The 56,931-nt window shown below is 55.8% G+C and overlaps 6 protein-coding genes across 12 annotated transcripts; 2 read left to right on the top strand and 4 right to left on the bottom strand.

Moving 5' to 3' along the window:
* Window positions 1-14,686: 14,686 nt before the first annotated feature.
* On the bottom strand, window positions 14,687-16,615 carry LOC129520611 (basic salivary proline-rich protein 1-like). The gene is made up of 4 exons (XM_055341713.1): window positions 16,063-16,615; window positions 15,712-15,872; window positions 15,499-15,645; window positions 14,687-14,833 (listed from the first exon to the last, which is right to left on the bottom strand). The coding sequence occupies exons 1-4, from the start codon at window positions 16,613-16,615 to the stop codon at window positions 14,687-14,689; spliced, it is 1,008 nt and encodes a 335-aa protein (XP_055197688.1).
* Window positions 16,616-21,716: 5,101 nt separating this feature from the next.
* RNASE13 (ribonuclease A family member 13 (inactive)) lies at window positions 21,717-26,144 on the top strand. 3 transcript variants are annotated; one of them, XM_055341521.1, is made up of 2 exons: window positions 21,717-21,802; window positions 25,150-26,144. In XM_055341521.1, the coding sequence occupies exon 2, from the start codon at window positions 25,682-25,684 to the stop codon at window positions 26,141-26,143; it is 462 nt and encodes a 153-aa protein (XP_055197496.1). In that variant the 5' UTR covers window positions 21,717-21,802; window positions 25,150-25,681; the 3' UTR covers window position 26,144. The 3 variants fall into 3 exon arrangements, with proteins under 3 accessions (XP_055197496.1, XP_055197495.1, XP_055197497.1); XM_055341520.1 differs by lacking the exon at window positions 21,717-21,802 and adding an exon at window positions 22,123-22,981; XM_055341522.1 differs by lacking the exon at window positions 21,717-21,802 and having other exon boundaries at window positions 22,991-25,401; window positions 25,674-26,144.
* Window positions 26,145-27,897: 1,753 nt separating this feature from the next.
* TPPP2 (tubulin polymerization promoting protein family member 2) lies at window positions 27,898-35,170 on the bottom strand. Of its 2 annotated transcripts, XM_055341519.1 has the most exons (5): window positions 35,070-35,170; window positions 30,341-30,847; window positions 29,197-29,438; window positions 28,816-28,969; window positions 27,898-28,089 (listed from the first exon to the last, which is right to left on the bottom strand). In XM_055341519.1, exons 3-5 carry the CDS (start codon window positions 29,367-29,369, stop codon window positions 27,901-27,903), a joined length of 516 nt encoding a protein of 171 aa, XP_055197494.1. In that variant the 5' UTR covers window positions 29,370-29,438; window positions 30,341-30,847; window positions 35,070-35,170; the 3' UTR covers window positions 27,898-27,900. The 2 variants fall into 2 exon arrangements, with proteins under 2 accessions (XP_055197494.1, XP_055197493.1); XM_055341518.1 differs by lacking the exons at window positions 30,341-30,847; window positions 35,070-35,170 and adding an exon at window positions 29,646-29,659 and having other exon boundaries at window positions 28,009-28,969.
* On the top strand, window positions 33,565-44,738 carry NDRG2 (NDRG family member 2). Of its 3 annotated transcripts, none has more exons than XM_055341514.1 (17): window positions 33,565-33,686; window positions 35,186-35,247; window positions 35,937-36,017; window positions 36,373-36,414; window positions 36,813-36,918; window positions 37,147-37,267; window positions 37,445-37,507; window positions 38,674-38,734; window positions 38,944-39,030; window positions 39,223-39,279; window positions 39,441-39,544; window positions 39,964-40,008; window positions 40,304-40,355; window positions 40,623-40,670; window positions 41,113-41,148; window positions 41,305-41,356; window positions 41,523-44,738. In XM_055341514.1, exons 3-17 carry the CDS (start codon window positions 35,943-35,945, stop codon window positions 41,687-41,689), a joined length of 1,116 nt encoding a protein of 371 aa, XP_055197489.1. In that variant the 5' UTR covers window positions 33,565-33,686; window positions 35,186-35,247; window positions 35,937-35,942; the 3' UTR covers window positions 41,690-44,738. The 3 variants fall into 3 exon arrangements, with proteins under 3 accessions (XP_055197489.1, XP_055197491.1, XP_055197490.1); XM_055341515.1 differs by lacking the exon at window positions 33,565-33,686 and adding an exon at window positions 34,215-34,256; XM_055341516.1 differs by lacking the exon at window positions 36,373-36,414 and having other exon boundaries at window positions 33,566-33,686.
* A 1,650-nt stretch (window positions 44,739-46,388) lies between these two features.
* SLC39A2 (solute carrier family 39 member 2) lies at window positions 46,389-48,658 on the bottom strand. Of its 2 annotated transcripts, none has more exons than XM_055341512.1 (4): window positions 48,374-48,655; window positions 48,067-48,197; window positions 47,800-47,850; window positions 46,389-47,301 (listed from the first exon to the last, which is right to left on the bottom strand). In XM_055341512.1, exons 1-4 carry the CDS (start codon window positions 48,486-48,488, stop codon window positions 46,669-46,671), a joined length of 930 nt encoding a protein of 309 aa, XP_055197487.1. In that variant the 5' UTR covers window positions 48,489-48,655; the 3' UTR covers window positions 46,389-46,668. The 2 variants fall into 2 exon arrangements, with proteins under 2 accessions (XP_055197487.1, XP_055197488.1); XM_055341513.1 differs by having other exon boundaries at window positions 47,222-47,301; window positions 47,800-47,845; window positions 48,374-48,658.
* A 138-nt stretch (window positions 48,659-48,796) lies between these two features.
* Window positions 48,797-56,025, bottom strand: METTL17 (methyltransferase like 17). The gene is made up of 14 exons (XM_055341511.1): window positions 55,888-56,025; window positions 55,628-55,781; window positions 55,398-55,532; window positions 54,226-54,307; window positions 53,901-53,982; window positions 53,429-53,502; window positions 52,896-52,990; window positions 52,528-52,598; window positions 52,225-52,332; window positions 51,887-51,955; window positions 51,186-51,236; window positions 50,854-50,946; window positions 50,435-50,622; window positions 48,797-50,360 (listed from the first exon to the last, which is right to left on the bottom strand). Exons 1-14 carry the CDS (start codon window positions 55,975-55,977, stop codon window positions 50,237-50,239), a joined length of 1,416 nt encoding a protein of 471 aa, XP_055197486.1. The 5' UTR covers window positions 55,978-56,025; the 3' UTR covers window positions 48,797-50,236.
* Between the last annotated feature and the right edge of the window lie 906 nt (window positions 56,026-56,931).

Here is a 56,931-nt window from a genome sequence, read left to right as displayed (position 1 = left end):
GCCTCAGATCTGACTGGCACTCGGGGCACAACTGCTCTTTCTCCCCTTCCTCTGGCCCAGTGCGGTGGGAGCACCAGGTGGTCCTCAAGTGGGTGGGGACAGACCTTGCCATGCCTCCAAGCCCCAGCAGCTTGAGCTGCTGCACACTCCCTCCTGCCTGAGAGTCAAGAAGCCGGTTCCAAACCTCCGTACTTCCCCCCGGATGCTAACACGCACTCAGTGGGGAAGAGCAGGGTCCTTTATTGCAGCAAAACCAGACACCTTGGTCCAGGGCAGGGAACCCAGGCAGATCCTGCTTTTTTCACTGAGATGATCTCCTCCACCTGGATCCTTCTGAACTGTCCAAACACCGCCCTCCAGGGCCCTGACTCGGTTGGCATTTGCGATTTTATATTCCTTTTCTTGAAGAGGGTCTCCAAAATTGGAGACCTGCCGTAGTGCCCCCCCCCCCCGCCCCTGAATCTGGATCCATCCTTGCTGAGATCCTTAGTGCTTGACCCTGGAAGAGCCACATGGTATCATACTCAGAAAGCAACATAAGCAGCAGACAAGGGCTAAAGAGGACTCCGCCTTCCCCATTATTCAGAGCATCCATAAAACCCCTAAGGAATTAAGAGTATGTGAAGTTGGGTGTGTGGGAGGGAAGTGGTATTTGCAAAGAGGGTAAGCATTAGTCAAGGACTCAAGGGTGGAAATTCAGCAGCGATGTCTGGAGTCTGCAGAGCTTGGGGAGGGGCAGGAGTGGCGGGGATGCGGGGACACCTGACTTTAGGCAGTATTATCCAAGTGCACAGGGCCCCACTGACACCAGCCGGGGCCAAGCTATCTTTCTGTTGTGGAGGGATGCAGGCCATGACACAAGGAGTCACCAGTTGCTTCTCTTCGCACAGCAGTCTGGGTGCCTCCTGAGATGAGCTCGCATGTAGTTACGAACACAGGCCCTTGGCTCGGTGGTAGTTTTTTTTTAAGATTTTATTTATTTACTCATGAGAGACACAGAGACAGAGAGAGGCAGAGACACAGGCAGAGGGAGCAGCAGGCTCCATGCAGGGAGCCCGACGTGGGACTCGATCCCGGGTCTCCAGGATCATGTCCTGGGCTGAAGGCAGCGCTAAACTGCTGAGCCACCCAGGCTGCCCCTCTGGTGGCGGTTTCCACACCTTCCTTGCAGGCTGCGTGGGGGCCTGACAGGTGGCGGCCACGCTGGAGAAGGATCAGTGTTTTGTGCAGTGTTTGGTGCAGTGTTTTGTGCTTGCCCACGTTGCCCATCGCGGGGTTGCATCCCTGCGGCCTGGGCTGCACGGGCTGAGCTTCAGACCACCGGGCGGAGGGCCAGTGAGGGTCCCCCCTGGCTGCTGCCCTCTCACCTCGGGAGCAGTGGCACAGAGGGAGAGTAGGACACCACGGGGTGGGGGCCCTGCTGGCCCCTCCAAGAATCTCAGACCCTAAGGCAGTTATTGCCAGGCTTCTACGGCCTCAGGTATTTAAGAACCTGCATTTTATGGTTCAGTCCCAGCAGATAATGCACCTTTTTATGCCCCCCATAAATACTTATATTGTTTACCCCTCGTAAGAGTTTTATGAAGCAAGTATAAATACGTTTTTCAATATCTGAGCAAACTGAGACACGGAAACTCCGGGACTCGCCCTGCAGCACCCAGCTGGAGGGCCAGAGCCAGTGACAGTCAGCGCCCGCACCCTCCTGCGCCCCGATTCCTCCCACATGCCCAGTCGGGTCCCAGGCAGCTGGTCTTGGAGGCGGCGGGCTGCGGCCGCGTGGGAGCCATGCGTGAGGGAGGCCCGCTCCTCTCTGCTCTGTGGCCTCGTTTCTCACTGAAGCTGGAAAAAACGTCACTTCCAGAAAGGGGACTGTTCCCCTGCCCCCCCCCCCCACCGCCAGCAGGTGCACCAGCCTTTTGCCCTGTTGGAGGCCATCCTGGAGGCCACAGGGTGGGCCCGGAGAGGCCTTGGGGACCCCAGGACTCCCCATGCAACTGGTGGGGGGGCAGGAGCTCAAGGAAGAACACCTGCCCCTCCGGAGCCACCTGGGTCAGGCGCTTTCCGACTCTCAGGCCGCCCTTGGTGTGGGGCCAGGCGGGGCCAGGGACTAAGCGGCTTCCCGAGGCAGAGCTCAGTGATTTGTCTGCTGCCTGCCGCCTGGGCAGGGCAGGAGCGGACCTTCCAGAATGCTCTCCTGAGCCTTGGGATAACACGGACGAGGAAGTCTCCTATTACACCAAGGAGGGAAATTCTTCTCCACCTTTCCACCTTTTTTTTTTAAAGGTTTTATTTACATATTCATGAGACACACACACACACACACACACACACACACACAGAGAGAGAGACAGAGACTCTCCCTGCAGAGGGAGAAGCAGGTGCCTCATGGGGAGCCGGACGTGGGACTCGATTCCTGGATCCCAGGATCACGCCCTGAGCCGAAGGCAGGCGCTCAACCGCTGAACCCCCCGGGCGTCCCTCTGCTCCTTCCCAATAGACATCACCGATGTCAGGCTGAATCTGCAGCTGAAAACAATATCGGGATAGAATTTCTAAAAAATTGGATGACACCAGGGCACCCGGCTCGCTCAGTTGGGGAGCCAGGCGACTCTTGATCTCAGTGTCGTGAGTTCAAGCCCCACGTTGAGTGTAGAGATTACTTAAGAAATAATAATAATTAAAAAGTAAAAGGGCCTGGGTGGCTCAGTCAGTTAAGTGTCTGCCTTGGGCTCAGGTCATGATCCCGGGTCCTGGGATCAAATCCCTATCAAAGCTCCCTGCTTAGTGGGGAGCCTGCTTCTCCCTCGTCCTCTGTCCCTTCCCCTGCTCATGCTCTCTTTCTCAAATAAATCAATAAACCTTAAAAAAGTAAAAAAAATCAATGGTGCTTTTTAAGAAAACTTCAAAAATAAAAATTGGATGACATCCATTACACTTATTTTTACTTTTATTTATTAAATGACACTAGTATTCCCTGAAATTAGGTGTTTCACAGTTTCATTTTCTTTCTTTTTTTAAAGATTTTATTTATTTATTCATGAGAGACACACAGAGAGAGGCAGAGACACAGGCAGAGGGAGAAGCAGGCTCCACACAGGGAGACAGACATGGGACTCCATCCCGTGTCTGCAGGATCACACCCTGAGCCAAAGGCAGATGCATTAACCGCTGAGCCACCCAGGCGTCCCTCATAGTTTCATTTTCTTTTTCTTTTTCTTTTTTTTAATTTTTTAAATTTATTTATGATAGTCACAGAGAGAGAGAGAGAGAGAGAGAGAGGAGAGAGGCAGAGACACAGGCAGAGGGAGAAGCAGGCTCCATGCACCGGGAGCCCGACGTGGGATTCGATCCTGGGTCTCCAGGATCGTGCCCTGGGCCAAAGGCAGGCGCTAAACCGCTGCGCCACCCAGGGATCCCCTCATAGTTTCATTTTCAAAGAATTATTTGAAGAGTGCCTGGAGGCTCACTTGGAATAGCACATGACTCTTGATCTTGGGGTCACAAGATCAAGCTCCACGTTGGTTGGAGAGATTACTTAAAATAAAAAAATAAACAAAAACTTCAAAGATTAAAAAAAAACCCAAATAATTATTTAAGTTGAGTATATATATATGTATACATAGGTATATATGTATATATAGTCATATATATATATATGATTATTTACTTTAGAGATGGAGACAGAGGGAGAAGGGGAGAGGTCCCAAGCTGACTCCATGCCCAGCGCAGAGCCCCGTGGGGCTCAATCTCCCCCCACTGAGATCACGACCCGAGCTGAAACAAATCAGAGTGGTATACCCAACCCACCGCACCACCCAGGCGCCCCTACATGTATATTTAGTAAGTTTTAATACCAGCAGTAAGGGGATATTGCAACAATTGTCAAGGGATGAAGCAAAGGACTGCAGTTGGGGCACTTGCTTGGGCCCCAGCACCTCAGGCCCGTGTTGCCAGTTTGGATCCCACCCAGCATCTCAACCTCTGCGATTTGTATGACTTCACTGCCATTGAGATAAAATGCTCCTCAAAGTGGCAAAAATCTCAGAGGCTCCTAGGGTCTGCATTGCCAGAGAGGAAACCGCTCACCTTTTCCACAGCAGGGATCTCTTCACACGCTCCTCCCCACAAAGCTAACAAAACATTGATTTTCCAGCCAACAGTTGATGTGGGCCCCAGGGAGCAAATATATATACATATTTGTCCAGGAAGTCATTTCTCTTTTGCAGGCTCTCAGCTGAGCCTCTCCCATGGGGACGGGAGGATCACCAAGTGATTATTCATTAACGGTTGCAGAGCCAAGCCTCCTGGCTTTGGAATGAGAGGGTGGGGAAGGCAGCGGGAGCCCAGGGCTGGCATAAACACTATGTCCTGAGCAGGTTGATGGACCCCAGACTTTGCAAGCTCGGAATCCAATTAAGTTGCAAACATGCTTTCCCTCAGCTGGATAAGTGACCCTGCAGCTGGCCAGCCCCAGTCAGGCAGGCCTGAGAAAGGGGTTCCTTTGTGTTTGATCCTGGGCATTCATCATAACCCTTCCCAACTGCCACAATCCCAGGACTCTTTCATCCATCAAGCATCAGAGGCTCAGTGCCTTGGGTCCGAGAGGTTTTCAAAGGGCCTACACTGTTGGAGACTGAGAAGAAAACTATATTGGCTCCAACATAGGAACAGTAAACTTCAACATCAGCTGTAAAATATGTCCTTACCTGTTCCCACCGTAACAAAGTTGGCTTCATTTATTTTGCAATTTGGCACTCATAAAAAGTTTATTACATTGCAAAACAGTCTTAGGTTAGATTTTCTCATTTTACAGGAATTGTCAAGTACTACAATTGCAGAAGGAGCAGTACCAATGACAAATGGTTTGGAGTCATTTTCAAAAGTGAGGCTTTAAATACCATTGCAGATACATTTCTGCAAGAATGATATCGGATGAGGAATATATATATTAAATATATTCAATGTGGTGAAGTGTTAAGGTGTCTAGTATGGTACGGGGGTGCTGAGCACAGTGCTACGTTCGGGGCCACTCAGCATAGGGCTAGCCAACAGCAGCAGAAGGAAAGGATACCACTGGCCACCATTTCATGAAGCTCTGCTTGGTGCAGTGATACGAACTTTGTCAAGAATTATAGCTATTGCGTAGGGAAGAATTTATGGGGCGCCCGGGCAGTTCAGTTAAAGCATCTGACTCTTGATTTCAGCTCAGGTCGTGATCTCAGGGTCCTGGGAGGATTCCTGAGTCTCTGAGCTCAATGGGGAGTCAGCTTGAGGTTCTCTCTCCCTCTCCCTCTGTCCCTCCCCCTACTCACGAGTGTGTGCATGCACAATGCTCTCTCAATCTCTAATAAATAAATAAAATTTTAAAAAAGTGTTTGTTGTGTGTCAGGGCATGGTGTTATTTATTTATAAAGCCTGGCTCTTTTTTTTTTTTAAGGATTTTATTTATTTGACAGAGAGACAAGGAGAAAGCAAGTGAGCATGAGCAGGGGGAGGGGGAGAGGGGGAGTGGCCCCCCACTGAGCAAGGAGCCTGATGGGAAGCTCGGTCCCAGGACCCGGGGATCATGACCCAAGCCCAAGGCAGATGCTTAACCGACCGAGCCACGCAGGCGCCCTGGCATCGTGCTATATATGTGATTTACTGATAAAGCAGTTATGTGGTCCCTGTTACTACCCTCATTTTACAGAAAAGGAAACTAAGGCTTGGAGAGGTTAAAGCCCCAGATTTAGTAAGTGGGATTGAAAATGAGGTGGGGCTGGCTCCAAAATTACATCATGTTTCTGCCACACTGTTTTCCTGTTTATGGAAGTTACCTTACAAGCTGAGAGCCACCTGGTGACCACCTTCTATTCCAACAGGCTAGTCTTCCTTTGGTCTCCTGGACATGTTTCGCTCTTTTCAATTCTACTGTTGCTTCCCCTCTGTTCCCTGCAAGCCGTCCCTCAGATCTTACTCCTCTTCTGGAGCTTGATCACAGGCGTGAGCCGTCCTGCTCAGCTGGACCCCAGGCTGGGCCCTCCGGAGCCTGGCCTCCTTTGGCGTTCCCTCCTGGGACCGCGCACTTGGGAACCTTGTGCTGCCTCGTTGTGGGATTCCTACGTGTGTGTCCAGCCTTCCTGGCTATGTGGGAAACCCGTGCGACAGGAATGGGGGCTCTCGTGCTTCGCGGGCTCAGGGGGCCGCTGAGTGTGCTGCCTCTCGGAATGCTCCTCGTTTGCAGCAGCAGGGGGAACAGCCGTGGAGCCCCTAAGACGCCCCCAAACTAACACTGTGAGACGAGAAGAACCATCCAAGTGTTCGCAGCCAGGCTAGAACAGAAGCAGAGGCTCCATAGGCCCTGAGGTGGCTCAGAAGAGGAAAGGGCAAGGGGCCCCTGGGCAGCCCAGTGGTTGGGCCTCTGCCTTGGGCCCAGGACATGACCCCGGGGTCCCGGGATTGAGGCCCGCGTGAGGCTCCCTGCATGGAGCCTGCTTCTCCCTCTGCCTGGGTGTCTGCCTCTCTCTGTGTGTCTCTCGTGAATAAATAGATAAAATCTTAAAAAAAAAAAAAAAAAAAAAAAAAGGAAGAGGAGAGGGAGAGAACAGGGAGGGGCTCTACAGGCCGGTTCGTCCGGCCTAGGGAGGGTGGCTGAGGGCCGAGGGGGTAGAGGGTGGCCCTGGAGCGTGGCCTGTGGCTCCCGGGCCTGGCCCTCCAGCTGCGGAGGATGGGGCTCTGGAGGCCGGGCTGGCGGGGGCCGGGCTGGCGGGGGCCGGGCCTGCAAGAGTGAGCGGGAGCGGGGAGGGCAACTTGGGCTGCACAGTTCTCATCCTGCGGGAGATTGTTCCAGAAGCTGTTGGAGGGCAATGGTAGGATCCGTTCTTAGAGCTGGTGTGCAGAGGTGCGGCTGTGACCACGACCTGGAAGCCACGGGCTCTGCGGGTGCGACAGGAAGCGCTGTGGCCCTAGGCGCCAAGGTGGGGACAGGCTGGCATTCACAGGCCTGAACTAGAACCCCCAGGGGCCTGAGGACCCTAACCTCAGCCGCTGGGGGCCCGGCTTGGGCTCGGGGCTTGGGTGGTTGTCAGCTAACTTGGGCCACCTGGAGCCAGGACAGGTGGCCGGGAGGAGCACTTATGGCTCCAGTGGTCCCCACTGCCCCGGCTTTGGCCGGCCTGGCCGTGGAACCTCGCGGCAGGGCTAAGTGGAAAATGAACCGGAGACCGGGAATATTTAGAGAGAAAGAAGAGGGAAAGGAAGAGAAGGGTGCACAGTGAGTGCCTGGAAGCCGGGAGGGGGCTGAGGCCGGAGGGGGCGGGGGCAAAGGCTGGGGAGACTGCAGGCTGGGGGACGGTCCCCCTGCCTGGCCCCTCCGCGCTCCTCTTCCGGCGGCTGGCAGGCAGCTGTGGCTGCGGCAAGGGAGCTGTCACACGGGGACTGTCTCCTCCGAGAGGGCCCCAGCTCCGGAGGCACATGGCCATGACCTTGGTCCAGGCTCTGACCTCTGAGCCTCGGGCTCCTGGGAACTGCAGGGCCACACTCCTCCCCAAGCCCCGTGAGCTCCCTGCCGTGGAGCCCTGGAGCCCGTGCAGTCCCCTTCCTCCTGCCTGGTTGGCAGTTTGGGGCCTTCTCTGGGGCCCAGGCCCACGCTGCTCTTGCCTCAGCAGACGGACTGACCCCCTGCCCCCTAACGACGGTATCTGTCCCCAAGAACCACAGTGGGTAATCTTCAGCCCAACGAGAGCTGAGGCAGGGGGCTCCCCTCCTATGCGTCCTGTGGTCTTTGACTTGCTAGGGCCTGCGCAGCACCCACACCCTCCACGGATGACAAAACCGACAGTGGTAAAAATGACCCTAGCTAGTATTTGCTGAGGGGCTTTGTGTCCCACTCACTGTTCCAATGCCCTACGTCTGGTTTCTCTCAGTCTTTCTTCTTCGCATGTGAAGGACCTTCGCACTGCCCTTGCCCCCTAACTATCTTATTATCTTCCTCACCCAGTTCTTGAAGAGAAATACTGGGCAGAGACTCAGACCCACAGAGAGTAAGCTAAGGAAAATCCCGTTAAGGCCCGTGGACTTCTACGCTTGACCGAATGCAGATGTGTGCGGGGTGTACAAAAACACAAAATAGACGTCTATTTTCCTGAAATTATTTTGGAGGAAGAGGAAGTAATTTAAAGCATTACTTTTACATAAAATAAAACTATATGAAAAAAAAAAGGGACGCCTGGGTGACTCAGCGGTTTAGTGCCTGCCTTTGGCCCAGGGCATGATCCTGGGGTCCTGGGATGGAGTCCCGCATCGGGCTCCCTGCATGGAGCCTGCTTCTCCCTCTGCCTGTGTCCCTGCCTCTCTCTCTCTGTGTGTGTCTCTTATGAATAAATAAATTTAAAAAAATTAAAAAAGAAACAAACTATATGATGGAACTTATTGAAAAATTCAAATAAATTACAGGTTGGTTTTTTTTTTTTTACAATTTAAAATGTTTTGTTTTGTTTTTTTTTTTTTAAATAAGATTTTGTTTATTTATTCATGAGACACATACAGAGAGGCAGAGACATAGGCACAGGGAGAAGCAGGTTCCTCGCAGGGAGCCCGATGGGGGACTCGATTCCAAGATCCCGGGATAACCACCTGAGCCCAAGGCAGACCCTCAGCCACTGAGCCACCCATGCATCCCACAATTTAAAATGTTTTGCTTAAAAAAAATGTTTTGCTTTAAAGTAATGTCAAATTATATGTACGTTTCAGAAAGAGTACCCAGAGCTCCCCTATATGCTTCAACCAGATTCCCTAATGACTAACATATCTGAACTATATGAGAGTAGGTTACAGACATGATGTGCCATTATTCCTTAAGACTAAAGTGAGTATCTAGGGATCCCTGGGTGGCTCAGCAGTTTAGGGCCTGCCTCCAGCCCAGGTATGATCCGGGAGTCCCGGGATCGAGTCCCACGTCGGGCTCCCTGCATGGAGCCTGCTTCTCCCTCTGCCTGTGTCTCTGCTTCTCCCTCTCTCTGTGTCTCTCATGAATAAATAAATAAAATCTTAAAAAAAAAAAAAAGACTAACGTGAGTATCTAATTACAAGTACCCTTGCCTACATCAGCCCAGTGCAGTCATCCAAACCAGGAAATCAGCACTGATCTATTATTACCCAAAAACAAAATTTTAGGATAGCATATAACACATTTATGCACATGGCTATTCTAAAAATATACTTAAGTGAAAGAAGGAGGCTTCAGACAGGGCTCATGCTTTCTGGGCATGACTTTAGGTCTTTTAATGAATTCTCTTCTGCCATTAGTACCACTTGAGAGAAAAGTCTGAGACGCATTGCTCTGTGGGCTGTAGTTGACCATGAAAACCCAGCCCTGGAACACCAACTTTGAAGGTAAAGAATGGCGACCCTTACCAAAGATAAAATGTTTTGGGATGCCTCAGGCCCACCTGGAGGTCCACCAAATGTTTTCACCCTGGTCCCAAATAGCAGATAGAAAGTGAAGACCTTTGTTCTTGTTGCGTGCCCCATTCGTGTCTCCAACAGCCAGTGGCGTGGCCCAAGGACCTGCTTGACTAGTTTATAACCAAGTCTTTGGTTACTATTTTGTTCCCCTCTCACTGACACAATACGAACATTCAGGTGAAGGGGATGTGGTCCATGAGTGAGAGGTAGAAATGTAATGTAATCCCACATCAGGATTAGGGACACTAAACACTCTTGGATGAACATGCTTTGTCTCAAGTCCGGGAATCTGCCCATTTGTAGATTGACTTGCCAACCCATGGATAGTGAATTTGACCTTGGAAAATGTCTGAGATCCATCTGGGACAATTAGTTAGGATGTTAGTTTGGAAATATCACTGGACTGTTTCAAGAAACCTGAGTACTTACTTAAACTAGCCATGTGTTTTTGGACAAGATGTTTAAGTCCTCTGGGTCTTACTTTTCTCATTTGCAAAATGGGGAAGGCTGGACTAGATGACCTCTGAGGTCAGTGGATACAGTCTCTTGTAACATTTTAATTTTATGAATATCTGCCTAAAGAGTCTAAAGCTTTGCAGACGTGTAGATCTCTGTTGTGCTAAATACCGTGGCCCGAGCAGGAATCTGTACTAATTTACACCAGGTCAGTTTATGCTTTAAATGTGTAAGCTCAACTAAGTTTCTGTGTGGAGACTGTAGAAAGTGACAGCTCTGGTGCTTTCCCCCTGCAAGCAGTCCGCTGGAGAGCCGGAGAAGACCACGAGCTATGGGCACTGGTGGCAGTTTTGAGTAATGGAAGACAAAGTAGGAGAGGGATCTGAATCCGAGAGTGGGAAAAATGTAAGAGGTCCATGATGGAGGCAAGGGCATAATAAACTCACCCGAGGACTGATTTAAATGTCTCAGGAGGGGAGGCTAGAAATGTCTCTAGAAACTTCCCTCCATTAACTGCTGCGATACTTGAACCCTTTGGAGAGGAGCTGGCCTGGAGGACACTCTCAAAAGTTACTGACCCTAAATCCTCTGCCTTTTTTATATCTTTTGATTCATGGAGGGTAGAGCTGGGAAAACAAGACAAAACAACAACCCTTAAATAGTCTTAACAAAAATACTCCATTTAGCAGCCCCCTCCCACCCCATTTTTGCTCCAGTTAAAAGCATTACCCCCTACCCCACCCCACTCCAAATTGCTTTACCTAGACAGATAATGCACATGGTCCTCTTTGTCTGACCTTGAGCTTTATTTTATCCATTGTTGGCTAGGAACTACTTTTGGCAAAGGGAGGCTAAGGAGGAGTTTGGCTTCTGTTTTTTTTTTTTTTTTTTTGGACTCTGTTTAAACCCTTTGTTTTTCTGTCACGGAAGTCAGGCCTGTTCCATCCATCACAGGTTTGGCGACCCAACATTTGACACCACAGTAATAAATATGATAACACCTCCTGAACTTTTTCTACATGCCAGCCACTGTACTAAGTGCTTTAAATATGTTGTCACATTTAATCTACCTAATACTCCTATGAAGTAGGTTACCTTTATAGAGATGAGGAAATTCTGATCTCCCTGTCAAGAGGATTTTCTTTCTTTCTTTCTTTTTTTTTTTTTTGAGGATTTTCTATCATAATATGTATTTCCTTTATGAGGACACATCTTTCTGTACCTCCCCTCTTGAGACCTATGAGCTTCCTACAAGGCCCCGTTAGTGATGTTTCCTCATACTCCTCTGGCTTCATGCATGCTCCCAGGCTGACTGGCTTTGGAGTCCTACATAGGTAAACACCTGGCCAGAGCCTTACCTTCTTTCTACCTTCCGTGGTGGGATGAGGGTAGGAGGAGACCTTTGAAAGAGTGAGACTCTAAAGTCTTCAAAGTCCTTTTGGAAGCTCAGTCACGCAGAAGCATAATAATGGGCCTAGGCTCTCCCAAAGGAAAGGCTGGACTTTATTGCTGTTGGTATGTTTTCTGCTGCCCTAGCACTAGGGTTATCCCCTACGGCTGTAGATACTATGAAGAGGGCCACCGACACTGTGAATCAATGTGTAGAGAAGGGTCCTCATCTCAAGGGCATCTCCTCTTCCCACATTCTGCCCTTGCGATCAGGACACTTGTCTTCACATTGACTCAGTTGGCCCTCTTCACAGTGTCTATGGGTCATTTACTTCAGAGTATGGAGACTTTGGGAAACCAGGGTCATGTGAAAGGCCTGTAGGAAAGCAAGTGAGCTCTAGCACCAGTTCTTGGGTTATGTTCTTTATGGGACTCCATTTCTCTTTCTTCTTTCTTTATTTCTTTGTTTCTTTCTTTGTTTCTTTGTTTCTTTGTTTCTTTCCTTTTTTTTCTTCCTATCTTAGAGAATGTGCATATGCGAGCGGGTGGGAGCGCAGAGGGAGAGGGAGAAAGAGAATCTTAAGCTGACTCCATGCCCAGTGAGGAGCCTGATGGGGGACTTCATCTTATGACCCTGAGATCATGACCTGAGCAGAAATCGAGTTGGATGCTTAACCGACAGAGCCACCCAGATGCCCCATACTGGACTCCATTTCTGCTCCTTAGGCCTAGGTTGAAACAATTTTCTTTAAAGCCACCTCCACAAGGCTGGAGGTGTTCCTCTGTATGCTCTCTTCCCCGCTCGAAGCTCCCACACCCAGAAACAGAAATATTAAATAACTAATCAGCTTCCTTTCTCCATCCTTCCAGTTTCAGGTAGGAATGCATCAAGCTTCTGCCAGCCTTGGTAATCGGCCCAAACCTGTTATTCACTTCAGATCTCACCTTTGACTTTTGGAAAGCTGAATAGCCAAATGCTTATTTCACCACTATTCTTGGCATCTCTCAACTCAGCTGTGGCAAGGTCATGTGAAAGAATGGTTGACTGTCAAACCTAATCAGCTAAAGCATCAGTAATGAGAACAATGCAAGTTATTTTGATTCATTTTTAATATCTTAATCACTTTCGAATGTTAGCATTCTAGGTGTAACTTGGGAGTGAAATTTTCCTTATGAGCTTTTTGAAATGTTGAAATTCAATCAGTCAGTAAAAGTATAAATGCACATTTATTATTTTAAGAAAATGCCCTAATAATTAGTGGTTGTCAAGGCTTATATTATGCATAAAATGATGATGAATTTTCACATAAAATAAGAAAATTAGTTGATAGTTAATATGTAATAAGTGATAGTGTATTAGCCTGGAAAACCTTTTTTAAAGGATTTTATTTATTTATTCATGAGAGATAGAGAAAGAGAGAGGCAGAGGGAAAAGCAGGCTCCACACAGGGAGACGGACATGGGATTCGATCCCGGGTCCCCAGGATCAGGCCCTGGGCTGAGGCAGCGCTAAATTGCTGAGCCACCTGGACTGCCCTAGCCTGGATAACTTTAAGAAGAACCTTATATACTTTTTGAGCCAAAAGTATTTATAACAATTTAATGAATAGTTTAAAGTACTGTTAAATTAAAAAAAATAGTATAAAGCATAACAACAGAAATTAGATTATATTTTAATTTTATATATTTATTTATGTATCTATATTTAATTCTATCTATATATTCAATCATATGATGTAAACATAGATGCAAACATAGATTAGCATTTATCATGTTAAGTAAAATAATTCTTAAGAACTATACATTCAGGAGGATTCTTTTGTTGAGGTATGACTTACATATAGTCAAGTACACAAATCTTAAGTGTACAGCTCAGTGAGTTTTCACAAAGTAAACATATCCAGACCAAGAAAGAACATTTCCAGCTTACCTCTTACCCCTTCCCAGTTAGAGCTCCTCAAGATACCACTATTCTGAACTCCATCACCACAGATTGCTTTTGAATTATGCTGAATTTTTACTTATTAATAACTATTTAGGTCATGAATCTTTCAAGAAAAAGTTTTTTTTTTAAAGATTTTACTTACTTATTCATGAGAGACACACAGAGAGAGGCAGAGACACAGGCAGAGGGAGATGCAGGTTCCTTGCAGGGAGCCCGAATGGGACTCGATCCCCGACCCAAGGATCACACCTGAGCCAAAGGCAGACGTTCAACCGCTGAGCCACCCAGGCATCCCCCAAGTAAAAGTTTTATTTAGAAATTCTTCCCATTTTGAGAGGATGCATTAAAAGCATCATTTTAGCCATTTCAAAATTTTGTGAGAAAGATGCCTTCAAAACCATAATATCCATAAGAAAAATACCAATATATGTAATTTATATTTGTATGTGATAAATATCAATTTATACAATTTATGTTTATATGAGTATATAGAGATTTGTTTTTTTAATTTTTTTTTAATTTTTTTTAATTTTTTATTTATTTATGATAGTCACACACACACACACACAGAGAGAGAGAGAGAGGGACATAGGCAGAGGGAGAAGCAGGCTCCATGCAGCGGGAGCCCGACGTGGGATTCGATCCCGGGTCTCCAGGATCGCGCCCTGGGCCAAAGGCAGGCGCGAAACCGCTGCTCCACCCAGGGATCCCAAGTATATAGAGATTTGTGGGAAAAAAAAAAAAAAAGAATAAGGGAAAAAATCAATACCTCTGAGTATCTTGCTTTTCTATGCATCTCAGTGGAAACCATCTATTTAGAGTGATAAATGTAGAGTGTAATGAGCACAGCATAGATAGATTTTATACTCAGTCATTTGGCGTTTGGCCACAAGGTGTATTTAGTGCATCTCCACTTCCAAGACTCATCGACATATTGGCCCCACACTCTGTTCGAATTGTTCAATGTTCCACTCTTTCTTTTGACCATCCCCTCCCTACCTTCTCTCTTCCTCTCAAACCACCCAGCCCACCCAGCAGGACTCTGCTTGCAGACTTGTCCTCTAGCAGGAGAAGGTCCTCAAGGAAGATGGAATGGGGGTGTTTGCCCAGGTGAACGTGACTGGGCTACTATTTGCTACTACTGTGATCGCTATTGATGCCTCCAGTGCCGAGGGCTGATTAAAGCTCCATAAATATCATTTCTAAATCTTCCTGCAGTCCTGTTGGGTTGGTGGGATCACTTCCGTTTCGCTGTATGGAAACCCAGCTGCTGAGAAGCGCCTTCGTTTGCTCGGGGTCACGGCCGGGAGGACCTACCCCACCAAGATTTACACCCAATTTTATCTGGCTCTAGAACTGACGGGGACTCCGGTGAGGAGCAGAGCCTGGGCGGTGTAGGGGGAGGGTTGGGGGGGACAGGAAGACAACACTCCCCAGCTGGGAAGGGGTGGCCTACAAGGTACCCGGCCGTGTAGTAGGGTAGGCATGGGGCTGGTGCGGGTCAGGCGGCAGGCCCCGGGGGCTCGGGGGCTGGGGGTGCTGGGGGGTGGGCGCCATCAGAGCAGAGCCGGGTGAGGCCGCACTTCTCAGTCCTGCCCACTAGAGAGCCAGAGAGGGTGTCTGAGGCTGCCGCAGGGCCAGGGAGGTGGCACTTCCACGTCTGGAGCCCTGCAGCCGGGCGCACTGCCAGCCTGGGGAGCCAGGGAAGCACCAGGGCAGGAGAGATCGTTATCAGAGGAAGGAAGCTCTGGCAGCTGCCACCAGCCTGTTTGTGACCAGCAGGCTCCGGGCCACGGAAGTCCCTGCAGGTCAAGGGAAATGTGATCCGGAGCAGGGGACCGAGCGGGACACTGCCCTGACCCCGCACCTCCAGGCCAACGGGATGTAGCCCAAGGCAGCCTGGCCCAGGTTGTGGAGCAATGGGCTGGGGGCCCCCCCAGAGGGAAGCAAGTCCCCGGCGCCCCGGAGCTTGGCGGCCAGCCATGACCTTGACGCGGAGCTGGCTCCTCAGGGCTTTCGGGCTCCGGCCTCATGGCTGACCTCTTGGCCACGTCTCCCCCTGGCAGAGGCTCTCCTCTCTGGCCCAAGGGGCAAGTACAAAGTGTACTGTATTTAGAAGAGGGAGACCCAGGTGCAGGGCCAGCCCTGCTACCAACCTGCTTAACCAGCTCTTTTATTACTTAAAGCCTTCTGGAAGCTCAGCGCCCTCCCCAGGGAAGGCCCAAGCCCCGGGGTCTGTCTCACACGGGCTCCCATGGCCGCACCTGCACCGTCACCAGCCTCAGGGGCTCTGCTTTCTTCCCCGGGTGCCGCTCCGCCTTGGGCTGTGGAGGCTCCGGCTCACACACGGGAACAGCTCTGCCTGTGAACCCTTTACCCTCCTTGTCCTTTTCTTTCCTCTTTGTGTCCTGCTGCCGTGAAAAGATGCAGCGGTGGGGTGAGGGGGGGAGGTTACGAGGCCCCGGGGGAACCCATACTCCTAGCTCCCCCAGGCTGAGGTCGGGGAGGACAGCCCCAGGAAGATGCAGGACCCCGAGGTCGGGGAGGACGGCCCCAGGAAGATGCAGGACCCTGAGGTCCCGAGGGGATGGCCACAGGAAGATGCAGGGCCGGCTCTCCCAGAGCTCAGCGCTCCTCCCTGCCCGAGTAAGGGCCCTGAGACAGCAGAGGGGGGTAACCTGTGGCATCGAGGAGTCGCACCACGACAGAGGGAGGCCCGAAGGCTAAAGGGCTGTGTCCAAGGACGCAGGAAGCAGCTTGATCTCCCCGAGCCCCCTTCCTCGGGGCCACAGGCCACACTGGAAGAAGCAACCTTTGGCTTCTTGTACTTGCAGTGTGGGTGCTTCCCCGAGGTGGTCTCCCAGGCGCTGGGTTTGGGTGGCAGTTCTCAGGGCCATCCCTGCAGGCGCCGTGGCGGTAACAGGTGGTGGCCGTGCTGCAGAGAGATCCCTGCACGAAGGCCTTGAGGGGTTTGCGGGGCTTTCTGTACGTGCTGACCTTGCTCATCACGGGGTTGCCCGTCGCGGGGTTGCCCATGGCGGGGTTGCCCATGGTGGAGTTGCCCATCACGGGGTGGCCTGTCGTGGGGTTGCCCATGGCGGGGTTGCCCATCGGGGCATTGCCCGTCGCGGGGTTGCCCATCATGGGGTTGCCCTTCGGGGGGTTGCCCATAGCGGAGTTGCCCGTTGCGGGGTTGCCCATCATGGGGTTGCCCATCGGGGGGTTGCGCATCGTGGGGTTGCCCATGGTGGGGTTACTCATCACTGGATTGCCCGTAGCGGGGTTGCCTGTTGTGGGGTTGCCCATCACAGGGTTGTCCATCATGGGGTTGCCCATTGGGGAGTTGCTCGTAGTGGGGTTGCCCATCATGGGGTTGCCCATCGGGGGGTTGCCTGTCACAGGGTGGCCCGCCCTGGGGCCCGGGCTGCGCACTAAGTCCTGTTCTAGGACTGGGCCCTGCAGGGGACCAGCCGCCCACAGCCCTAGGGGTGGGAGCCTATGGGGTTGTGGGGGGGGTCCCCGCCTGGCTGCTGCCCTCTAGCCTCGGGGAGCAGTCGCAGTGGAGGGCAGCAGGAGCTGAGGAATTAGCCTTCAGGCATGGGCTCCCAGCTCATGCCCGGTACCCTCCCCTATTGTCTCTGTCCTCCCTGGTCCCCACTCCATGCCCCTCCTCGCCCACTGTGACCCCAGCACCTCGCATCCTGCCTTCCCTTATCCCCTCCTCCTCTGTCTGGGTGCCGGTCACCTGCATCAGAACCTTTCTCTCCTCTCTCCCCAACCAGGTGGCTCCATGGCCCGACCCCGCACCCCTCACCGAGTCTCCTGCTCTGCTGGCATGAGAGCTTCATTGCTGTGTTAAGGGTGGGCTGGGGCGCCGTCTGGCTTGGGGAAGTGAAGCAAGTGTACGTGCCTTTCCACCTACACATCCCAGAGACGTGGATACCTATGGAGCTAGTGTACCTGCCTAAACAGGTTCAGCAACGAAGAAGCTTCGGTCCTCACCTCCAAGACTAGATGGGACTGCTGGCCACGTGGTTTTCACGACTCTGATAAAGCCCTGACCCGGGTCACACCCGGATGAATGTCAGGGGGAGCTGCCCTTTAGCTCCTGTGTACATACATCTCTGGTTCATGATTCTGGGACGAGCCCACGATGGTGGTGCCATGAACAGCTTTTTCTCTAACCTGAGATACAGAGAGAAAAGCCTAGAATATTGCTTTGTATGATTTCTTGTCATCAGGACTTCTGCTCGTCTTTTGGAGGAGATGGAAGGGACAGGGAAGCAGATGAATCATCCCGGTCACGATGGCCAACACCATCCCGGCTCAGCTTTCTGGAGGGATTCTCTCTGCTGGGCCCCTCTCTGCGGATGCTGACCAGGGCCACCCACTGAGCTGTACCTGGCGAAGGCACCCAACACCTTTGATCCTTCACTCTTTCTCTCCTTACTTTATTGAGATTGGCAAAATTTAAACATTGTCCAAATTTGAACATGCTGTCGGTGGGTGGTTGCTTCACCCACCTTCGGCCTTTCTCTTGCACACACTGCTCCTCGCGGTGGCTCCGGGTGTGAGGAGAGCCCGGGAGGGACGGCGCTGGCAGCTCTAGGGAGCCTGGCGCTTGGCCCTCAGGAGAACAGCACACAGGGATAGAAGCATCACTGTCTGGGGTGGGAAGGCCTGGGAAACTGAGGCAAGCAGTTGTTTTGAGGATTCACCTGTAAGTAGTAGGTGATCTTGGGACACGAGGTTTAGGTCCATGTAGACACTTCTCGACACCTACGATGCGCTGAGGTTCTTGGGACAGATCAGGGAGCGAAGGAAACAAAAATCCCTACCTTTATGGAGCTTACATTCCATTGGGAGAAAGATGGTAAAAATAAAGGTGTTGGGGATCCTTGGGTGGCTCAGCGGCTCAGCGCCTGCCTTCGGCCCAGGGCCTGGTCCTGGAGTCCCAGGATCGAGTCCCACGTCGGGATCCCTGCAGGGAGCCTGCTTCTCCCTCTGCCTGCATCTCTGTCTCTCTTTCTCTGTGTCTTTTTTTTTTAATTTCTTTTTTTTAACATTTTTTAAAAATTTACTTATGATAGTCAGAGAGAGAGAGAGAGGCAGAGACACAGGCGGAGGGAGAAGCAGGCTCCATGCACCGGGAGCCCGATGTGGGATTCGATCCCGGGTCTCCAGGATCGCGCCCTGGGCCAAAGGCAGGCGCCAAACCGCTGCGCCACCCAGGGATCCCCTCTGTGTCTTTTATGAATAAATAAATAAAATCTTTAAAAAAAAAATAAAGATGCCCTTTGCTTGAAGTGATAACTGCTAAGGTAAAAGGTGGAACAAGAGGGATGTCAGCAGCCAGTGGTTTTCATTTATTTTATTTTATTTAGGATTTTATTTATCCACTTGAGGGAAAGAGAGCATGAGTGGCAGGGAAGGGGCAGAAGGAGAGCGAGAAGCAGATTCTCTGCTAAGTAGGGAGCCCACCTTGGGGCTCAATCCCAGGACCCCAGGATCGTGACCTGAGCCGAAGGCAGGTGCTTAACTGATCAAGCCACCCTGGCGGCCCGGAAGGCAGTGATTTTTAGAGACATTAAAGTAGGCGACTCTGGGACAAAGACCCAAAGATGAGAAAGTGAACTTGTGCTTGTGAGGGGAGAAAGGTCCACGGAGAAGAGTGCTAAGAAAGCCCTAAAGAGACAGATGGCCTGGGTGTTGGAGGAGCAAGGAGTCCAGCGTGGCTGGAGCAGGTGACAGATGATGGGGTCAGAAAGGAAGCAGAGGCCAGATCATGGAAAGCCTCTGAGACCAGTAAGGGCTGCGGCTTTTACTCTGCACCCCGCGGGGAGGCTGTGCGTTGGGGGTGGTTGTAAGCAGAGGAGTGAAAGGCCGTCGTGTGACTTGTAGTTGCAGCAAGGCCACATCAATGGTCTCGATTGTAAGGTGTGTGTCCTTGTCCAGACGTCAGGAGCTTGACTCGGGAACAGGAGGTGTTTGCTTTGAGGCCGGGGTCACCAGTTGAATAGAGGGGGTGCCCAGGATGATTTTTGGAAGAAAAGGTGGTGTTGGAGATGGGAAGCACCGCTAGATGGGGACAGAGAACCAGGCGCAAGTTCACGCAGGCCTCTGGCTCCCTGGCGTCGCCCCCAGTGAGGCCTTGGCTGTGGGAACAGCATTCGCTGCTTTGTTAGGGGCCTGAATCTTCACAGTTTGAACTTCTGGATAGAGAATTATGCCTCTCCTGCTGTAGAAATGCAAATCTTTGGAACTAAAATCCATGGTTTAAAAGCATACTGTGGACAGAATGCGGATCAGCACAGGCCCGTCCAGCCCTGGACCAGGACCAGAGGCCAGAGGCCTGGCTGGGGGCGGGGGGTGAGGGGGGCAAGAGCTCATTTGAATTCCCAGCCAGGACTCCTCACTTCTCGTCATTCCAGAGTGAGATGTTTCCAAACCACGACTTGCACTGCCCTGTGCTCTTGTGTTCTTCTGTCCTTGCAATTATCCTAGTTTCTTACCCCGAGTTCTCCAGAGCCGGCCTGGGTGTTGCGGGAGAGTGAACCTGCAGTCACCCTGCAGTCTCAGGCCGAAGGAGGGGTTGAGGAAGGCAAGGTTTCAGTTTGCATACCAAAGTTGGAGAGCTGCGCTGCCCCTTGGCCGCTCAGGCTGGCATCCTTGCGTGGTCTCTGTATTTGGATGAGGCAGGGGATTTTGTTTGCTCGTTTATGTATTTGCCCAAGCTCCCCGGCTTCCCAGATCTGCCTTGCTTTGCCCTTGGTAGGATACTTTTGCCGGTTTTCCTTCACCACGTGGAAGGGACCAGAGGAAAAGACAGAGGAAGGGGGGGACAAGATCAGAGAGAGCAGAAGGGGTCAGGCCTCAGGCCACTGGTCAGGGAGCCAGGCAGGAGGAGAGAGAGATCAGCAAGGCGTGAGCAAGAGGGCAAGACAGAGGCCGGAGACGGGAGGGGAGCCGGTGCCTCCACCCACCTCGGCCTACGGCCATGGTCACCCCCTCTGAGGCCCCCGCTGTGCACATGCGTGGACATGTGTGCGTGCGCATGTTTGAAGTCACTGGGGCGGGCGTCGTGACCCCGAGCAGCCCCAGGTGGACCCGTGCCTGTCTTCCCACAGGCCGACAGCTGCGGCTTCCTGCGGCCTGGCCTGCGCAGAGGGGTGTGGGGAGCTGGCTGCCGCCGGCCTGGACGGGCGCCCACCTCCTGGGGCCGGCCTCCCCCTCTGGAGCTCCACGCAGCCCCGGGCACCGAGGAAAGCCCAGGAGAGCTTCCCTCCCCAGGCCCGGGCCAGAGGCGGCCGCTGCTCCTAGGACAAGTAAAGGTAATGGGCTCATTCTTGTAGGCAGGGAAAGTGAAACCAAGAGCAGGCGGGGTCACATGTGGGACTCGCTTTGGGTCTTTGAATTCTCACGACCTTTCCTGGAGCAGCTGTGGTCTGGAGGAGGCAGCGCGGACAGAGGTTGGAACCCTTGGCTCCCAAACCAGTGCCTGGAGACAGGCCGGGCCGTAGGAGCAGGGACTGCTCTGGGGTCGAGGGGCCTCGTGGCTCACTGTAGGCCACTGTCCGTTCCCCCTTTATCTACAGAAGAAAATTCAGATTCCTGGGCCCCCTGGGGGCTCAGCGGTTGAGCATCTGCCTCGGGCCCAGGGTGTGACCCCGGGGTCCTGGGATCGAGTTCCACATCGGGCTCCCTGCATGGAGCCTGCTTCTCCCTCTGCCTGTGCCTCTGCCTCTCTCTGTGTCTCTCATGAAGAAATAAAATCTTTTAAAAAGTAAAAAATAAAATTCAGATTCCTTAGCTTGATATCCAGAGCCTGCCCAATTTGGCAAACCTGTCTCTTGAACTTTGTCTCTGACTCTTCTTGCACCGAGTGCCTCAATTCCAGCCAAGCTGGTTTTCTCTATTTTCCTAAACATACCTGTCATAATCCTCTTTATCTCTATTCAACTATTCGTTGAGATCCACCCCAACGTCCCAGAACGACCCGCCCCTCACAAAGAAAATTTGCAACAAAACAAAACAAAAAAAACAAACAAAATTTGCTCTGGTCCTCCCAATTCAGAGGGATCTTTTCCACCTCTAAATTCCTACAGTCAGTGTCTTCAAGACATAGAATTTTCTGCCTTGAAATGTTGGTTATTTCCTCATTTGTATTTATCATTTTCCTCCAATTCAGACTATCGATCCTCAGAAGACCGGGACCATCTAATAAACTTCTTTCGTACTTCCTACGGGTATAGCTTAGTGCCTTGCATATAAATGACTCTTAACTGGTTTAATTTCTGGGTCAGGAGGGCTTTAGTCTGCCCCTGAAGATCCCAGTCCCAGGTGGGGCCATTGGCAACCTGCAGCAGCGGTTCCCAGGCGAGGGAACCGACAATGCATCTCCTGGACTTCAACCCTGGGGTTGAGGTGAAGTCATGACAAGAGGGTTGAGAGGCGTGAAGCAATCCTTTGGGTTCAAGGACAACTCAGGAACTGTCCTGATGTGGCATGATGTGCTTATTGGATCGATTTGGGTTGGACGGGGCAAAAAGTGACACCACTGAGGCTATGGTAAGCTCTCTCTGGGCAAAATCTTGGGGTTCCCCTTATAGGGAATCACCCTTGCACCTGCCACTCTAGCCAGTTGTTCTAGAAATGCTTACCCCTGGGGCGGGGCGGGGGAGAGCATGTGTGGAGGACTACGGGCAGAGGGTCACCTTTGGAGGAAAAACAACTCAAAGTTGTTTCAGTGGTAAACTATCAGTGCTCCTTTTGCTGGTAGAAAAACTAGCATTACTAAAAGCAAAATTTGACAAAAATACTTCTAAGTTCTGGAGATTTGCCAATATTTATTTATTTATTTATTTATTTATTTATTTATTTATTTATAGAGATGCAGATAGAGAGAGAGGCAGAGACACAGGCAGAGGGAGAAGCAGGCTCCATGCAGAGAGCCTGACGTGGGACTCGATCCAGGGTCTCCAGATCACGCCCTAGGCTGCAGGCGGCGCTAAACCGCTGCACCACCGGGGCTGCCCGCCAACCCTTTTTAATATATAAGGCATAAGTAGTTCTGCCCTTGTTAGGAAGTCTGATTCACTCCTGAGAGCAGGGTTTGTTTATTTTTTTTAAGTGTATTTATTTTTCAGTAATCTCTGCACCCATTGTGGGTCTTGAACTCAAGACCCTGAGATCAAGAGTCGCATGCTCCTCTGACTGAGCCAGCCAGGTGCCCCAGACCAGGGTTTCTCAACCTCAGCACTATTTACATTTGCTCTAGATAATTTTCTGTTGTGGGAGCTGTCTTGTGCAATGTCTGATGTTTAACGGCATCCCTGGCCTCTACCCACCAGATGCCAGTGGCACCTCCCACTCGCGACAACCAAAAACTGTCCCCAGACATGACCAAATGGCCTCCCACTGCGCCCCTTACCCCGCTCCCACTGAGAACTTCTAAATTAGACATATGACCTTGACCAAACTCCTCTCTCTCTCTCCAACTTAGTTTCTTCATCCCTAGGGTAATTCTCATGTGTGTAAAGCCCAGTGTAATGAGGCAACAAATTCCAAAAAAATCTCAGGTTTCGAGAGTAGACAGAACCATGACAAGGGGGTCAGCACGGAAGAAGCAATGCTACGGATCAGTACCTTGGAGATAGGATTTTAAAGACCGAGCCACTAGAATTGCAGTGCAGAACCCCAGGCCGGTGGCACACTCAGCAGCCTTCCTGGTCCTCTGCTCAGGTTTTGGTAACGTGCTTCTGTGTGTGTCTTTCCCTGACGAATCACACCTGTAGTCTAGGCTCAAGCTCTTTTATTTACCTTTACATTGCCCCCACCATTCGTCAGAGTGCTTTCCAGATGGTACTGGACAGCTTTAAAAAAATTAAAAAAAAATAAGGTTATGAGACACAGGGCATGGCCAATCATAGAGAGCTTCATGAAGATGAACTTTAGGTGTCAGGGGGGCTCCATGCGGGCAGAGCGGGGCTGGGGGGTCACTTGGATCATCTGGGGAATAAGAGCAGCTTTGCCGATGTTGGGTTGGGGAGAAGAGCGAGTTGGTGCAGAACCTGGGAGATCGTATCCAGCTTCATGCTGGTTATGCGCCGTGTGACAGTGGAAAGCCACGTCCACGCTGATCATCTCGCCTTTTTCTTGCAGCCTCATGAGGCAAGGAAGGCATTAATCCCATTTTATAGATGAGGAAGCGGAAATTTGGGAGGTCACCTGATACCAGGCCCTGAACGCTTCCTCTACGACGTGCTGTCCGCTCCCTAACTGCGCGGAGGTGGTTGGTGGCCAAAGGCAGCGAGTGAAGGGACAGGAAGCTCAGGAGTCCCGAAAGTGCCTCCTCTTCTCAGGGAAGCTGCAGCTTTGTGCAAGCAGGGAGGCCAAAGCGCCCTGCCAGGGGGACAGGAGCAGGTTTCCTCAAAACCGAGACTTGGGTCAGCCAAGCTCGGGCCCACCCCGCCTGGCCCCACTCGGCATAGACACGGCCTGCAGGATGTGGACGAGCCACCGGCGTGTGGCTTCACCTTGCCTGGCGCTGCACACTCCCCGGAGTGTCGTGCAAGCAGCCTCCGTGGGCTGAGTGTTCGCGTGAGCTAGCTGCGTGGGGGTGACGGGTGAGAGCGGGGCCAGGGGTGGCACGGGGGACGGGCCGGGGTCAGGGCGAGGGCCTTCTGTCCTGCGAGGCCCAGAGTTGTCCTGGGGGGCAGAGAGCCGAGCCGGGGGAGCAACAGGGCTGTCGTCCCGAGGGCTCGTGTGTGCCAGGCACTGGGCGGGAGGCCGGTACTGCCCCGGGGCGGCCGGGGTCCCCCATCCACAGACGAGGGGACTGGCGCCCGTGGGGTCTTGGCGGACTGAGCCGGGTGGTGGCACGGCCTCCAGACCATGGGGCAGGGGCCCTGGGGGGCCCGTCTGGTTTCCTCGGAGGGCCTGCTCTAAGCCCCAGCAGCCTCTGCCCCCCAGGCGGGGCTCGGGGGACGGATGCCTTGCCCAGGTAACTGAGGAGATGGGAGACAACGCAGGCGGAGGAGCAGGCAGGGGGAGCCGGTTCTGGACTGCAGGCCCATGGGAAGAGCGCGCCTAGGGGGCTCGGCATGAGCAGCTCAGCGCAATGCCTCCAGGACTCTCATCACCCCCGGCTGCGCGGGGCCTGGGAACACCCGAGGGCCTGTGTCCTGACCCCCGGCCCGCTCTCCAGGGCAAGGATGGGGGCTCCCTTCCAGGGCGCCACAGCTGTGGGGAGGCCCAGTGGGGAGGTCCGGTGGGGAGGTCCGGTGGGGAGGCCCGTGGGAGGAGACCATGGGAGGAGGCCGTGGGAGGAGGCCGTGGCAAGGCCGGGAGCTGGCTCTTCTGCTCTAACCGAGCAGCAGGGGTTGACCAAGAGAGTTAAGATCCGGCCTTTGCCCAACATGACAAACCACAGTTGGACTCCGCTCCTCTGGGTTCAGGGCCCACACTTGGGGTTCCCCCCACCCCGGTGGGCTGGGGCCTCAGCCTCAGGAGCCCCCAGGCTGCGGGGAGGGAGTTGGCCCATGGTGTGCCGGGGCCCTGGAGCCAGGGTGGAGGTGATGATGGGGCCTGGGGCCACCTGAGCTCTCGGATTCCCGCCAGGGCCAGGTGAGGGGCCGGGTGGCAGGCCCTCTGTTCTCTAAGGGTCAGGACTAAGCAGCACTTCGTTCCTCAGAAACATGACAGTGCTTTTCCTGCTCGCCCTCCTGGGGAGCGTTGCCTACGGAGCAGAGGGAACATCAAAGGGAGTCCGGGAGCTTAGGGCCTCTGGCAAGGAGCCGGAACCAAGTGTTCTGGGACAGCCGAAAGGAGGAGGCCAGACAGCAGCGTGTCTGTCCTCCCACGTCCACCCCCAAGTACAGGGGCTCCTCAGACTCAGGGATGCTCCCTCCTCCTAGACTGGCCTGTGTCCAGAGAGCCCTCCGGCCCCTCTCCCCTTGGGGCTGGCTTCAGTCTGAAGAACTGAGGCAAGAAGGATTCCTGCTCCCGCCCCGCTGGTCCTCCAGCTCCTGATCCTTCTCCGGCGTCGGAGAATCGGAGCGCAGCCTGTTCCTTCCGTCCCCTTTGCATTCTCCCCCTGAGAGGTTGACCGAAGGCAGGGATCATCGGGAAGAGTCGCTCACCCAGGGGTCAGCTAGACCTTCTGTGCGGTAAGTGCTACAGCTCACAGCGCGTGACGCTGGGACCCCAAGGTGGACCGAAGGAGTCGGGGGGTGGTTGAGGTGGCCGGCCAGCTGGGTGAACCTGGGCAAGTGTCTCCTCTCTCTGGGACATGAGGACTTGGCTCAGATGAGCTCTGAAGTACGCCCAGCTCTTAGGGTATGGGGGCACCTGGCAAGGCTGGGGGAGCACTGCGGGGCCCGGGCAGGGGCAGGGAGCCACTTGGGGCGCGCCTCTGCCTGAACCATCCCAACCCTACCAGCAGGAGGAATGGCACACGCTGTGGCCCGGCTCCTGTTTCTCCAGCTCCTTCTAGGGCCAACTCTGGTTGTGGACATCAGGGTGCAGATTGCCACCAAGAAATTCCGCATGTTACACATCGAGTATCCCAGGGTTAACTACCCAGAGGGCTTCCAGGGCTATTGTAACGGTCTCATGGGCTACGTGCGGGGCAAAAAGCAGAGCTGGTTTTGCCCCCAAACCCATTATATGGTGCATGCCCCCTGGAGAGAGATCCAGAAGTTCTGCAGGTACAGCGACAGCTTCTGCGAGAATTACAATGAATACTGTACGCTCACAGAGGACTCCTTCCCTGTCACCATCTGCTCTCTGGCCTCTCAACAGCCGCCCACGAGCTGCAACTACAACGACACCCTAACCAACCAAAGGCTCTATCTGCTCTGTTCTGGAAAGCGTGATGCTGAACCGATAGGTATCATTGGCCTCTACTAGGACAGGGAGGCTTTCATTCTGAACCGCCTTCTACCGCCCTCACACATCGCCTATCCCCGCCCCCCACACGCCCAAACCTCCCCCTACAGAGAGAGAGAGAGAGAGAGAGAGAGAGAGAGAGAGAGACACCAGGAGGACAGGACAAAGGGCCAGAGCTTCAGTCACCATGCAAAGTCATCCTGCCTTGCAGGCTCTTTCCAACTTGTTTACCTCCTTTCTTCCCCCAACATCCCCCTCTCCCACAGACAATCTTACCCACCCAAGAAGCTGACTGTGTCCAGTTGGCAGTGACTGTCCATCCGCTGGGCCAGAACCTGAATCCTGGATGGAGGCCCGGAGCCTCGGCTCATACCATGGCAACAGGCACCCAGCAACATGTCTTAACTCCCCATCCCACTGCCCTCCTCCTCTCAGCCTTCCCCAGCTCCCTTAGGACTCTCCACTCACCCATTCAAGCCCCGGGAGCTAGAGGGACCTCCCTGAGACCCTTAGACTCAATCTAGCCTCACTGCTCCAGAACCACCCAGTTCCCAGTCTGCTCCTCTCTATGAAATCACCGATCTTCTCTCCATATCACCTGTTCTTTTTTTTCCCCTCCTCCTACCGCAGAGCCCAGGGTGGAACTTCTGTTGTCGCCCTGGCTTCCTTTCTCTGATCTTTTTTCCTTCCATCCTTCTTACTGTGGCTCACTGGACTCTCAACTTACCTTCTCTGACCTGTTGCCCCCAAGATTACTACTGTATCCCTTTCCTTCCCAAAGCTCCTCATTACACCCCCTCTTCCCCCGACCCAAACTCCAAGATCTGCTGCTGACAGGACAGGGGGGAAGTGACCTGGGTTGTAGTCATGGAAGGTTTTAAAACCACATCTGAATTATGTTAAGATTATAACCACTGGATGAAACTGGGGTGAAGGGTAGGTGGGACGTCTCTGTACTACTTTTTGCATCTTCCTGTGACTCTATAGTCATTTCAAAACAAAAATATAAAAACACATCCTGAATCAGTTCTGATTTCACTCCTTTTCCCTCAGCGTGTCCGCCAGCACTCCTACTCTCGGAGTCCTGGAGACCACGCACCTCCGGCCGTCTTCCTGGGCTACGCTTAGCTGTCAGTGGGATCTCCTGTTCCACGTGTACCACCATGGGATGGTGGGGGTGTAAAACTCAGTTCCAGACTAGGTGTTAAAAACGGATTCTCTCTTCCCCCAGCTCGAGCACAAACTCATAACAGGAGTCAAGCTAAGTCCTTGGCCCATTCTAGCTGGCTTCCAGTTCTCCAACAAAGCCCGGACTACAACAGATGAGGAAGGCAGAGGGGCAAGGAAGGGCCTAGCTGGTGGTGTCCGGGTCAGATGACGTCAGGTCAGGAATTACTATTCCTCTCCGGGAGATAAGGACGGTGGATACCAGTAACCTATGAATGCGAGGAGCAAGTACCTTTGCCTCCACATCTGGTTTCTCTCTCACCCCCAAATGTATTCCTCAGCTCCGTTCTCAGAAGCAGTTGTTGAAGGGAACGCTAACTTCTGCCTGGGAGGCCTGAGGCTAAGTAGAGAAAGGGTGCAGAGCTGGAAAGCCTGACTCCTGGGGCCTTCTCTTGCCTCTCTCTGCACCAGTGGGCCTGTCTATCCCTCATCCTGATGGAAGACAGAGCTCGTTGGCTGCTGCACCCACCGATGTTTATTGTTCCCTAGGTTCCCTGGAATTTAAGAGGCCAGGTTGAGGGCTTATTGACCCTAGCTGTTGGGGTTACTCCTTATTTGCTGTTCTTCTTATCATAGGTGCCAGCACCCTTGTAGCCACTCACATAGCCTGAGTTGTCGGTTGCCTCTTCCCGGCCTGCGATGCCTTTGCCCTTGCCACTCTCGTCGAAGCGCTCCTTGTGGCTGCCTGTGTACTTGCTGGTGTCCGTCAGCCGGCTCACCGCCCCCACTGTTGTTGCTTTCTGCAAGCCAGAGGATGGGAGGGTCTGATCCCTCTCTCTTCCCCTTCACTGTCACAGCCCTTCTCTAAAGCTGGTCTTTGACTCTGCTAGTACTCGGCAGGCGCGGGCATGGGGCTGCTTTTGTTAGGGGCCAGGTGTAGCATGTACTCACGGGTGGGAACTCATGGGAGTCTGGTGTGTGGGAATGAATGGGGTGTGTGTGGATTTTTCTGCTTCCAAGGGAGTTATTTTGACCAGGCTGCAGCCAGAGAGGACTTCAACCCCAGTACGCAAGGTTCCTCCTCCTGGGAGAGGCCGATTTGAAACCTAGACTAGAAGGAACTTAAAATAGAGAGGGGACAAATAGGGAAGAGATGGTGGGTGAGAGGCAGGCGGTCAGAGGTTGCACCTTATAGGAGAGCAGGAAGAGGAATGAGGAGCAGGGACCGAGTCCTCTGCGCTCAGGGTTCCCCCACTGCCGTCCGGACACTTGGGAACTAGTCTCAGTTTTACCATTAAGGTAGATGTGGACTCCTCTCTGGGCAACAAGCTCCTCATCCCTGAAATTACCAGATGATCTCCCAATTCTGCTCCAATACCAACGGGGCACTGGAGGCTTTTGGCCTCATCTCCCTCGGGCATTACTAGGGGCAGAGGGTAGGGACAAGGATGGTGGGAAGGGAGACAGGAGCAGCAGGGACTTTGGGGAAGTAGGGTCAAGGGTGAGGGATGAAGACTGCCACTCACGGTAACACCAGTGGTAGCCGGATCCTTGCCCTCCATTAGCTTATAAATGTTCTCCAGAGCTTCATCTGGCTTCTTGTCCTTGAATCGCTTCTGGCTCAGTTCTTTCATCGCCTCCTGGAACTGCTGAAATGTGATGGTTCGGGCATTCTTGGCCCTGGTCAGTCGGATAGAGAAACCCAGGAGCTCTGGAACATGAACTCTTCCCCTTCCAAGGTCCACCCCTTTTGACACTGAGTGTCCTGGGGACAGGGACTAGCACAGGGCCATGGGCCCAGCAGGTGCCCAGTGGACCCATTATGCATGCTCGCCACATGAACTCTTCCATAGCCCACTGCCTTGCTCGGTCTACTCACCACCCCTACCTCCTCTCTGGTCCCTTACTTGACTTTGCTGAATACGATGTCCACATCAGTGGAGGTGACTGTCTTGCCGTCCATGATGCCACAGTCCCTGCAGAGCTTGGAGAAGTTTTTGTTGTTCATTTCAGTGCCGCTGCTCGAGGATTCTCCGAAGACAGCAAACCGCTGGAACGTTTTCCCTGCTTCTGATGCCATGATCAACTGGAGGTGGGGGAGGACAGCAGTGGGGGAGACTCGGGGGTGAGAGAGGAGGGGAGGGGAGGACTGCAGAGTAACCAAGATGAGGATCAAGATAAAATCAGAGTCAACAATAGGAACTAAGCCCCTCCTCCCCGTTCCTCTCTTTCCTTCTCCCCCTCACTCCCATCCCACCTACTGCTCCCGGCACCAGGTGTCCTGGCGTAGATCCTACCTGCTGAGTAATCACCACTGCCACCCACTCCCCACCGCACCCCCCCCACTCTTGTGCACCTGAGAGTACCCGGATGGTGTCTGACCCTTCCCAGTCTCCCTTTATTAAGTGTGTGCAGGTATGTGGGAGCACTAGGGATGTGTGTCACACTAGGGACACGTGTGACAATGGGGAAACGGGGGAGGAGACAGAAGCTTCTATGACCTCAGCAGTGCTTACTTGACATCTCCTCCAGGCCCGGCTATGGCCCTAGTCTTGGGAGAGGGGTCCTTTCATTTCCCCACTTTGCATGCTACGCTGAGCAAGTTGCCAACCTTCTGATCCCTCCAGCTGATCAAACTCCCTCGTCATTCCAGCCTAGCCTGACCTGGTCTCCGGGTCCTGGTCACATTGGCTTATGCTCTGCCCACAAAGCTGAGAGGAGCCCAGGGAAGGGGTTAATGAAAACAGGTTGGCATCAGCCCCACAGTGTCCTCCTTTTTAGTCTCAAGCCCAAGGCAGTGATCAAGATGGAGAATCCTGGGATCCCTGGGTGGCGCAGCAGTTTAGTACCTGCCTTTGGCCCAGGGCGCAATCCTGGAGACCTGGGATCGAATCCCACGTCAGGCTCCTGGTGCATGGAGCCTGCTTCTCCCTCTGCCTGTGTCTCTGCCTCCCTCCCTCCCTCTCTCTCTGTGACTATCATAAATAAATTAAAAAAAAAAAACTAAAAAAAAAAAAAAGATGGAGAATCCCAGTGGCTTTGGCCACCAACCTCAGATCTTTAAATGGCTTCCAATGTTGGGCTCAACACGGCAAGAGCACAGGCCTTGGAGTATAACCTATCTGGGTGGGTCGAGGTGAACAAAGCCAGGGTGGGTGAGTGTCAGACTCTGAAGATCTTCCAGATAAGTTTCTGTGCAGATCAGGGATGTTCCTCAGCATGTCTCTTAGGCTTTTTCTCTGGCCAGAAGCCATATAGATGGATGAACTTCAGGGACTCTAAGCAACCAGATTGATGACTTCCCTTCCCTTCCCTTCCTGTCACTTCCTTGTACAACAAACCCTCTCTTTCCATTCCGATTGCTCTCATGCTTAGTCAAGCCCTCGTCATCTTGCAGCTAGTGGGTTTCTCTGGCTTCTAAAGGATCTCTCTTCTAGGGGTGACCAGGTGGCTCAGTAGGTTAAGTGTCCGACTCTTGATGTCAGGTCCTGGTCTCAGGGTTGTGGGATGGAGGCTGCCGTAGCTCAAGATTCTCTCTCTCTGTGCCTCTTCCCGACCCTGAAAGAAAGGAAGAAAGAATCTCTTTTCTAAATGGAATGCTTCCCCCCACCCCGCATTAATCTATCTTTATCACCCACCCATCATTAATTTTCACAAAACTATTTTTTATCCATTAATCCCGTTCAGGAACACTGCAAGGATCTTCAGTGCCAAGGCCTTTTGCCTGTCATTCAATGACTTTCACAAGAGGTCCCCACTGACCAAACAACACCCACCTGTCATCAGTATTATTTTTCATCTGGGGCCATAATGGCTTGATAGGTTACCTCATAGGGGAAAGAGCATAGCCTTGGAGTGGAATGAATCTGGGTGGGGATTTGCGTCCTAGATTAGTATTTTACAGCACTAGTTGGTTGACCTTGGGCAGATCACTAAAGCTTCTGTTTCAGAAATCACTGAGCTTCATTGAGTTCCTCACCTGTACTGGGAGGACAACAATAGTATTGCAGGAAAATATACAGGAAGTACCTTGCACATAGTAACTAATATTCAATTTTCCAAAATAACATATTTCTGCCCTCAAACTTTCCCTCATGCTCTCATTCTCCGTGGATAGAATGCCCCTCTCTCTCACTCAAATACTCTGTAGTTGTACTCCTCACAGACTGGTACATCATGGGAACAAAACCCCTTTCCTCTTCTGAATTATACCAAGACAATGGTTCCTACTCTGTGGGCTGTGGTCTGCTGGGGAGAGGATTTCTGAATTACTGCACGGGCCCCTGGAATCTCCATGTAGGCAGATTATTGATCATCAACTGAATAAATAATATGCCTTGCTAATGCAGGTTATTATTATATACATAGGTATCATGATTATCAGAATTCTTCTATACACACGGTCATGCCTATTGGGCTCGGTCAGGAGAGTACGTGGCTCTTGATCTTGGAATGTAAGATCGAGCCCCACACTGGGTGTAGAGATCATACTTAAAATCTTAAAAAAGAAGAATTCTCTATAAACTTATTTCATTTCAAAGTATTGCTGAACTCATGGTTGGTCTCCATCAGAGGATTCTAAAACCATCAAGCGGGAGTGGAAATCTCTGATCTCCTACTTGAGAAGAGTGGGAAATGATTGCTGTAGGAATTGCTGCCTAAACAATTAATCTGATTCGAGCATTATTTTTCTTAACTTTTTCTATATTTATCACTTCTCCCACCCACTCCATCATAAGCTTCTAGAGAGGGCATGACCATCCCTCACACTTCTTTGGATTGCATGTACACAGCTGCTTGCACACAGTAAGTGCTTAAAACTGTTGCTTCATCAAATTCATAGTTTGAAGCTGCTTCTGACCCAAGGGAAGGAAGTTAGAGAGGGATGGCCCTGGTTGGGTCACTTACAGCTGGGCTGCGCTGGCCCCTGGCCCGCCAGAGAAGAACCCTACCTTAAAGCCTCTGCCTCCTTTCAGCCTTCGGATCGCTGAGACCCCTGTCCCTGAAGCAAACAGATCCCAGTGGAAATTCCCCACCTCCCTCTGCCACACGCCCCTGCTTAGGCCCCTTATCAGGTTCCCCCTGAGTCATCCTGACCCAGAGACGAATTTAGATGCTGGAACCTCCAGGTCCTGCCCTCCCCCACTCTGAGTAAGAGTACTTTAGACACATCAGAGATGGGGGCAGGCAGGCAGGAGGAAGCTCTTGCTTGGGGCGGGCTTTCTTCCCCAGCTCCAGGAGGGCTGGGGACAGCTCTGCCTGTCCTGCCCAGCTTTATCTGTGTGGTCCTAATGCCAACAGCCTTTCCCCGTCCAGGAGAGTGTTAAACTGGCATCCAGAGGGAAGAGGGGACTAGGCCAGCTGCCAGGGTGCCCAGCTTCTGGGCCTGTTTCTGAGGGAAACTGTTATGAAGGGAGTGGGGGAAGGGAACAGAGGAAAACTCTGGTGCTCCGAATTGCGAGGAGGTTTGGGGGTCCTTTAGATGTGACGAAAGCTGGGCTTGATCCTGACCAGTTCTCCTGCTCTGGGTCACCTCCTCCCTCTTGGCCCTCCTTCTTTCCAACAGACCCTGCCAAGTGGGGATGAAAGGGGCATTGATGTTCCTTGGATGGGAGGGGGTTGTGGGTGGTGAGGGGGGTGGTGGTGGGGTGGTTCCCAGGCAGGAGACAGGAGGGCAGTTTGGGGGTCTTGGGGGGGCAGTCTGTGCTGGTGTTGCGGTTGGCAGCTCCAGTTCCATTGGCCATTGTTTCCAACTGGCCTGCCGCCCAGCCCCCGAAATGGTAACTCAGGAACCAGGCTGAAGGAACCCGGAGTGGGGACCCTTGTGGGGAGGGGGCGCTGGGAGGGTGCAGGTGGGGAGAAACTCCATCTGCCTTCCTTGTGCCTGAGAGGCTTGGGCACCCCTGGGCCGCCTAAGCACCCCGTTCCCGGTGGCCTTCCTCTCGGGCACAGGGAGGGTGCAGCTCGGCTGGGGGGGCGGGAAGGCCCGCAAACCCACTGCAGGCCTCAGAGGACTCAGCAGTCCCAGGGGAGCACCGCCGGCCGCGCCGGTCTCCCGCTCCTGCTCCGGGGACCAGGAGGGGTGAGCACCCAGGCCACAGGGTCTCCTGGGTTCCAGCCCGGGACACCACGTCCTGCCTGAGCCCCGCGCCGCCCCCGCAGGCTTGACTCCGCCCCCGCGCCTGTTTACCCTCGAGTCGAAACCCCTGGGGGTCCCTGGCCCCTCCCCGCCCCCCCTTGGGGCCTTGACCCGGGAGTCCCCGTCGGCCATCCTCCCCCCTCCTGCGAGCTCCTCTATTTATAGCGGCCCCCCGCATTCCCCGCCCCCCCTCCCCGCCTTGTTTTCCAACTTCTCCCGGAGCCGCCGAGAGCAGGCGTCGGACGCAGCGGCGAGGAGGTACCGGCCCCCGGGCACCCCGGGGCGGGAACCCCGCTCCTCGCGACCCCCGCCCCGCCCCCGGCGCACCTGCCCCTCCCGCCGAGACCCCCGCCTCCGCGGCGGCCGTCCCCCCCATCCCGCGGCCTCACCCCGCGGCGCCCGCTCTCCCGGCGAGTGGAGATGGGGTGTCAGCGCCCCGGGGCCACCCCCCGCCCGGCCCGCTCCGGAGTCTGGGGGCGAAGGGAGGAACCGCGGTGCGATAGGCAGTTCCCGGTCACGGGGGGCGGGGCCGAGGGCGGGCGCGGGGATCCCCGCGGGACGGAGGGTCCCCGCAGCCCACGGCCGCCCGGTGCAGGGGGGCGGGGGGCGCGGGGCGCGGAGGCTCCCCGCGGTCGGCCTCGCTGGAGCAGCCCCGCCCGGAGCGGCGATGGCCGGGGCCGGGCGAGGGGGGCGTGCTCGCCGGGGCGGGCGGGGCTGCGGGGAGCCGGGGGGGGGGAGGGGGGGCGGGGCGGGTCCGCGGGGAGCCCTCGCCGGGCGGGCCGCACAGTCAAAGGCAAGTGAAGGTGGAAGCGGCCGCGGCGGCAGCAGGTCGGGGGAGGGGCGGGCGAGGGGCGCGGGCCCGGGGGGCGGGCGCCGGGCGGGGGGGGGGTCGGGGTCCCTCGGGGTTGGGTGCGGGGGGCGCACGGAGGGGCGCGGGCCCGGGGACGGGGGTGGGTCGGGGTCCCTCGGGGCTGAGCGCGGGGGGCGCAAGGAGGGGCGCGGGCTGCGCGCACAAAGGCGGAGGCGCGGGGGGCGTGCGGGGCTTGGGCCGGGTGCCGGCTGCGCGCCGGCCGCCTGGGGGTCGGTCCCCACGCGCGCGGACGGCGTGGACCGGGCGGGTCGGGTGCGGGGGGCTGGGCCCTGCGGTCCGCTCCGTGCTGCGCGGCCCTGCCCGGGCGCTCGGCCCCTGCGGGTCCTCGGGGAGGCCGCCCCGCTCCGCTTCTCCAGCCGCGGGACCCACCGAGCCCGCGTGGCGGACACACGCGGAGGCGCGAGGCTCGCTGCCTTCTGTTTCTAAACGTTTACATGGGAAACAGCCCCGCTCAGCTGCAGCTGCCCGGGCCCACTTGAGCGCCGTCAAAACCCTGAGCACCCCCCCACCCCCCACCCCCGGCCCCCACTTCCAGTTTGCAGATAGGAAACTGAGGCCGAGGAAGTAGCGAGTTGGCCAAGGTCAGGGCCTTAGCGGCAGAGCCCGGGCTGCAGCCGCGGTTCCAGGAGACATATCCGCGCCCCCGCCCCCCAGCCCCCCCATACCCGCTCTCCGCGGGCCCCCAGGCCCCCACCCGCAGCGATTGGGGTGAAGCCCGGAGAAGACGCGCTCATTAGACCAGGGCGTAGAGACCAGGGAGGGTTAGTGACCTGGGGTGCTCGTGTCACAGGTGGTTGGTTAGTCCAGATCTTGGCCGAGGCTCTCTGTCCAGACAGGACCCGGCGTCCGTGGCCATGTCATTCACCTCGTTGCCTTGTTTTCTCAGACCCCAGGGCGCGGAGAGAGCACACTGACCCCTGACCCCGCCGCGCAGCCAATAGGAGCCCAGTAAGTGACCCCACCCCCAGGCCACTGCACAGGTGTCCGGCTCCTCACTCCTCGGTGGCCCCACTGAGGTTGAGCCTGCGCTAGTTTATCCACAGGGTCGGGAGGGACAGTGGGGAGGAAGGGAAGGCCTGGGTCACTTGGGCACAGGTGCCCCTTGCCCTTTTTTTGTCTCCCCCTCCCCCCCCTTGGTCAGGGTTCTCGGATCCTTTTTAGCCCCTTTCCCTTGGAGCTGCTGACTTTGAGGCTTAGTTGAAGGTCACAGTTAGTTATGAACTCTCACTAGTCCATCCCTCAGTGTCGTTGGAGTACCCGGTCACTAGCCGTCAGTTGCATCCCTACCTCATTGGGGGGGGGCAGGGGTGGCCCCTAAATATAGCCTGGGAAATCAGCTGCTCCTGTCCCACCCCAGGGTTTCCTTCCAGGGCAGAGGGGAGTCCAGAGGTGTGGGCATTGAGGGGCAGCGATGCGGATGGCTGTTCTGAAGAGACATGGTGTCCCGAGTCCTCGGCCACCAGCGCTCCGTCCCAGCAGCCTGGGCCTGGATGTGGGGCTGGGCGCTGGGGAGGCCCTGGGAGGTCACGGCCCAGTTTTTGGCTCTGGGGCCCTCTGGCCCCTGCACCGGCCTGGGCTGAGAGAGGAAGCGGGCGTTAGGCCACCTCCCCGACCCTGGTGTTTCGTCATCCTGCCAGGCCACCATGGCAGAGCTGCAGGAGGTGCAGATCACAGAGGAGAAGCCGCTGTTGCCAGGGCAGACGCCCGAGACGGCCAAGGTTATGAGACCCCCTGACTAACTTCCAGGCCCAAGTTCCAGACCTGCAGTCATCCCCTCGCCTCCTGTCGCCCCAAATCCATAATCTCATTCTAATCCACACCCCTGTTTCTCCACCTGGACCCACGTCTCTCCCCGCGCCGCCGCCACGGGAGTCCAGGCCTGTGCCCCATCACTGCACTAACCTTCATCCTCTTCATGTCTCTTTGTCATCTCTTTCTGTCTCTTGTCTTGGTCTTTTTGCCCACCTGTCTTTGTCTGTGTCTGTCTCTCCATCTGTGACTACACGGCTGTGTGTCTCTGTGCATATCTGTTCTTGTGTGTGTGTGTGTGTGTGTGTGTGTGTGTCTCTCCAGGAGGCTGAGTTAGCTGCCCGAATCCTCCTGGACCGGGGACAGGTAACAGCTTGGGGGGGGGGGGTCCCTGCTGTCCCAGGGCGGGAGGAGGGGTTCTCTTATCCCCCAGTAAGGAGAGGGCCCCTACTCTCTGCTTCCTTCCCTTGCATTCCAGTCTCTTCCTGTCCCCATTTCTCCCTTTGCTTCCTTTCTCCTCCTCAGGGTTCCTTGGTGCTCTCTCCTCCTTCATGATTCTTTTCCACCCTCAGAATCATCTTCTGTTATTTTATTTACCCAAACCAAATTCTTGTCGGCCCTATTTCTAATTCTTTGCTCTGGCCTCCTCTCTTTGCCCCCCCACCTCAACTCCCCGACTCTGTGGGCCTTTTGTGGGTGTCCTACTCCTGCCTCTTTTTCTTCTCAGCCTAACTGCCCCCTGATGACGACCTGTTTTTCTGCAGACTCACTCTGTGGAGACACCGTATGGCTCTGTCACTTTTACTGTCTATGGGACCCCCAAGCCCAAACGCCCAGCGATACTCACCTACCATGATGTAGGACTCAACTGTAAGTACCTGCGCTTCCCCTCCCGCTCCTCCTCTGGAAGAGGCTGGTGGGAAGGGTCAAGACCCAAGGGAAGGGCTCGGTCAGGTCAGTACGGGCAGGAAGGGAGCCATGTGGCGCGTCCAGCAGGCATTCAGTCCTGGTCGGATTATGGCCAAGAGGGCGGGCTCTGACGCGGGGATGCTGTCCCCTGGCTGATTTTACTGTCGGGGCGGCGGGGATTCTCTTTAGATAAGTCTTGCTTCCAGCCGCTCTTTCAGTTCGGGGACATGCAGGAAATCATTCAGAACTTCGTGCGGGTTCATGTGGATGCCCCTGGAATGGAAGAGGGGGCTCCCGTGTTCCCTTTGGGGTGAGAATCAGCTCCTTCTCTCCTCACCGGGCTTCAGGGCACAGGACAGGGGCGGGGAAGAGAGGACCAGGGGAGGAGGGAAGGGAGGACGGCGGAGACTCTGGGAGAGGGCGACCCCCAAAGGCTGGGGCGGCGGGGGCGGCCTGCCGTTTCCCTTCACGTTCTTCTCTTCCGCAGGTATCAGTACCCGTCTCTGGACCAGCTCGCGGACATGATCCCTTGCATTCTGCAGTACCTGAAGTGAGAGGCTGGGGAACCCCCAACGCAGAGCTCTCTGGTTGGCACAGGCGGCCCTCGGGACTGCTGTGTGGCCCGGGGTTTCTGGGCGAGCTGTGGTCTCTGGCCCAGCTAGATCCCCCCCTCTGTGTCTCCACCTGACTGTTAAGAAGAAGTGGGGGGTTGGAAGTGGACTTGAATCCCCAGAGTGGTCCTGACAGATGAGACAGGAAGACGGATAGAGACAGGAGGACAGATAGAGACAGGAGGACGGATAGAGACACGAGGACTGATAGAGACAGGAGGATGGGCGTCCTGATCTGGAAGGTAGAGGAAGAGGAGGCGCAGTCCCAGGGAGCCAGATAGACTCGCTTCTGCCTTCCAGCACCCTCCTGCAGACGCACACCTGGGGCACACCTGGGGCCGCCCGGGGCGGGAGGGGCAGCAGGGGAGCCTGGGGGCTGTGCACTCAGTGCTGACACCTGGGGCCTGGCCCTGGCTCAGCTTTTCCTGGGCACCCGGGCCCTGCGCAGCCCCACGTGGTTGGCCGTTTCCCCATTCTTCCTATTGTTTGCCTACGTGGTGTCTTTTTTTCCCCCCATCCTGCTTCAAGCTCCTTTCTTCCCGGTTCCTCACAAGGAACCAGGAACTAAAACAGAACAAGTTGAACTAGCTCCGGAGAATTGAAAATGGACACAGAGCTCTGTAGGAAAACACTGTCTGGTTGCTGGATGGGTGTTTCTTTTTAAGATACCAGCTCCCTGGGGCACATGGGTGGCTCAGGAGGCTAAGCGTCTGCTGCCTTCAGCTCAGGTCGGGGTCCCGGGGTCCTGGGATCAGAGCGCCCAGTCTCTGGAGGAGACTTCTCTGCTTCTCCCTCCTTCTCTCTGCCCGCCCCCCCACACCCCCATGTTCTGTCTCTGGCTTTCTCTCTTTCAAATAAATAAATACAATCTTAAAAAAAAAAAAGATACTAGCTCCCCAATAAAGGGCTGAAGTCCGGTTCAGGGTCCTGCACTGGCTGCCAGTGTCAGCTGTTAGCTCCTTGGTGCCCCTCTCTTTTAGCAGCCCTCAAGGGGAGGGTGCGGTCCAGGCTTTGTGCATGTGACCTTGGGAGGGAGGGTGAGGGGTTTGCAGGGCCAAAGGTTTTGGACACCAGGGCCCGTTGGCTATATATTTCTCTTTCCCAGTTTCTCCACAATAATTGGAGTTGGTGTTGGAGCTGGAGCCTACATCCTGTCACGTTATGCTGTAAGAAATTTAAAAAAACCCAGACGGGGGAAGGCAGGTTTAAGGCTCACGGCCGACTGATTAGGAGACTCCTGTGTGCCCGTGTGTGTACGGGGAGGACTTGGGTACAAGGGTGTGGACCCCATGGGAGCGTAAGCGGCCAGAGCTCAGCGGGAAGGGGGTACGGCCCCACCCCGCCTCTGATCGCCCCACTTTCTGCTCCTCCTCAGCTGACCCACCCGGATACAGTCGAGGGGCTTGTTCTCATCAACATTGATCCCAATGCCAAGGGTTGGATGGACTGGGCGGCCCACAAGGTTTGGAGGGACCTGCGTGTTGAGGTCTAGGGTGGGGGCCCCGTTGTGTGGGTCCAGTTAGGCTCCACCAGCATGCTGGTTGGCCTGTGAACTTGAGGGAGCGGGAGTGGAGCAGAAAAGATGTGTCCCTGTTGAGTCTGGCTCCCTCCTCTTCCTCGTGCCCTGAGCTTGTCCACCTGCCCTTCCTCATAGCTAACAGGTCTCACCTCTTCCATTCCGGAGATGATCCTCGGACATCTTTTCAGCCAGGTGGGTGCTTGTGGAAGAGGGAGCCGGTAAGAGGGGAACCAGCAGGGGCTTGAAGGCCTGGGGTGACTTCCTTAGAGGGGACGGGGTCCGGGGCAGGAAGAAGGCTCACTGTTTTTCTCTGGTAACTTGATTTGTCTGCTTCTCCCTTTTCTTTCCTTCAGGAGGAGCTGTCTGGAAACTCGGAGCTGATACAGAAGTACAGAAACATCATCACGCATGCGCCCAACCTGGAGAACATTGAACTGTACTGGAACAGCTACAACAAGTGAGTGGGGTGCGCTCGTGTGGGACAGAGGCGGCGCAGGCCTAGGGCCTGAGAGGGAGGCCGGGCCCCATGGTGCCCCCAGGGCAGGATTTCGGGGCCCCTGGGGCAGCTGCGGGCCAGGTCCTCCCTTCCTGCTGTTTACTTCCCTTGGAGTTTTGGATTCCCAGAAGTGAGGTCACCTCTGGTCCTGCTGCCCTCCTTGCCCCCTTCACTGCCCTCTGGCCAGGCACCTAGGGCACAAGCGACCGCAGGGCTTTGCGGCCTGCCAGCCACCTTCCCCTGTGGCTCCCACTTTTAACTGTTAGTATTCAACTGTGATTTGGGGAGGAAGACAGCTTCCTCAGGGAGGGGGTGGCTTCCATCCACATGGATAGCGCTGCCTGTCTAATGTTCCTGCTCTCCTTTGAACCCCTCCCTAGTCGCCGAGACCTGAACCTGGAGCGTGGCGGTGCCGTCACCCTCAGGTAAGACGTGAGGAGGGAGAGCTTTGCCCCTCTCCCCAGATCTTCCCTAGGTGCTCACGTTCCTTAGAAGACGGGGAATCTCTTAACAGGGCATTGTCTTGTCATCTCCCACCCCACCCTGTGGAGCAGATCCCACACCCTCTAGGTCCTCCCCCTTTGGGTCGTCTGGGAAGGGTCAGTGGGGTGCAGAAGACTCTTGCCTCTTTGGGGCCAGACATTTTCCAGCTGCTCTCCTGGGAGGCGGGTGAGGGAACGGCAGGGGCTCACCCCCTTATCCCTGACACTATGCTTCTAGGTGCCCTGTGATGCTGGTGGTGGGAGACCAAGCACCCCATGAAGATGCAGTGGTCAGTAGAGAACTTTGAGGGGGGAGGTGAGGGAGGGTTGGAGTCCTTGGGTGGTGGTCAGAGGGGTAGCTTGCCTCTTGGGAGGATTTGGTGTGGAATTGGGAGAGCAGCTGTGGGGCCTACGAGGTTGATTCTTGGTAAGAATGAAATGGGTACGGGGCTGCTAGGAAGGGAACCAGGATCTGGGTCCCTGGGTCCCCACGTCCTTTGGATGGGAGAGGCCATGGGGCATATGACCTCATTCATTCAGCCTCCTGCTTGCTCCAGGTGGAGTGTAACTCAAAGCTGGACCCCACCCAGACCTCTTTTCTCAAGGTCAGTAACCCTGCCCCAGGCCCTGCCTGACTCCTGACCCCCTGTCCGGAGCCATGGGTCCTCTCCACATTCAGCCTCTAGGCCCTCAAGTGGGGTAGATAAAGAAAATAAACTCTCAAGACGCCTGGGTGGTCAGTGGTTTCAGGGGTTGAGCGTCTGCCTGCGGCTCAGGTCATGGTCCCGGGGTCCTGGGGACTCCCCGTGAGAAGCCTGCTTCTCCCTCGGCCTGTGTCTCTGCCTCTGTCTCTGTGTCTCTCATGAACAAATAAATAAAATCTTGAAAGAAAGAAAGAGAGAAAGAGCGAGCTCGCTCGCTCACAGGGCCTGCAGGGAGGCTGGGAAGCTGGGGAAGAGAACCCTTCCACCTCTTGGCCTGGCTCCTTTTGTCTCGGTCTGTGGCTCTTCCTCTCAACAGAGGTCCCCCCCTCCCGCCCCCGCACAGATGGCCGACTCTGGAGGTCAGCCCCAGCTGACGCAGGTGAGCACCCCTGCTCTCCGGGACGTGGCTGCGGCTGGCGCCGAGCCCTGTACACACGCCGCTGCCGCGCACCCCTTGCCCAGCCCGCCCCGGCCCCGGCCTGGCCCCAGCTGGGCTCTGACCTCCCTCGCCGCCCCCCCTCGTCCCCCTTTGCAGCCAGGCAAGCTGACCGAGGCCTTCAAGTACTTCCTGCAAGGCATGGGCTACAGTGAGTACTGGGGGCCCGGGGCTGTCGCGGAGGGGGGTGGGGCACCGAGGGCTAGTTCTGGGACTTAGCCTGGCTGTGAAACCATCGCCCTGCCATGCGTGACCCGGTTCCATCCCGGCACCAGGCTCTCCTTCCCACCTCCCATGCTCTGCTTCTGCCTCCACAGTGGCCTCGTCCTGCATGACTCGCCTGTCGCGATCGCGCACGGCCTCGCTGACCAGTGCAGCGTCCATTGATGGCAACCGGTCCCGCTCCCGCACCCTGTCGCAGGGCAGCGAGTCTGGGACTCTCCCTTCAGGGCCGCCGGGGCATACCATGGAGGTCTCCTGCTGAATGGCCCTCGGTTGCCCTGCTCACCGGACCCAGCCCTCACCTCCGCCTGCACTAACCTGGGAGGTGGTAGGGCACTGGGTCAGAGTAAGGGAGGATGGGCAGATCATGTGGGGAGATGACCTTGATCTTTGATTGCTACCCTAACCTTGACCTCTAACCTGTGATTCCCCTCAGCTCCTGGGAGAGATGTCCTAATATCTCTTAGGGACCCAGACCCCTAAATTATCCCTCTCCTTCATTCTGGTGTTAAGGTGGAGAGGGCACGTGTCCCCTCTCCCTAATTTAGGTGTCCATAGATAAGGGATAAGAGGTTGTGGTAGTCGTCCCATGGTGCCCCCACCAGACTCTCCCTGCTTACCCCACTGCAAGGGGAGGGGACTTGGGGCTGGGACTCCATTCACCAAAGCTGATACAGCTTCTCATTAACCCTTCAGATCTCTGAAGAGTATGGGCCTAAATGAATGTGTGTCAGAGAAGGCTTGCTGGTGGGTTAGTGGTCCTCAGGGTGAGGTAGAGACATCCAGTGTGTGAAACGGAAGTCGGAATGGTGGTCTGTGAACAAGTCTGAGGGAAGGATCAGAGCTGGGGCAATAGGAAGGGGCCTGGGGCCATTGGCTGCACTAACTTTGGTAGCTGTGTAGACAGTGTGTGTCTACAGTGGGAGGGGGAGGGAGCTCAGCTGGGACAGGGCTGCTTGGGGCTTGGCGTAGGGGTGGGAAGGGCTGCCTTGGGGCTCTGCCCACACTGTGTCGTGTGTGGAGGGTGCCCTCCTGTGTCCCACAACTTCTGCTGTAACAATAAACTGTAGAGGAACTGACCACCATTCCTTGCCTGAGTATGCCTGCATCACGCCCTTTCCCCAACTCCCCTCACCCCCCGCCCCACTCCTGTGCTCGGCTCAGATGTGTCACGGTACTTCACAGAATGCGACTGCAGAGTCACTGGCCCCAATTCCAACAGGATGGTATCGTCCTAGATAGTGATAGTATCCCCAAGTCCTGGGGACAGGGGAGCCACGTGGGTGTTACAAGACTCCCTTATTAGTCACGGATCCTCGAGAAATGCCACAGGGTTTCAGAGATGTCACCAGTATCACGGTCTTAAGAAGGAAGTATAGAATGCTGGCTGAGTGTCCAAGGACGTCTGTGATCACCTTCCTGCAGGATCCTCCTTAGCGGGTACCTCTATTCCATTTTGGATGGTTCAGTACAACGAGGAGACCAGGCCCCACTCGGTTACTGGAGAGGTTGTGTTGCTCATAGTTGGTCCCAATCCGAAGACTCCCTCAGGAGGATAACAGCCCGACGGAGGATTTCCTCTCAGGAGACCTCTTTAATTAGACTATGTTTGTGGTTCTCTGAGAAGCTTTTCAACGAGTGTGCACAATACTCATCAAGAGGACTTCGGATATTCTGTGGCTGTCGCAGGCCGACTCTCGGGCTCTCGGGAGCACAAGAAGTAAGAACCAAGAAGGCACCCTGTGGTCACCGATAAGAGTACTGTGGGGGGAATATTACAGGGTCATTTGCTGGATTGCTTTATGGAGTCTCCACAGACAATTACACGCATTGCTCAATGAAACTGAGCTGAGGACTGACGCAGTGTGGTCCGGGGCCCACACGGTGAGCGGAGGGAGGAAGGGATGTGTCCTTGACTCACTCATAGGACCCAGCGTTTTTTCAAGGAGCTGGGCCAGGATGAGAAGGGGCAGGGGTATCCGGTGGCATGGGGAGTTCTCGCGCTGGTGCTGGCGAGGGCGACGGGTGGCCACGTGCAGGGCGGCAGGTGCTTAGGGGCCATGCGAGAGCACAGAACTACCATAGCTGGAGTCACTGGGACTAGTGGCTCCAAGGCAAACAAAACACGGGGAAAAGGCAACGAACTCAGCGGCCTCAGCCTTGACTGACAGGAGGCTGGCTCAGTCCACACAGCGAGCCGCCTTCTCCCTAGGGGGTGTGAGTTTGAGCCCCGTGCTGGGCGTGGAGACCACTTAGAACAAAACCCGAGAGGGGTGCTGTGGTGCACGATGGAGGGGAAGGCGGGTGCCCACACAGACAACACCGTGGGCGAGGCCGCCTTCCGAGGAGGGGGACCTGATGCTCAGGTGTACACGTGCCAGGGCGTGTGGGGCTGAGGTGGTGGCCATGTGGGTCCTGCAGCTGTGTGGCCACGAGCACCCTCTGTCCTGCAGCTGTGTGGCCACGAGCACCCTGCTTCCTGCAGCTGTGTGGCTGTGAGCACCTTCTCCTGCAGCTGTGTGGGCTGTGAGCACCCTCTGTCCTGCAGCCGTGTGGTCGTGAGCACGCTCCGTCCTGCGGCTGTGGGCTGTGAGCACCCTCTGTCTTGCAGTTGTGTGGGTTAAGAGCACCTTCTCCTGCAGCTGTGTGGCCGTGAGCACCCTGTGTCCTGCAGCTGTGTGAGCCACAAGCACCTTCTCTTGCAGCTGTGTGGCCGCGAGTACACCCCGAGTGGGGGGAGAGCTGCCCTCTGTGGGGACAGGGAGGGGCTGCCGCCCTCAGCTGATCTCCTGGTTCTGCTGGCCCCCACCTTCGGGCCAGCCCGCGGTGGGGGGTGTGGGCGGCCACGGACTGGCTGGAGTAACTAAACCAAACCAGACGCAAACCAGACTTGCATCCCTCATTCATTCAAAAGGTGTGGGGGGAGCCTAAAGGGTGAATAGTTGGTTGACGCTTGAGAAAGGGCTTGAGCAATGGTTTTCAGAGCTCGATTCTACGTGATCGCCCACATAACACAATAGATACAATTTATTCTGGCCTGGCCATAAACTTAAATAGGGGTCTGTGCTGTCCTTGCTGGTCTGTTAACCATATACAATGTTCCTTCGAGGTATATACACCTGGAGCAACAAGCTTATCTATTAACCAGAACCCTAAATCTTCTGCGCCTTGGGTGTGTCTTACATGCTGGTAGAGGGAAAGCTTGGAGGGATTCACAAATATGCTAAGAATGGACACTTCCTTATCTTTGTTTTGCTTATGCTATATAATGCTGTAGAACCTTGAATAAAGCTGGCACTGCTTGGACGTCATCCACTGTGTCCCTCCTGTCCCCATCTCTTTATTTTTATTTTCCTCATCCCCTTAGGACCCTGATCGTGTTGCCGCAGAGCACGCAACGCGGCGGGGGGTGGGGTGCAGGGCCCTCCCGTGCTTGGCATGGCTCTTCCTCGCCTTCCCCGCCGCCCACGTCCCTCCCTTAGTGACTCAGGCCCACTGCCTCAGTCTCCCCATCCCAGCCCCTGCTTGGGTCCCCGGCCCCGCGGCTTCTGCAGAGCTTGGGAAAACGCTGGATCCTGCCCTTTGGGTGTAGGAGCCGCTCTGTAGCTCTGCCTGAGAGAGGGCTCCATGGGGCCCTTGGGTCCCAGGGAAGGGAGGGGAGTGGTGGAAGGAAGGGGAGAGCACTGGGGCTGAAGGTGCCACGAGGGCCGCAGGCTGGAGGAGGCCACAAGGGGGCCCAGAAGCACCGGCAGGGCCCCGGGCGCCCAGTGTGCTCCTCCTCAGGTCTCGGGCCTGTAGCCCCGCAAAGCCCTGTGCCCTGCCGCTGCTGTCTGTGCAGTTGGCCCCTCCCAGTCACCCCTCCACCCCCCAGGTCCAGGCAGGGCCCCCACAGGTGAAGGCCGCAGGGCATCTGGGTGCGTCCCTCCCACCTGCTGCACATCGGCAGAGGTTTCTGTCCTCTGGCTTCAGGCTGGGCAAGGCCGAGAGGGGCGGGAGGTGGCTGATGGAGAAGGACAGCGGGGCGGCCTCCCCCCACCCCCGCCTCCTCTTGTGGAGCCCCTTGTCCCTGCCCCCGAGGCCGCAGCTCCCATCCAGGCCCTGTCCCTGCCCCTGAGGCCACAGTTCCCATCCAGCACCCCACCCCGCCAGTCCAGCCCCCCGCAGGCTGCAGCTCCAGTCCATGCCCAGTCCAGCCCCCACCCCCTCCGAGGCTGCAGCCCGGTCCAGACCCTGTCCTTGCCCCTGAGGCTGCAGTTCCCATCCAGCTCCCCGTCCCCCATCACCCCAGGCTGCAGCTCCCGTCCAGGCCCTGTCCACACACGGAGAGACAGATGGCCGAGCGGGGAGGGGCCGGGGGCCGAGGGCCAGGTAGAGAGGATGCAAGGAAAGCCATTTGGTGGCAAAGCCCAGTAATCACCCTGGGAATCTATGTGGCACCTTTTTCCCTCTGCAAACGCAGTGCTTCTTAATCCCTGAGCACAAGGCAACGGGTGCGGGGGGTGGGGAGCGGGGACACAGAGGTCCAAAGAAGAGCCATGGCCTCCCCGCGGCCACGCAGGCTAGGGGTGCACAGCGGGAACCAGGTGGAGGGAGGCTTTCCTTCGCCTGCTCTCTGGTCTGCCTGAAACGCTGCAGTTGGCTGATAGCAGGTACTGGATGGTGGGTGTGGGGAGCATAGGGAAAAATCTAGAGCCCATGGTTTGGTTTTACATCCCTTCTCTCTAAATGCTAAGAATTCTGGCTCAGTTTCTCAACACCTGTGGGTTAGGCAGGAACGGGCTGTTGGAATTTCGGCAATGCTCCCAGGTGTGGAGGGCATGGCCCGCAGCCCCCAGGATGGCTAGGGGCCCGGATTCCACAGGAGAGGATGACACCCAACATTCAGCTTCTCCACTCCCCACCCCGCCGCTGTGTGCAGCTCCTGGGCCCCCCGGAAGAATGAAGGGTAGTACGGCTCAAGGGGAAGGGTAAACCGGACATTTTATTATACACGGTCACATAAGCGGGCAAGAGTCGCATCTGGAGCGATGGTCCTTGCATCAACTCTCCAATTTATAGGCACCCAGCCCTGACTTCCTTTTCCCGGGCCTGGAGGAGAAGTGGGTGCTCATGTAGGAAAAGACCGTGGTCCAGTTCAGGAGGACGAGGCCTGGTGCATGTCTCATAGTCTCAGCGGAGGAGGCCAAAGCCATTTGAAACACAGTGGCCATCCTGGTAGGTCCACCTGACGCCAGGAGGCTCTCAGGCCCACAAGGCGATGAAGGCCATGAAGGCGAACCCGGCAGCTACACAGCCCCACTTGAGCAGAGGGGCCTCGGGGCTGGCCAGTTCCCGGGGCAGAACTTCGAGGAAGGTGACGTACAGAAAGGTGCCGGCAGCCACGCCTTCTAACACAGCCTGGGCCAGGCCTCGCCCCCCTTGAGGGTCCCCTTCAGTGGCAGCCAGCCCCAGGACGAGGCCCACGGGGGACATGAGAGCCAGCGACAGTATGGACAACGCAGCCCAGCGGGCTCCAGCGCCTCTCCGCACCAGGCGCAGGCCCACGCCAAACACCACAAGCCCCTTGTGAGCCAGGACGGCCAGACAGAGCTGCACCGTGGCCGCTACCGTCGGCTGCAGCCCCACGGCCAGGCCCTCGAACACCGAGTGAAAGGACAGCGAGAGCAAGAGGACGAGGGACCCAAGGGGCCCCTTCGAGGGAGAGGGTGGCGGTCCGTGGCTGTGCAGTCCCGGGACGTGAGTGCCACCCCACTCCTCCTCCTGCACGGTGGTTCCTCCAGCGGCCCCAGGACAGCACTGCAACGCCAGCGACTCCAAGAGGAAGACCAAGAAGAAGCCCAGGGAGATGAGGAGCTCTCCGTAGGGGTACCCCATCTGGGAACGCAAAGAAGGGCTGTGAGGAGGGGAAGAGCCCCAAGTACGCGGGGCGGCCACGGGGTGGGAGGCGAGGGACGACCGATCCGTAGAAATTGGCCGCCTGCTTGCCCTGCTGGCTCTCACTCTGGCCTTAGCCCCTCTGCTTCAGATGCTTCCAGATGGATGCAGCATATTGGGCGGAAAGAGGGCCAGGGGAAGGAAGCCAAGAGCAGGGATGGGTAGCGACAACAAGAATCCAGGAGGGACCAAGGGACACGAGGTGACGGGGTTAGAAATCTGGGGAGCAAGAGGCGTGGCAAAGGGGCCAGAGAAAGGCCAACGGTAAAGCAGAGTTCTTCCTGAGGTCCCACACATCCAAGGGGCGTGCGGGCTTCCCCTTCCCTCTGGGGTATCTATCGGCTGAGGAGCAGAGGGGAGGCCCGGTTTCCCGACACCGTCCCCCCAGGAGCCTCTGGGCCTGCTCCCCTCCGGCGCGGGGCCCACGGAGGTACTTGCCCGAGCAGAGTCGGAATCCTCAGAGGCGTTGCCCACCCTTTCCGTCCTGTTCTAGGGAGAGAAAGGCAGGGGTCAGGTGCGGGCAGGGCAGCTCGGCTGCCTCCTGCCCCTTCAGCTGCTCGGCTCCCCTCCAAGTCCCCCACGACTGGCCTTCACACCCCCGGAGCGGGCCTCTCGCTTGCTCCCACCCTTGTCCTCGGCCGTCCCGGTCTCTGTCTCCGCCACTCGTTTTGCTTATCGCTCCGGCCTCACCGCCCCGCCGCTCACCTGCACCATGAGCCCCTGGATCTCGGACTCGATTCCCTCCAGGGCTTCGGCGGTCATGTGCATGAGCCCCGCTCCCAGGAAGACCCCCGCGGAGGCGCAGCCCAGGAGGCTGAGGGCCCGGCGGTGACGGCCTAGGGAAAGGAGGAGTCACAATCCGGTGGCCGTGAGACGGCGCAGGTGCACAGGAGCCGGAGGCAACACCCCGGGTCCCCGGCTCAGGGACGGTGAGGGCCTCGGAGCAAGGGCTCGGGACGGGCAGGGGCTGTGGCCAGGCCGCCGCTTCGGGGCTGGAGGCGGCCGGCGGTACCTGTGGCTGCATCAGTGTGGAACCACTTGAAGCAGATGGGAATAAGGCCGCAGCCCAGGGTGAGGAGCAGCAAGGCCAACAGGCAGCCAATTTTCGCTCCTAGCAGTGGCTCCATCCTGGGGGGGCAGGAGCAGCAGATGCCTCAGAGCGGCAGGTGGCAGTTGCGGGGTTTGGGGCGGGAGAGTGGAAGCAGGTGGTCAGCGCTGGTGTCTGCTCTCCCGAGTCCAGGAGGCTGCTGGGATCCTCCCCTGTTGCGCTGCCTCTGCTTGCACAGCCTGCATAGCTGCCTGGGGCCCTGCCCCAGATTCCCGCCCTCCCCCTACAGGGAGGCCCCTCCCCCGGCTTCCAGAACGGGAAACCAGAAACTCCGGACTCCCTGCCAGGCACAGCCTGCGCTGTGTCTTCTCTTGGGGCCATGACTAATCCCAAGGCCGTGGACACTCTTACTTCACGCCTGGGACTGCTCCAACGCCAGGTGGGAGTCTAGGGTGGGTCCTTCCCATACCCCTGGGCGCGCCTCATTCAGGGCGTCAGATCTCAGGCCTCCGTGCCCCTTCCACCCCGCCCACGTCCGCAGGTCTCGTGGGTCTTGTGCTGATATCCGAACCCTACCTTTTCAGAGGGGATTTGAGGCCACCTTCAGGTAAGGAGGTGGGGCTGAAAGGTGCGGCCCGCCACGCTGTGGGGACTCTACGGAGGGGACTCCCCTCTCCTGTAACCTCAGAAATACAGCTCCAGGCATGGCGATTTCCAGGTGTGTGTGGGGAGTGGAATCTCCAGCATTACAGTATTAATGCTGTTCCAGCTTTTGACCGGGCCGGTTTTCAGATACACGTAGAGCTTCCCCGGCTCACGATGGGACGACGTCCCGATGGACCCACCCTAAGCTGCAGTGCATTCAACGCACCGAAGCGGCCGATCGGAGCCGAGAGCAGCCTCCAGTGTGCTCAGGACACCCGGATGCCAAGCCCGCAGTTGGGCAAGATCATCTAACCCAAGTCTATTCTGTAATAAAGTGCTGAAGTCCACGCACTTTGCCACACGCCGTACGGGACATGAGAAGCAGAGTGGCTGAGTGTACCAGCCCTCCTGGCACTGCCGCCTGGGAGCCGTAGCTGCGCAGCATCACCAGAGACCACTGTACCCGACTGCCAAGCCGATAAAGGACTGGGTTCTACTGGATGCGCCTCACTTTCATCTCATCTTAAGGTTGAAAAGTTTGAAAATCAAGCCATGATAGGTCGGGACCGTGTCCTGGGGGAGAGAGGCTGAGATTTTAGGGCGAAGAAAGCTGCTCTAGCCCTGAAACAGTGAGGCTGAGTGAAAAACTGAGAGACGACCCAAGCAAACCGAAGGGTCCTGCCTGGATCTATGGGGGTAGAGATGGAAAACTCAGGCTCCTTGGCGATCAGCTCTTGAGGAAAATGGGCTGGGGAGCTGACGAACCCTGAGAAAGATAGAAGGAAAAGGGAAGAAACCACAGGCTGGGCAGCCTGGCTCCCCTTCTTAGTGGCCCCCTAACAACCTGAAGCCCACTGGGCTGGTGCCCGGAGACTGGGGGCAGCTTTCCCTACCAGCCCCACCACTTCCACGGGAGTCCTGGTCTCTGGTAGAGGCAGCGGCACTCTTACTGGAGAAGGTGGGCTTGGGGTCTGTGTGGGAGCGTGGGCACTGAACACCTGTCATAGGATAGGACGTGACGACTGGGCCCGGACCTTTTAAGAATCATGAGATCCATTTCTACGCTTTGAAAACTTTATTATTATTAAAACCTCTAAAGCGAGGACACACAGGGCTACCAGCGCTCCCACCCTGGATGCCAGGTAGCTTCAGCCTTGGCAGGTCTAAGGAAGAAAACACTTGTTACGCATCCCTGTCGACCCTCAGGGGGTCTTCAGCGGGGGACGGGGGCAGCTCCGACTCTGATGGTGTGATCATGGGTAGAAGATCTCCCCAGGAGCTGACGCGAGCACAGCGATACAAATCCCTATGGGAAAGAGAGGTCAGCGTGGGCTGCAGGGTCCTGCCAGCTGTCCCCAACTTTGGTCACAGCCTTGGTACCTGCCATGCTGGCGGGCTGTGATCACAGCGTGCTGCATGTGCCCATCTGGACAGCACAGGTGACAGTGCACGTGGCGTGGCCGTTTAAGGACAGGCTGAGTGAGACGTGGCCAGCGAGGAGCTTCCTCTGGACGCCCCCGGGCAAGAATTACCATCGAGAACTTCTCCTCTTTTTGCTTCTTTTTGTTCTGAGATAAGGATATAGAGACGATTTGAAGGGAAAAGAGATGGGAAAGAAAATCATGACCCCCCCTCCCCGAGTCCCTGCAGCCCTTTTCATACTCTGTAAGCCATGCACACCCAGGCCCCCAAACCTCCAGGCTCTTCGCTGACTTCCCCAGCTCTGCCCGCCTCGTACTCTTTATCATCTGCCCCCTCAGACTATTTTCTCTCTGCTGTAAGGATCTCCGGATACGTACCCAGCTGAAGGGGATGCAGTGGTAAGCCTGAGAAAAGCTACAGGCCAGAGGTTTAGAGGCTGCCAACTGGGGACAAGGAAGTTCATGTGGACACTGCAAACACGGAAAAGAACCAGAGAATCATACAACGGAAAACTCAGAGTGGCAGAGTTAAGCAGGGTGAGGGAGATGGGGGCACAGGAGCCAGGAGCAGGGAGAGCGGGGAACAACCAAGACCAAGACTGGACGGGGACACAAGACAGCAGAGACTGGCTCAGCTTCACCCTCTCACTCTTCCTGGCCACAGCGGAGTTCAGGTCTTTGCGTGACGGAACAGCAGAGACAACACTCACCGGGGCAAAGACAAAGCCAGGTCGAGGGTCCAGAGGTGACTTCTCCTTCCCCTGAAATCAAAAAAATCAGGCTGGGTCTAAGGGGTGTATTCTTGTAACTCTGCGTCTGCACTCAGTAAACCGAGGCCTCCTTTAACGAGGCCTCCTTTAACGTTCAATTCTGATAATGACTAACTAGGCTCCTTGAGTTAAGCTGGCTGCTTCCCTAATACTCCAAACAAAGGACTTTTTCTTTGCAGGAGGAGTAAAGCAGGGACTTGGCACGTAGCGTGGTGCTCTCCCTTGTCAGCAACCTCTACTTGTAGAAAGGTCCCACTGCAGGACAATTCAATTCACGATCATCCACTGGCTCACACCATCCCCAGAAGATAAGGTTCTTGGCTTAGCAATGCCCTGAGTCAGGGGTCTGTGCACTTTTTTTTTAAAGGCCCAGGGAGTAGACAAAACCAGTTTCTGCGCTGACTTGTCAACTCCACTCTTCGCAGGCCACATGGCACATACAAAGATGGGTGAGAGGCCAGATGTGCCCACAGGCCCTGGTTGGCTAGTCACCCCCCTGCACCGTAAGGAGTGTGCGTGCTAACACCCTGAGCGTTACCCCACCACTGCAGGACTCTGAGCAGTGAGGCTCTTCGACTCGCAAGGGAGTAGGGCTAACTGGCGAGATGGTGGCGCAGGAGTGAAAGGAGAAAGAATCCTACCTTGAGGACCAGGTCCCTGGCATCCATGAGAAGGCAGTGGCCAGCTTTTGTTCCATTCTCTACCAATATCTGCTCACCAAAAAGGAGAATAAGCATAAGCCCTGAATTACACGAGGACACAAATGCTAGCAGCTCCGTGGGAACTTCGCCGAGGGAGTCGAGGGCCCTAAAGGAAAGGGCCGTCCCCACAGCAGGTGGGGCTGCAGAGCCTAAAAGGGGAACGAAGGCACCTACGCTTGAGAACAACGGTCAAGTTCCAACGGAGACAAGAGAGAAGGAAACGCGTGAGACCCGTGAGGCTGCTTTACAACTTGAAGGGCAGAGGGATTTCAACTCACCAGAAAGTGACCTGTCTTGCGCCACAGGGTCTGGATGGTCTCAGTGCGGTGAGCCTTGCTGGGCAGTTCACTTAGGGAGAAGGCCGACACCACCACATCGAACTGGACCTGAGAACCCAGACGCAGCGCATGATGGACCTGACACTCCCCCGGCCCGGCCCTTCCGGGAGCGTCACAAACTTCCCTCCCCTCGTATTTGTTCTCTTCTATCTTCTAACAGTCCAGGCTGGGTTGCAAAACTGAAGTCACAGTTTTCCATCTGCCAAATTCCACATTTAAGATTCTCTGAAGGTTGTCACTTGCCTTGGGTGACACAGGGAGAAACTGCCTGAAGAAGACACCTGGAACGTGAGGCTCCCCGGACCCTGAGCCACCTGTGGAGTGAAGCAGAGGCGTGGCAGCGGTGAGTGCATAGGTATAAAATGAAGTCTCGGCAAGAAACACGCCCCGAAGGATGAAGGACACCACTAGGGAAGGGCGAGATGCAAAAGGGCCGACCCATCCACGGCCCAGCAAAGGCCTCCACCACCCTCTGCTCAGCTGTGAGCTCGCAAGAAATCAGACGCCTCTTCAGCTTTTAGCCCCCCTCCACTCCCCGGTAAAACACCCTTTCCAGTTCCTGCTCAACTCCTCCAGCTTCACAAGAGCCCTTCCTTATCCTTTGTCCTCACCTCTCAGTAGCTTTTCTGCCAAATCCAACATAGCAGCTGAGCTGTCCACACACATATACTCACGGAGGCTCTGGCCCCAAGCACTGTGAGCGGCCCTGAAGTGGCAAAATGTGAATCACCATTTCTCGCGACAGTGTCATCCCTACGAGAGCCCTCTGCCCCCAACCCCACCCCTGGGAAACAGAGTGTTAGTTTAAAGCAGTTTTTTATTTCATTTAGGACTCCTTAAAAAAAGGGCAGACTCAAAAAACTATCTGTAGACAAAAAACCAAACAAAAAACCAAACAAAAAAACCATCTTGGTGATATGCCCTGGACTAAATTCCGTTTCTTTTTTATCTTCCTAAACATGGGTCTTTTGCTCATCAGAAGTTCCTTTAAGTTCCACATACCCTCTTACGTCTTACCCGATCCCAGGGACTAAACATTCTAGTTCCCTACTCTCTCCTATTCTCCCCATCTGGTCTCCCAGTGTCTTGGGGTGTCGTACACAGGCTCTCTAGAGCTAGAACTGACAGACTGAAAGAGACTTACCAAGTGACAGAGCCGGTACCCGAGCCAAAGTCCATTAGGGTTTGGGGCTGGAACTCGGGAACTCGAGTCCGGATCTGCAGAAATACACAATATCCCACAGCAGAGTCAGCGGATGCCTCTCTAGGGCCCCTCTGCATCAGGGGAGCATGGCAGGCCAGATGAGATGTGAATGTTTGTGGAGAGTCAATGGAAACACTTTATACAATGGGAACCTCCTGAAACAGTGATTTTTAGACCTTTCTTAGATCACAAAATCCTTTCAGAGGATAAACAGAGCTGCATAAATAAAAAATAAATAAATAAATAAAGTGCATGCAATGTCCCTAGAATCATAGCTGCTTAAATAAATAAATAAGTAAATAGATAAATAAATAAATAAAGTGCATGCAATGTCCCTAGAATCATACCCCAGGAGACCACTTTATGCATAAAGGAAGCGATGGTTAAGGGTTGGAAGCTGAGGGGCTTTCACCTCATGGAATGCCCTGGAGACTGCTGCAAAGCCACCATCCAGTCTTGCCGCCATATACACCAGGCTCAGTCTCTCATTGTAGCTGCCAGAAAAACCAGAGAGTCACAGCCACCAGGGAATAACGCCCATCCCACAGGCATGAAATCTCTAGAGAGGGGAGAACTTTTACTCCCGGGGCTGAGTACTCTCACTCCTTGGAAGGGAGGGGTCCTGAGCTACACACCGGGCAGGCCTCCCAGACGCGGACTGTGTCTCTGTGCCACCCCAGTCTCCAGCTAAAGACAAGATTTCTTTCCCCTTCTGTAGCCTTTCTAGTCTGCCTTACGTCAGTTCTTGCCAATGGTAGGTAGTTCTGCGCAGGGTTTGCAGCACGGCTTGGCGAAGCCTCTCCTCTGCCGGGGGGACGTCTAGGGTGAGAACAAGAATCCATGGTGGGGACTGGGGACGCACAGGGCTCAGATCCAACAGCTGAAGATCGGCCTGCCCACGTCCTCTGCAGCTCCCATCCTGGGCAAAACCTCAAAGCTCACGAGAAGCCCAACTTAGGGGGAAAAAAAAATCTCAGGTAGGAGTCACCGTGAGCACCATCACCGCCACGGCGAATCAGACGGTAGCCTGCGTCTAACGGCAGCTCGTTCATCAATACCAACCCCACCCCACAGGTTTTGTGCTCTTTTATTTATTTATTTATTTTTTTGTTGTTGCTCTTTTATTTTTTATAGATTTTATTTATTTATTCATGACAGAGAGAGAGAGAGGCAGAGACACAGGCAGAGGGAGATGCAGGCTCCATGCAGGCAGCTGGATGCAGGACTCGATCCTGGGACTCCAGGATCACGCCCTGGACCAAAGACAGGTGCTAAACCGCTGGGCCACCCGGGGATCCCCGACTTTGCGCTCTTTAAAGGGAAGTGTTGGGAATCCCTGGGTGGCTCAGCGGTTTAGCACCTGTCTTTGGTCCAGGGTGTGATCCTGGAGTCCCGGGATCGAGTCCTGCATCCAGCTCCCTGCGTGGAGCCTGCTTCTTCCTCTGCCTGTGTCTCTCATGAATAAATAAATAAAATCTTAAAAAAAAAAATAAAGGGAAGCGTCTCGAAGATTGAAGAGCATCGCGTAAGCACGGTATTCTGTGGATTTTCTCTGGGCTGTGGCGTCTCCGACGTTCCGAGAGGGAAGAAAGCGGGGCCTGGAAGTCTTGGGGCTCAGGATGGCCTGGGTCTGCGGGCCGTGACCCCTCGGCGCCTACGCTGCACCGGGTGAGGGGAGAGCGGGGAGCACGGGATGCATAAAGGCAGGTGTGTGAGATGGAGAAGCTCACGGTCGTGAGAGCGGCTCGCTGAGCCCTGCCTGGCCTCCGGGCCCGCTAGGGAGCCGCGTCCCCGGAACACAAACGTAGGCCGTCCCGACCCAGGGCGCCCGGGAGAGGCAAGGGCAGCGGAGGACCCCCTTCCGCGGGACGCGGGCCCTCCGTGCGGCCGACTCTCCTGCAGGCCCCACCTGCGTCCTCCAGCAGCCGCTCCTCCAGGCGCCGCGCACGCCTCTGCAGCTCCTCCGGCTCAACGGGCACACGGCGGCTCCACAGGTAGTTGCGCAGCGCCGGCACCTGCGCCTCCACGCCGGGCAGCGAGCTCTCTGCGGGCCGGGGATGCAGCGCCGTCAGCCGCGTGCCGCCGGCTCCCGTCCCCCGCTCCGCCTCGGGGCTCGCCCCGCCCCGCCCCGCCACTCACCAAGCAGCAGGGCCCGCGCCGCGGCGGCCAGCACGGGCGGCACCCGCACGCACGGCAGCTGCAGGATGCCGGGGTGCCGGCGGTGCGGCCTGCGCCCCAGGAAGCCGGAGCTGTTGTCCACCTGCAACGCGCCCGGCACGACCCCCGCGAGCGCCTGCGGGCGGGACGGAGACGCTGACCGCGGCCGGGAGCGCCCACCCGCGGCAGCGCCGCCGTTCCTGAGTCCCGGGGTCCCTCCGGCGCGGGGAGCGGGCACTCACTCGGGACCCGGAGGCTCCGGGGGCTCCTCCGCGCCCGCGGCGACACCGGCTCAGCGTCAGCAGCGGCCGCAGTCCCCGCGCGGTCGCCATGGTGCCGGAGGCGAGCCGGAAGCGGAAATGACGACACCTGTGACCGCGAAACAGCGTCAGCCAATGAGAAGAGCGAGTGCTTTTGGTGGCCAATAAACGGTCGGTATGTAAATCACCTCGGAGGGGGATCTGCGCTCGGTTGGGGGTGGGGCCTGGCGGGCAGAGGGCGGGACCGGAGGCGGGGCCAGGATAGAGGGCGGGGCCGGGCGAGCAGGGGGCGGGGCCGGAGGCGTGTCCGGGGGCGGGGTCCGGCCCCGCTGCCCCGAGAGCTGCTGGAAGCGGGGTGGGCGCGGGGCTGGCGGGCAGAGGGCGGGGCAGGAGGCGGGGCCAGTGTAGAAGGCGGGGCCGGGGGTGGGGTCGGGCCCCGCTGCCCCGAGAGCAGCTGGAACCCGGGTGGGCGCGGAGCCCCGAGGCTCGCGTCCCGAAGTCCGGGGGGGCGGATGGGCGGGCGGGGAACAGCCCCTTCCTGGGCGCCCCGGAGCCGCGCCGGACACAGGGAAACACTGCACCTGTGTTCCTAGCCTTTCTCTCTGGAAGACTCCGAAGTCTTGGGGTCCCCCTCCTGTGTGCGAACGGCGAATGCAGCTAGGGAAAGATAAGAAAAAGCAAATGGAGGCCCCCCCCAAGATAACAAAATGATAGTCCATAGATTTTTTCTTTTTTTTCTTTCCCCCATGTTATTCCACATAGTACGCTGTGCGCTTGGACGAGTAGGTAACGCGCAGAAGGTTAGGTGCCTGATGCTGCAGGAAGCGCATCCACGTGGTGAGGTGTCCCGGAGACGGAGAAAGGGAGTAAACGGTTGGAGGTCACGCCCAGGATCGCAGAGCTTGTTAGATGACGATTAGATTTAAACCTGGGCAGGTTAGGGATGCCTGGGTGGCTCAGTCATTTGATGGACAGACTCGATTTCAGCTCAGGTCACCATCCCAGGGGGCTGGGAGATTGCGCTTC

Source organism: Nyctereutes procyonoides, unplaced genomic scaffold (assembly GCF_905146905.1).
Source record: "Nyctereutes procyonoides isolate TBG_1078 unplaced genomic scaffold, NYPRO_anot_genome, whole genome shotgun sequence".
Classification (NCBI taxonomy): domain Eukaryota; kingdom Metazoa; phylum Chordata; class Mammalia; order Carnivora; family Canidae; genus Nyctereutes; species Nyctereutes procyonoides.
Note: the sequence above shows the minus strand (reverse complement) of the source record. Positions and strands in the feature narration are given on the sequence as shown.

Excerpts from the sequence above, each read along its gene's own strand:
- LOC129520611 (XM_055341713.1), bottom strand. The coding sequence starts at position 16,615 with ATGGGCAACCCCATGATGGGCAACCCCACTACGAGCAACTCCCCAATG. Across the intron at positions 15,873-16,062 it reads GGGAAGCACCCACACTGCAA|GGAGGAGCGCTGAGCTCTGG; the intron begins GTACAAGAAGCC and ends TTACTCGGGCAG. Across the intron at positions 14,834-15,498 it reads TGAGGCTGGTGACGGTGCAG|TGGGCAGGACTGAGAAGTGC; the intron begins GTGCGGCCATGG and ends CTGGCTCTCTAG.
- RNASE13 (XM_055341521.1), top strand. The coding sequence starts at position 25,682 with ATGGCACACGCTGTGGCCCGGCTCCTGTTTCTCCAGCTCCTTCTAGGG.
- TPPP2 (XM_055341518.1), bottom strand. The coding sequence starts at position 29,369 with ATGGCATCAGAAGCAGGGAAAACGTTCCAGCGGTTTGCTGTCTTCGGA. Across the intron at positions 28,970-29,196 it reads ATCGTATTCAGCAAAGTCAA|GGCCAAGAATGCCCGAACCA; the intron begins GTAAGGGACCAG and ends CCGACTGACCAG.
- NDRG2 (XM_055341514.1), top strand. The coding sequence starts at position 35,943 with ATGGCAGAGCTGCAGGAGGTGCAGATCACAGAGGAGAAGCCGCTGTTG. Across the intron at positions 36,018-36,372 it reads AGACGCCCGAGACGGCCAAG|GAGGCTGAGTTAGCTGCCCG; the intron begins GTTATGAGACCC and ends GTGTCTCTCCAG. Across the intron at positions 41,149-41,304 it reads GTCAGCCCCAGCTGACGCAG|CCAGGCAAGCTGACCGAGGC; the intron begins GTGAGCACCCCT and ends CCCCCTTTGCAG.
- SLC39A2 (XM_055341512.1), bottom strand. The coding sequence starts at position 48,488 with ATGGAGCCACTGCTAGGAGCGAAAATTGGCTGCCTGTTGGCCTTGCTG. Across the intron at positions 47,851-48,066 it reads TCCAGGGGCTCATGGTGCAG|AACAGGACGGAAAGGGTGGG; the intron begins GTGAGCGGCGGG and ends TTCTCTCCCTAG. Across the intron at positions 47,302-47,799 it reads AGGATTCCGACTCTGCTCGG|ATGGGGTACCCCTACGGAGA; the intron begins GCAAGTACCTCC and ends TTGCGTTCCCAG.
- METTL17 (XM_055341511.1), bottom strand. The coding sequence starts at position 55,977 with ATGGCGACCGCGCGGGGACTGCGGCCGCTGCTGACGCTGAGCCGGTGT. Across the intron at positions 53,503-53,900 it reads TCTCCAGGGCATTCCATGAG|ATCCGGACTCGAGTTCCCGA; the intron begins GTGAAAGCCCCT and ends GTATTTCTGCAG. Across the intron at positions 50,623-50,853 it reads ACTGCATCCCCTTCAGCTGG|AACAAAAAGAAGCAAAAAGA; the intron begins GTACGTATCCGG and ends TCCTTATCTCAG.